General features: G+C 47.9%; 1 protein-coding gene across 1 annotated transcript; it reads left to right on the top strand.

Annotated features, from left to right (window-relative positions):
* The first annotated feature begins 29908 nt into the window (after nucleotides 1-29908).
* LOC147083110 (uncharacterized) lies at nucleotides 29909-50110 on the top strand. The gene is made up of 3 exons (XM_085980267.1): nucleotides 29909-29963; nucleotides 41110-42370; nucleotides 50061-50110. The coding sequence occupies exons 2-3, from the start codon at nucleotides 41395-41397 to the stop codon at nucleotides 50108-50110; spliced, it is 1026 nt and encodes a 341-aa protein (XP_085836393.1). The 5' UTR covers nucleotides 29909-29963; nucleotides 41110-41394.
* Nucleotides 50111-72089: the final 21979 nt, after the last annotated feature.

Raw genomic sequence — 72089 nt, 5'->3', positions numbered from 1 at the left:
TGTACAGGCCCCCTGACAGTAACCACACGGTAGGATGGAGTATAAAGGAAGAAATAATGGGAGCTTGTCAGAAAGGTATGGCAATAATCATGGGGGATTTTAATCTACATATAGACTGGAAAAATCAGATGGGCAAAGGTAGCCTAGATGAGGAGTTCAAAGAATCTTTTTGGGATAGTTTCTTAGAACAGCACGTTCTGGAACCAACCAGAGAGCCGGCTATACTAGACCTGGTATTGTGCAGTGAGATAGGATTAATTAATGACTTCATAGTGAAGGCACCCCTAGGTAGCAGCGATCATAATATGATTGAATTTTACCTTCAGTTTGAGGGAGAGACGAGTGGGTCCAAGACTAGTATTTTAAACTTAAATAAGGGCAATTATGAGGGCATGAAAGCAGAGCTAGCTAAAGTGAACTGGCAAATTAGGTTAAGGGATAGGTCAATAGAGTTGCAGTGGCAGACATTTAAGGGGATATTTCAGAATACACAGAATAGATACATTCCAACGAGAAAGAAAAATTCCAAGGGGAGGACCCACCATCCGTGGTTAACTAAAAAAGTTAAAGATAGTATCAGACTTAAAGAAAAAGCATATCATTGTGCAAAGATGGCTGGCAGTCAGAAGATTGGACAGAATATAAAAAACAGCAAAGAATGACTAAAAGATTAATAAGGAGAGAAAAATGAGAGTACCAGAGAAAGCTAGCTAGAAATATAAACACAGATAGTAAGAGTTTCTATAGATATTTAAAAAAGAAAAGAGTTAACAAAGTGAGCATTGGTCCCATAGAAAGTGAGTCTGGGGAATTAATAATGGAAAATAAGGAGATGGCAGTTGAATTGAACAGGTATTTTGCATCGGTCTTCACTATAGAGGATTCAAGTAACATCCCAGAAATAGCTGTAAATCAGGAAATGGAAGGGAGGGAGGAACTCAAGAAAATTACAATCACCAGGGAAGTGGTACTGAGCAAATTGTTGGAGCTGTGGGCTGACAAGTCCCCGGGTCCTGATGGACTTCATCCTAGGGTCTTAAAAGAAGTGGCTAGTGAGATAGTTGATGCATTGGTTTTAATTTTCCAAAATTCCCGAGATTCGGGGAAGGTTCCATTCGATTGGAAAATAGCGAATGTAACTCCTTTATTCAAAAAGGGAGGGAGACAGAAAGCAGGAAACTACAGGCCAGTTAGCTTAACATCTGTCATCGGGAAGATGTTAGAAGCTATTATTAAAAAAGTTATAGCAGGGCACTTGGAAAAGTTCAAGGTAATCAGGCAGAGTCAACATGGTTTTGTGAAAGGGAAATCATGTTTAACCAATTTATTGGAGTTCTTTGAGGAAGTAACATATGCTGTGGATAAAGGGGAACTGGTGGATGTACTGTACTTAGATTTCCAGAAGGCATTTGATAAGGTGCCACATCAAAGGTTATTGCGGAAAATAAAAGCTCATGGTGTAGGGAGTAACATGTTGGCATGGCTAGAAGATTGGCTAGCTAATAGGAAACAGAGAGTAGGCATAAATGGGTCATTTTCTGGTTGGCAAGATGTAACGAGTGGTGTGCCACAGGGATCAGTGCTGGGACCTCAGCTTTTTACAATTTATATAAATGACTTGGATGAAGGGACCGAAGGCATGGTTGCTAAATTAGCTGATGACACAAAGATAGGTAGGAAAGTAAATTGTGAAGAGGACATAATGAGGCTACAAAGGGATATAGATAAGTGAGTGGGCAAAGATCTGGCAAATGGAGCATAATGTGGGAAAATGTGAAGTTGTCCATTTTGGCAGGAAGAATAAAAAAGAAGCATATTATCTAAATGGTGAGAGATTGCAGATCTCTGAGATGCAGAGGGATCTGGGTGTCCTAATGCATGAATCGCAAAAGGTTAGTATTCAGGTACAACAAGTAATCAGGAAAGCTAAGAATGTTGTTGTTTATTGCGAGGGAAACTGAATACAGAAGTAGGGAGGTTATACTTCAGTTATACAGGGCATTGGTGAGACCACATCTGGAGCACTGTGTACAGTATTGGTCTCCTTATTTAAGATGGATGTAAATGCATTGGAAGCAGTTCAGAGAAGGTTTACTAGACTAATACCTGGAATGGGTGGGTTGTCTTATGAGGAAAGGTTGGACAGGCTAGGCTTGTATCTGCTGGAGTTTAGAAGAGTAAGAGGTGACTTGATTGAAACATATAAGATCCTGAGGGGTCTGGACAGGGTGGATGTGGAGAGGATGTTTCCTCTTGTGGGAGAATCTAGAACTAGGGGTCACTGTTTAAAAATAAGGGGTCGCCCATTTAAGACAGAGATGAGGAGAAATTTTTTCTTACAGACGGTCGTGAGTATTTCGAACTCTCTTCCTCAGAGGGCGGTGGAAGCAGAGTCTTTGAATATTTTTAAGGCAGAGGTAGATAGATTCTTGATAAGCAAGGAGGTGAAATGTTATCGGGGGTAGGTGGGAATGTGGAGTAATCAGATCAGCCATGATCTTATTGAATGGCGGAGCAGGCTCGAGGGGCCGAGTGGCCTACTCCTGCTCCTAATTCATATGTTCATATGTAACCTGTGCAGCAGCTGGGGCCTGAAAATTAGCTTCACTGCCCCTGGGCTGGGAAAGGGGGACATGAGGCAACATTCTCCCTCTTACCCCTTTCTACACTCCTTTTACAGGGTTTTAGAAGTGGAGCATTTACAGACAGGAAGCTCAGACCAAACATCACGTCAAGAACAGACAGAGTCGCTCGATTCATCAGGACCTGATTCAGTCGCTCCTCCAATCTGCTGGCACACCAGCGAGTTCACACTAATGAGAGACCTTTTAAATGTTCTGAGTGTGGGAAGAGCTTCAAAATCTACAAGTACCTGAAGCAACAGCAGTGGCTACACACTGGGGAGAGCCCGTTCACTGGCCCCGTGTTCCAGAAGAGATTCACTCAGTCATCCGCTCCGATGATACACCAGAAAGATCACACTAGGGAGAGGCCTTTAACCCGCTCCGTGTGTGGGAAGGGATTAATTGCACCCTCCGTGCTGCTGAGACACCAGCTTGTCCACACCAATGAGAGACCGTTGACCTGCTCTGTGTTTTTGAAGCGATTCTCTCATTCTGCCACCCTCCTGAGACACCAGCTTGTTCACATTAAATGTTCTGACTGTGGGAAGAGATTTAAAACGTCCCAGAATCTGAAGAGACACCAGCTGGAGAGAGCCGGAGAGATTCTGTTCACCTGCTCCATGTGTGGGAAGAGATTCACTCCGTCATCCCACCTCCTGACACACCAGCGAGTTCACACTGGTGAGAGACTATTTAAATGTTCTGCCTGTGGGAAGAGCTTTAAAACCTCTGGGGATCTGAAGCAACATCAGCGAGTTCACACTGGTGAGAGGGCGTTCAGTGAGAGGGCGTTCACCTGCTCCGTGTGTGGGAAGGGATTCACTCGGTCATCCAACCTGCTGACACACCAGCAATATCACACTGATGAGAGACCATTTAAATGTTCTGACTGTGGGAAGAGCTTTAAAACCTCTGGGGATCTGAAGGGACACCAGTTGGTTCACACCGATGAGAGACCATTTAAATGCTGTGACTGTGGGAAGAGCTTTAAAACCTCTGGCAATCTGAAGGAACACCAGCGAGTTCACACTGGTGAGAGGCCGTTCACCTGCTCCGTGTGTGGGAAGGGATTCACTCGGTCATCCAACCTGCTGACACACCAACGAGTTCACACTGATGAGAGACCATTTAGATGTTCTGACTGTGGGAAGAGCTTTAAAACCTCTGGGACTCTGAAGGAACACCAGCGAGTTCACACTGGTGAGCGGGCATTCACCTGCTCCGTGTGTGGGAAGAGATTCACTCAGTCATCCCACCTCCTGACACACCAACGAGTTCACACTGATGAGAGACCATTTAAATGTTCTGACTGTGGGAAGAGCTTTAAAACCTCTGGGAATCTGAAGGAACACCAGCGAGTTCACACTGGTGAGAGGGCGTTCAGTGAGAGGGCGTTCACCTGCTCCGTGTGTGGGAAGGGATTCACTCGGTCATCCAACCTGCTGACACACCAGCAATATCACACTGATGAGAGACCATTTAGATGTTCTGACTGTGGGAAGAGCTTTAAAACCTCTGGGGATCTGAAGGTACACCAGCGAGTTCACACCGGGGAGAGGCCATTCACCTGCTCCGTGTGTGGGAAGGGATTCACTCGGTCATCCCACCTGCTGACACACCAGCTTGTTCACACTGATGAGAGACCATTTAAATGTCCTGACTGTGCTAAGAGCTTTAAAAGCTCCGGGGAGCTGAAGAGACACCAGCGAGTTCACACTGTTCTGTAGCACAGGGCCCGGAAGACAGCTGGGGTGACATGAACATGGAATGGATGAATGTTTTATAAATTCTTGGACTGCTGTTTAATCTTTCAATCTGTTGTGCTGATGATTCCCTTCGATTGACTGTTGATGGTGTTACATAGAATGTACAACACAGAAACAGGCCATTCGGCCCAACTGGTCCATGCCGGTGTTTATGCCCCACACCCACCCTACTTCAATTAACCCGATCAACATCTCCTCCCATTCCTTTCTCCCTTGTGTGGCTTCCCCATAAATCCATCTGTGCTGTTCACCTCAACCACTCCCTGTGGTAGTGAGTTCCCCATTCTCACCATTCTCTGGGTAAAGACACTTCTCCTGAATTCATTACTGGATTTATTAGTGACTATTTTAAGTTTGTGGCCTCATAAATATGGTGAGATTCTGTTAAGCTGACCAGTATGTTGTTGTACTTTGTCTTTTTCTGATGAATTAAACATTACTGAGCCCTTGTACGCGTGTTATGGGATGAAGTTTTTTTTAATTCATTCATGGGATGTGGGCGTCGCTGGCAAGGCCAGCATTTATTGCCCATCCCTAATTGCCCTTTAGAAGGTGGTGGTGAGCCACCTTCTTGAACCGCTGCAGTCCGTGTGGTGAAGGTACTCCCACAGTGCTGTCAGGGAGGGAGTTCCAGGACTTTGACCAGCGACGATGAAGGAATGGCAATATACTTCCAAGTTAGAATGGTGTTTGACTTGGAGTTGGTGGTCATAGAGTCATAGAGTTATACAGCACAGAAAGAGGCCCTTCGGCCCATCGTGTCTGCACCGGCCATCAAGCCCTGTCTATTCTAATCCCATTTTCCAGCACTTTGTCTGTAGCCTTGTATGCTATGGCGGTTCAAGTGCTCATCTAAATACTTCTTGAATGTTGTGACGGTTCCTGCCTCTACCACCCTTTCAGGCAGTGAGTTCCAGATTCCAACTACCCTCTGGGTGAAAAGTTTTTCCTCAAATCCCCTCTAAACCTCCTGCCCCTACCTTGGTTATTGACCCCTCTACTAAGGGGAAAAGTTCCTTTCTATATACCCTATCTATGCCCCTCATAATTTTGTACACCTCAATCAGGTCCCCCCTCAGCCTTCTCTGCTCTCAGGAAAACAACCCCAGCCTGTCCAGTCTCTCTTCATAGCTGAAGTGCTCCAGCCCAGGTAACATCCTGGTGAATCTCCTCTGCACCCTCTCCAATGCAATCACATCCTTCCTATAGTGTGGCGAGCAGAACTGCACACAGTATTCCAGCTGTGGCCTAACTAGCGTTTTGTACAGCTCCATCATCACCTCCCTGCTCTTATATTCTATGCCTCGGCTAATGAAGGCAAGTATCCCATAAGCCTTTTTAACCACCTTTTCTGCCTGTCCTGCTGCCTTCAGGGATATATGTATTCTATCAGGTGTTCCCATGTGCTTGCTGTCCTTGTTCTTCCAGGTAGAAGAGGTTGTCGGTTTGGGAGGTGCTGCCGAAGAAGCCTTGGCGAGTTGCTGCTGTACATCTTGTAGATGGTACACACTGCAGCCACGGTGCACCGGTGGTGGAGGGAGTGAATGTTTAAGGTGGTGGATGGGATGCCAATCAAGCGGGCTGCTTTGTCTTGGGTGGTGTTGAGCTTCACTCATCCAGACAAGTGGAGAGTATTCCATCACACTCCTGACTTGTGCCTTGCAGAGGGTGGAAAGGCTTTGGGGAGTCAGGAGGTGAGACACTCGCCGCAGAATACCTAGCCTGTGACCTGCTCTTGTAACCACAGTATTTATGTGGCTGGTCCAGTTAAGTTTCTGGTCAATGGTGACCCCCAGGATGTTGATGGTGGGGGATTCGGTGATGGGAATGCCATTGAATGTCAAGGGGCGGTGATTAGATGCTCGCTTGTTGGAGATAGTCATTGCCTGGCACTTGTGTAGTGCAAATGTTACCTGCCACTTATCAGCCCAAGCCTGAATGTCGTCCAGGTCTTGTTGCATGCGGGCATGGACGGTTTCATTATCTGAGGAGTTGCAAATGGAACTGAATACTGTGCAGTCACCAGCGAACATTCCTACTTCTGACCTTATGTTGGAGGGAAGGTCATTGATGAAGCAGTTGAAGAGGGTTGGGCCGAGGACACTGCCCTGAGGAACTCCTGCAGCGATGTCCTCGGGCTGTGATGATTGACCTCCAACCACCAAGAGCATCTTCCTTTGTGCTCGGTCTGACTCCAGCCAGTGGAGAGTTTCCCCCCGATTCATTAGCATTGAGGTAATAGAGTAATAGAAATATAGAAAATAGGAGCAGGAGTAGGTCATTCGGCCCCTCGAGCCTGCTCTGCCATTTAATGAGATCATGGCTGATCATCCAAATTCAGTACCCCGTCCCTGCCTTTCCCCCATATCCCTTGATCACTTTAGCCTTAAAAAATATATCTAACTCCTTCTTTAATATATTTAATGAATTGGCCTCCACTGCCTTCTGTAGTAGAGAATTCCACAGTTTCACCACTCTCTGGGTGAAGAAATTCCTCCTCATCTCCGTCCTAAATGGCTTACCCCTAATCCTTAGACTGTGACCCCTGGTTCTGGACTCCCCGGCCATCGGGAACATCCTTCCTGCATCGAGTCTGTCTAGTCCTGTTAGAATTTTATAAGTTTCAATGAGATCCCCTCTCATTCTTCTAAACTCCAGCGAGTACAAGTCCAATCGACCCAATCTCTCCCCATACGTCATTCCTGCCATCCCAGGTATCAGTCTGGTGAATCTTCGCTGCACTCCCTCCATGGCAAGAACATCCTTCCTCAGATAAGGTGATCAAAACTGCACACAATACTCAGGATGTGGTCTCACCAAGGCCCTGTACAACTGCAGCAAGACATCCTTGTTCCTGTACTCGAACCCTCTCGCTACGAAGGCCAACATACCATTTGCCTCCTTAAAATCGCCTGCTGCACCTGCATGCTTACTTTCAGCGACTGGTGCACATGGACGCCCAGGTCTCGTTGCACTTCCCCTTCTCCCAATCTATTGCCATTCAGATAATAATCTGTCTTCCTGTTTTTGCCACCAAAGTGGATAACCTCGCAGTTATCCACGTTATATTGCATCTGCCGTGCTTTTGCCCAATGACCTAACCTATCCAAATCATACTGGAGTTTCTCGGCATCCTCCTCACAGCACACACACCCACCCAGCTTTGTGTCGTCTGCAAATTTGGAGATATTACATCTAGTTCCCTTGTCTGGATCATTAATATATATTGTGAATAGCTGGGGTCCAAGGACCGATCCCTGCGGTACCCCACTAGTCACTGCCTGCCACTCGGAAAAAGACCCGTTTATTCCAACTCTTTTTGCTTTCTGTCTGCCAACCAGTTCTCTATCCAAGTTAATACCTTGCCCCCAATCCCACGTGCCTTAACTTTACACGCTAATCTCTTATGCGGGACAATATCAAAAGCCTTCTGAAAGTCCAAATACACCACATCCACTGGTTCTCCCTTATCTATTTTACCAGTTACATCCTCAAAAAATTCCAGTAGATTAGTCAAGCCATGGAATGAATTCAGCAAAGATTCACCAGGCTGACACCTGGGATGGCAGGAATGACGTATGAGGAGAGATTGGGACGATTGGGCTTGTACTCGCTGGAGTTTGGAAGAATGAGAGGGGATCTTATTGAAACTTATAAAATTCTGACAGGACTAGATGCAGGAAGGATGTTCCTGATGGTCGGGGAGTCCAGAAACAGGGGTCACAGTCTAAGAATAAGGGGTAGGCCATTTAGGACTGAAATGAGGAGGAATTTCTTCACCCAGAGAGTGGTGAACCTGTGGAATTCTCTACCACAGAAGGCAGTAGAGGCCAATTCATTAAATATATTCAAGAAGGAGTTGGATATATTTCTTAAGGCTCAAGGGATCAAGGGGTATGGGGAGAAAGCAGGGACAGGGTACTGAAATTGGATGATCAGCCATGATCGCATTGAATGGCGGAGCAGGCTCAAGGGGCCGAATGGCCTACTCCTGCTCCTATCTTCTATGTTTCTATGTTCTTGCATCTTTCTGTAATTTGCCTGCAAATCTGCTCCTCTATCTCCTTCCCACTATTTGGTGGCCTACAGTAAACACCCAGTAGTGTAATAGCTCCTCTATTGTTCCTGAATTCAAACCAATCTTTGCTCCCTCGACTACATCAGCCCTCTCCAATGCTGTAATAGTTTATTTGATCAATACTGCCACCCCATCTCTTTTTCCTTTCCTATCTTTCCTGAATACCTAGTAGCGAGGAATATTAAGATCCCAATCCTCCCCTTCTTTGAGTCTGGTCTCTGTTATTGCCCCTATATCATAGTCCCCTGTGGCACCTTGTGCCTGCAGCTCACCAACCTTATTTACCAGGCTATGTGCATTTACACACATACGCTCCAAACCCATCTTAGTCTGCCTTGCTATTGCCCCGTCTGATTCCTCCTATTTCTGAACTTTTCTTTACTCTGGTGCTATTTCTCTCTCTTATATCTGATATCTATGACTGCGAGTTCTGGTCTCCCCCGACAAGTAGAAACATTTTCTCCACGTCTACCCTATCAAACCCTTTCATAATCTTGACGACCTCTATCTGGTCACCCCTCGGCCTTCTCTTTTCCAGAGAAATGAGCCCCCAGCCTGTTCAGCCTTTCCTGATCGGTATATCCTCCCAGTTCTGGTGTCATTCTTGTGAATCTTTTTTGCACGTACCACTGATGTCAGGCTAACTGGCCCAGGGGTCCTTGTTTTCTCTCGCCCTCCTTTCTTGAACGGCGGGTTACATTTGATACCTTCCGATCCCCGGGGACCATTCTAGAATCTAAGGAATTCTGGAAGATCATAACCAAGACTCGAGGAGTTATTGGTAAACTCCTGGAGTCTTTAATAGGGGATAAAGTTAATTACAAACTCGCAGAACAAGGAGAATCGCTGTCCCTTTAACCAGCACAAATCCCTGTGTGGAGGAGAGGGGGAGATACAGTCTGTCCCAGGAACTGTCGCACAGCAGAATGAGAGACCCTGTCCCTGTGATTGATGAATTTAAAAAGTCTGTATTGCAACCTGAGCCAGTGTGTTGTTAGCCAAAGAGCCTTGTGTCCAATGAGGGGAATAAAGGCCCACAGCCTCCCCTGGCCCCGGGCCCTGAACAAGGGACTGGAGAAACTCGCTGCCCTGCGGATCAGACAATCAGCCGGCGCAAGTCCCGCCCCTCAGGCTCCCCGATTGGTTGGAGGACCCGCCGCCAGCTCGCTCCTCCAGCCCCGCCCCGTTTGCTCCCTATTGGTCGGAAGCTCCCGTCAATCAGGCCCTGGGCCCGGGTCACGAGTCCCTCACAAAGAAAGCCCCGCATGGTCACCGGGCGGAGCTGCTGGTTGGCGGGAGTGGGGTCGGGAGATTAATAAACTGTGGGTAGTCCGCGCCGCAGGGTTTATAAAGCTGGAGAATGGCCTCAGGCCCAAATGAGATCCAGCGGCCTGGTCTCTGTTCCACCGGACTACAGTTGTGAGGCTTTTTCCCGGTGACAGGCCCGGGTTACATGCCGCCATCTTAGTGCAGGAAAGACAGACCGGTTCCACTGGCAGCACGGCGCATGCGTGGCCATCTTGGTACAGGAACAAAGAGTGGGCGGGGCTTCAGGGTCCCTGTGACCAGGAGAGACAATCATTGACTCATTGATTTTATTCTCGCTCTGCACACAGCGGGTGTAGAACTGAACCCAACCAAAGTAGAGTGAGGGAGAAAACTGGGAGTGGAGGAAAGAAATGTTGGAGATGGTGCGATGGGTTTGGATTTCAGCACAGGGAGGAGGGAGAGTGTGTGGGATGGGGATTTACAGCTTTGGGGAAACGAGAGGAAAGAATGTTCCACAGAAACTAGAATTGTCTGTTCTGAATTTCTATCCTGTATTTACAGTGATGGCTTTTGTAAACTCCTTTTACAGGGTGTGAGAAGGGCAGGATTTACAGACGGGAAACTCAAACCAAACATCACATCAAGATCTGACAGAGTCACTCCATTCATCAGGACCTGAATATCACTGACCTTTGAATATGGAAGGACAAATGTTTGTCTGTTCTGTCTGTGGGAAAAGATTTCAAATATCCGTGTGACTGGAAAACACACACCCGAGTGAGAGTGTTCCAGTGCACTGACTGTGGAAAGAGGTTTAACCAGTTACACAGCCTGAAAAAACATCGCACCATTCACAGCGGGGAGAAACCATACACGTGTTCTGGATAAACACAAGGACACCCGCACCACGGAAAAACAGTGGAAATGTGGGGATTGTGGGAAGAGATTCAATTATCCATCCAAGCTGGAAACTCATCGGCGCACTCACATCGGGGAGAGGCCGTTCACCTGCTCCGTGTGTGGGAAGGGATTCGCAGAGTTATCCAAGCTCCAGATACACCAGTGAGTTCATACTGGGGAGAGGCCGTTCACGTGTACTGAATGTGGGAAGGGATTCACTCAGTCATCCAGCCTCCATACACACCAGCAAGTTCACACTGGGGAGAAACCGTTCTCCTGCTCCGTGTGTGGGAAGGGATTTGCAGACTCATCCAAGCTCCAGATACACCAGAGAGTTCACACTGGGGAGAGGCGGTTCACCTGCTCCATGTGTGGGAAGGGATTCACTGGTTCATCCACCCTGCTGAGACACCAGCTTGCTCACACTGATAAGAGACCATTTAAATGTTCCCACTGTGGGATGAGCTTTAAAAACTCTGGGGAGCTGAAGGGACACCAGCGAGCTCACACTGGGGAGAGACCATTCACCTGCTCTGTCTGTGGGAAGGGATTCGCTCGGTCCTCCAACCTGCTGGCACATCAGTGAGTTCACACTGACGAGAGACCCTTTAAATGTTCTGACTGTGGGAAAAGCTTTAAAAGCTCCCGGGAGCTGAATGGACACCAACGATTTCACACTGGGGAGAGACTGTTCACCTGCACTGTGTGTGGGAAGGGATTCACTCGGTCCTCCAACCTGCTGGCACACCAGCTTGTTCACACTGACAAGAGATCTGTGAAATGTTCTGACTGGGAAGAGCTTTAAAAGCTTGAAGAGCCTTAAGAGACACCAACGTCTTCACACTGATCATAGAATCTAACAGCACAGAAGGAGGTGATTCAACCCATCGTGTCTGTGCCGGCTCTTTGAAAGAGCTGTCCAGTTTAGTCCCACACCCAGCTTTATCCCCAGAATTCTGCTAATTAGTCCTCTTCAAGTACATGTACAATTACCGTTTGAAAGTTGCTGTGGAACTTGATTCCAGCATCCTTTCAGATGGTGCGTTCCAGATCTTAACAACTATAGAAACATAGAAACACAGAAGATAGGAGCAGGAGTAGGCCATTCGGCCCCTCGAGCCTGTTCCGCCATTCAATGCGATCATGGCTGATCATCCAAATTCAGTACCCGGTCCCTGCCTTCTCCCCATATCCCTTGATCCCTTTAGCCTTAAGAAATATATCCAACTCCTTGAATATATTTAATGAATTGGCCTCTACTGCCTTCTGTGGTAGAGAATTCCACAGGTTCACCACTCTCTGGGTGAAGAAATTCCTCCTTAACTCTGTCTAAATGGCTTACCCCTTATCTTTAGACTGTGACCCCTGGTTTTGGACTCCCCGACCATCGGAAACATAGTTCCTGCATCTAGTTGTCCAGTCCTGTCAGAATTTTATAAGTTTCAATGAGATCCCCTCTCATTCTTCTAAGCTCCAGTGAGTACAAGCCCAATAATCCCAATCACTCCTCATGCATCATTTCTGCCATCCCAGGTATCAACCTGGTGAATCTTCGCTGAAATCCTTCCATGGCAAGAACATCCTTCTTCAGATAAGGCGACCAAAACTGCACACAATACTCAAGGAGTGGTCTCACCAAGGACTTGTACAACTGCAGCAAGACATCCTTGTTCCTGTACTCAAACCCTTTCGCTACAAAGGCCAACATGCCATTTTGCTTCTTAACCGCCTGCTGCACCTGCATGCTTACCTTCAGCGACTGGTGCACAAGGACACCCAGGTCTCGTTGCACTTCCCCTTCTCCCAACTATTGCCATTCAGATAATAATCTGCCTTCCTGTTTTTGCCACCAAAGTGGATAAGGTCACATTTATCCACGTTATATTGCATCTGCCATGCTTCTGCCCAATCACCCAACCTGTCCAAATCATCCTGGAGTTTCTCAGCATCCTCCTCACAGCACACACGCCCACCCAGCTTTGTGTCGTCTGCAAATTTGGAGATATTACATCTAGTTCCCTTGTCTAGATCATTAATATATATTGTGAATAGTTGGGGTCCAAGGACCGATCCCTGCGGTACCCCACTAGTCACTGCCTGCCATTCAGAAAAAGACCCGTTTATTCCAACTCTTTGCTTTCTGTCTGCCAACCAGTTTTCTATCAAAGTCAATACCTTGCCCCCAATCCCATGTGCCTTAACTTTACACGCTAATCTCTTATGCGGGACCTTATCGAAAGCCTTCTGCAAGTCCAAATAAACCACATCCACTGGTTCTCCCTTATCTATTTTATCAGTTGCATCCTCAAAAAATTCCAGTAGATTAGTCAAGCACGATTTACCTTTTGTAAATCCATGTTAACTTTGTCCGATCCTGTCACTGTTTTCCAAGTGCTCTGCTATTACATCTTTTATAATGGACTCTAGCATTTTCCCCACTACCGATGTCAGGCTTACCGGTCTGTAATTCCCCATTTTCTCTCTACCACCTTTTTTGAATAGTGGGGTAATATTAACTACCCTCCAATCCATGGGTTCTGTTCCAGATTCCATCAAATGTTGGAAGATGATAAGCAATGCATCTACTATTTCTAGGGCCACTTCCTTAAGTACCCTAGGATGTAGATTATCAGGCCCTGGGGATTTATCCGCCTTCAATCCCATCAATTTCCCTAACACCATTTCCCGACAAATACTGATTTCTTTCAGTTTCTCCCTTTCATCAAACTCTATGTTCCCCGACATCTCTGGGACGTTATTTGTGTCCTACTTTGTGAAGACAGAACCAAACTATGTATTTAATTGGTCTGCCATTTCTTTGTTTCCCATTATAAATTCCCCTGATTCTGACTGCAAGGGACCTATGCTTGACTTCACCAATCTTTTTCTCTTCACAAAGCTTTTACAGTCAGTTTTTATGTTCCCTGCAAGCTTACTCTCATATTCTATTTTCCCTTTCTTAATTAATCCATTTGTCCTCCTTTGTTGAATCCTAAACTGCTCCCAATCCTCAGGTTTACTGCTTTTTCTGGCCAATTTATATGTGCTCTCCTTGGATCTTATGCTATCTCTAAATTCCCTTCGTAGCCACAGTTGAGTCACCTTTTTTGTTTTATTTTTATGCCAAACTGGGATGAACAAATTCTGTAGTTCATCCATGCGGTCTTTGAAGGTTTGCCATTGCCTATCCACCGTCAACCCTTTGAGTGACATTCTCCAATCAATCCTACCCAACTCGCACCTCAGACCCTCATAGTTTCCTTTATTTAAATTCAGGACCCTAGTCTCTGAGTCAACTACTTCATTCTCCATCTTAATGAAGAATTCTATCGTATTATGATCGCTCCGACCCAAGGGGCCCCGTACAACAAGATTGCTAATTAATCCTTTCTCATTACATAATACCCAGTCTAAGATCACCTGATCTCTGGTTGGTTCCTCAACATATTCAGGAAACCATCCTGTAAGCACCCCAGGAATTCCTCCTCCACAGTATTGTTACTAATTTGGTTAGTCCAATCTATACGTAGATTAAAGTCACCCATGATGACTGCTGTGCCCTTATTGCACGCTTCTCTAATTTCCCTTTTAATATATACCACGCCCACTAACGTTATCTGCCGCTTGGTATTTCTCAGTTCTACCCATACAGACTCCACATCATCAGAGCCAATATCCTTCCATACAATTGTGTTAATCCCTTCTTTAACCAGCAATTCTTCCCCACCTCCCTTTCCTTTTTGCCTATCTTTCCTGAATATTGAATACCCCTGGATGTTGAGTTCCCAGCATTGGGAGCTTTACTCTGTATCTAACCCACGCGTTACCTGCCCTGGCAGTGTTTGATGGGACAGTGTAGAGGGAGCTTTACTCTGTATATGACCTGTGCTGTACCTGCCCTGGGATTGTTTGATGGGGACAGTGCAGAGGAAACTTTATTCTGTACCTAATCCGTGCTGTACCTGCCCTGGGAGTGTTTGATGGGACAGTGTAGAGGGAACTTTACTCTGTATCTAACCCATGCTGTACCTGCCCTGGGAGTGTTTCATGGGACAGTGTAGAGGGAGCATTACTCTGTACCTAACCCATGTTGTACCTGCCCTGGGGGTGTTTGATGGGACAGTGTAGAGGGAGCTTTACTCTGTATCTAACATGTGCTGTACCTGCCCTGGGAGTGTTTGATGGGACAGTTTAGAGGGAGCTTTACTCTGTATCTAACATGTACTGTACCTGCCCTGGGAGTGTTTGAAGGGACAGTGTAGAGGGAGGTTTACTCTGTATCTAACTCATGCTGTACCTGCACTGGGAGTGTTTGATGGGACAATGTAAAGGCAGCTTTACTCTGTATCTAAACCATGCTGTTCCTGCCCTGGGAGTGTTTGATGGGACAGTGTAGAGGGAGCTTTACTCTGTATCTAACCCGTGCTGTACCTGCCCTGGGAGTGTTTGATGGGACAGTGTAGAGGGAGCATTACTCTGCATCTAACCCGTGCTGTGCCTGCCCTGGGAGTGTTTGATGGGACAGTGTAGAGGGAGATTTACCCTGTATCTAACCCGTGCTGTACCTGCCCTGGGGGTGTTTGATGGGACAGTGTAGAGGGAGCTTTACTCTGTATCTAACCCGTGCTGTACCTGCCCTAGGAGTGTTTGAGAGGGAGCTTTACTCTGTATCTAACCCGTGCTGTACCTGCCCTAGGAGTGTTTGATGGGATAATACAGAGGGAGCCTATTGCCCATGATGCACCCTCCAATTAATGCTCCGATGGTCCCAGCACTTGATCCCCCTGAAGATTCCTCCACTTATTGCCTCTGATGCCCTTCCTGTTACACGGAATAGACTTGTTTCAGAGCACAAAGGAGGGAGAGCTGATATCCTTGCCATATCTCAAACACCATTCCCACAAACCGTCTCTCCCTGCCAAAGCAGGAGGGAGACACACCGATATAAAGAGAGGGGAGACTTTCTGGAGTATAAAGCAAGAGGTAGAAATGGGGGCCTTTAAATAGCGGGATCTCACATTCAGAGGATGGGAGGGAGAATTTATCAGTGGTAATTTTGGGAGTCAGTGCTCCCTGCCTGGAGTCTCAGTACTCGGGAGCAGGGCTGGAGACAGGACTGATTGTACTACCTGCGTTCATGCCCAGTGGGACTGCACACCAGGAGCAGAGCCTGGTCATGTGAGTCTGTAATACCTAGAGTGGGAGGGGTTTGGGCTGCTTTGTGACACGGTCCCTGGCTCCTTTCTGATGTCACCTGGAGATGGTTTACACCCCTGGTTACACAGCATCAGTGGGAGTCAGTGTGGGTGGAGCTGGACATGGCAGCTGACACTGCCGGTGAGTCCAGTCCATATAAATAGGGGAAAGGAAAGATCAATTTAATATTAAGGTAAGTAATTCAACCTAATGTCATTAATTACAAATATATTCAAATTAAATCTAATCATAGTCACAAAAATTGTATTCCAATTACAGATTCTAGAATTAATATTAATCAGTTTTATGTTAAAGGATTCTTGGACTGAACGGTATCTGTGAAAAGTGGAGAGAGGAGTCGAATCATCGTCACACTAACTGGGACTGGATGGAGGTGGCTGGATTCACAGAGCCGATCAGGTGGGTCTAAGACCCCTCCAGAGGTGAGAGTTTAACCAGCCACAGGGAGCTGTCTGACAGCTGCCAGAAGACTCGGCCTTTGATGCGACAAGTCGACCCGAGCTTAACTCGTGTGTGAAGCTACCTGGTAGTGCTTGACACTTACACGTAGAGCGATTTTTATTCTGCATTCTTACTATGCATTACCTGAGCTGGTGTGCATCATTGGATAGTATCAGTGGAGCTGGACACTGCATTTAACACATGCTGGATCTGAGTTGGCTGTGGTTGGTGAACCAATTTAGAGAGAGCTTTACTCTGTTTCTAACCCGTGCTGTACCAGCCCTGGGAGTGTTGATGGGACAGTGTAGAGGGAGCTTTACTCTGTATCTAACCCGTGCTGTACCTGCCCTGGGAGTGTTTGATGGGACAGTGTAGAGGGAGCTTTACTCTGTATCTAACCTGTGCTGTACCTGCCCTGGGAGTGTTTGATGGGACAGTGTAGAGGGAGCTTTACTCTGTATCTAACCCGTGTTGTACCTGCCCTGGGAGTGTTTGATGGGACAGTGTAGAGGGAGCTTTACTCTGTGTCTAACCCGTGCTGTACCTGCCCTGGGAGTGTTTGATGGGACAGTGTAGAGGGAGCTTTACTCTGTATCTAACCCGTGCTGTACCTGCCCTGAGAGTGTTTGATGGGACAGTGTAGAGGGAGCTTTACTCTGTATCTAACCCGTGCTGTACCTGCCCTGGGAGTGTTTGATGGGACAGTGTAGAGGGAGCTTTACGCTGTGTCTAACCCATGCTGTACCTGCCCTGGGAGTGTTTGATGGGACAGTGTAGAGGGAGCTTTACTCTGTATCTAACCCGTGCTGTACCTGCCCTGGGAGTGTTTGATGGGACAGTGTAGAGGGAGCTTTACTCTGTATCTAACCTGTGCTGTACCTGCCCTGGGAGTGTTTGATGGGACAGTGTAGAGGGAGCTTTACTCTGTATCTAACCTGTGCTGTACCTGCCCTGGGAGTGTTTGATGGGACAGTGTAGAGGGAGCTTTACTCTGTATCTAACCCATGCTGTACCTGCCCTGGGAGTGTTTGATGGGACAGTGTAGAGGGAGCTTTACTCTGTATCTAACCCGTGCTGTACCTGCCCTGGGAGTGTTTGATCGGACAGTGTAGAGGGAGCTTTACTCTGTATCTAACCTGTGCTGTACCTGCCCTGGGAGTGTTTGATGGGACAGTGTAGAGGGAGATTTACTCTGTATCTAACCCGTGCTGTACCTGCCCTGGGAGTGTTTGATGGGACAGTGTAGAGGGAGCTTTACTCTGTATCTAACTCGTGCTGTACCTGCCCTGGGAGTGTTTGATGGGACAGTGTAGAGGGAGCTTTACTCTGTGTCTAACCCGTGCTGTACCTGCCCTGGGAGTGTTTGATGGGACAGTGTAGAGGGAGCTTTACTCTGTATCTAACCCATGCTGTACCTGCCCTGGGAGTGTTTGATGGGACAGTGTAGAGGGAGCTTTACTCTGTGTCTAACCCGTGCTGTACCTGCCCTGGGTGTGTTTGATGGGACAGTGTAGAGGGACCTTTACTCTGTGTCTAACCCGTGCTGTACCTGCACTGGGAATGTTTGATGGGACAGTGTAGAGGGAGCTTTACTCTGTGTCTAACCCGTGCTGTACCTGCCCTGGGAGTGTTTGATCGGACAGTGTAGAGGGAGCTTTACTCTGTATCTAACCCGTGCTGTACCTGCACTGGGAATGTTTGATGGGACAGTGTAGAGGGAGCTTTACTCTGTGTCTAACCCGTGCTGTACCTGCCCTGGGAGTGTTTGATCGGACAGTGTAGAGGGAGATTTACTCTGTATCTAACCCGTGCTGTACCTGCCCTGGGAGTGTTTGATGGGACAGTGTAGAGGGAGCTTTACTCTGTGTCTAACCCGTGCTGTACCTGCACTGGGAGTGTTTGATGGGACAGTGTAGAGGGACCTTTACTCTGTATCTAAACCATGCTGTACCTGTCCTGGGAGTGTTTGATGGGACAGTGTAGAGGGAGCTTTACTCTGTGTCTAACCCGTGCTGTACCTGCACTGGGAGTGTTTGATGGGACAGTGTAGAGGGAGCTTTACTCTGTATCTAACCCGTGCTGTACCTGCCCTGTGGGTGTTTGATGGGACAGTGTAGAGGGACCTTTACTCTGTATCTAACCCGTGCTCAACCTGCCCTGGGAGTGTTTGATGGGACAGTGTAGAGGGAGCTTTACTCTGTGTCTAACCCGTGCTGTACCTGCCCTGGGGGTGTTTGATGGGACAGTGTAGAGGGAGCTTTACTCTGTATCTAACCTGTGCTGTACCTGCCCTGGGGGTGTTTGATGGGACAGTGTAGAGGGAGCTTTACTCTGTGTCTAACCCGTGCTGTACCTGCCCTGGGAGTGTTTGATGGGACAGTGTCGAGGGAGATTTACTCTGTATCTAACCCGTGCTGTACCTGCCCTGGGAGTGTTTGATGGGACAGTGTAGAGGGAGCTTTACTCTGTATCAAACCCGTGCTCCGCCATTCAATAAGATCATGGCTGATCTGATCTCGGCCTCACCTCCACTTTTCTGCCTGTTCCCCATGACCCTCGACCCCCCTGTAGTTCAAACATCTGTCTGTCTCAGCCTTGAATATATTCAGTGACTCCGCCTCCACAGCTCTCTGGGGTAGAGAATTCCAAAGATTCACGACCCTCAGAGAAGAAATTCCTCCTCATCTCCGTCTTAAATGGGCGACCCCTTATTCTGAGACTATGCCCCCGAGTTCTGGATTCCCCCACGAGGGGAAACATCCTCTCAGCATCCACCCTGTCGAGCCCCCTCAGAATCTTATGTTTCAATAAGATCACCTCTCATTCTTCTAAACTCCAGTGAGTATCGGCCCAACCTGCTCAACCTTCCTCATAAGACAACCCCTTCACCCCAGGAATCAACCTCGTGAACCTTCTCTGAACTGCCTCCAATGCAAGTATATCCCTCCTTAAATAAGGAGACCAAAACTGTACGCAGTACTCCAGGTGTGGTCTCACCAACACCCTGTACAGTTGTAGCAGGACTTCCCTACTTTTAATCCCCTTGTAATAAAGGCCAACAGTACCCGTGGATTGGAGGGTAGCTAATGTTACCCCAATATTTAAAAAGGGGGGTAGAGAGAAAGCAGGGAATTATAGACCAGTAAGCCTTACATCGGTTGTGGGCAAAATGCTAGAGTCCATTATTAAGGATAAAATAGCGGAGCACTTGACAAATGGGGAAAGGATCGGACAGAGTCAACATGGATTTACAAAGGGTAAATCGTGTTTGACTAATCTGCTGGAATTTTTTGAGGAAGTAACTGGTAAAATAGATGGGGGAGAGCCAGTGGATGTGGTGTACCTTGACTTCCAGAAAGCCTTCGATAAGGTTCCACACAAAAGATTATCATGCAAAATTAAGGCTCATGGGATTGGGGGCAAAGTATTAACGTGGATAGAGAACTGGCTGGCGGATAGAAAACAGAGAGTTGGAATAAACGGCTCGTTTTCGGAGTGGCAGGCAGTGACCAGCGGGGTGCCGCAAGGATCTGTCCTGGGACCCCAGCTGTTCACAATATATATAAATGATCTGGATCAGGGAATTGGATGCAATATTTCCAAATTCGCTGACGACACTAAACTAGGAGGAGGGGTGGGCTCTGATGAGGATGTCAGGAGGCTACAGTGCAATTTGGACAGGTTGGGGGAATGGGCAGATACGTGGCAGATGCACTATAATGTGGATAAATGCGAGGTTATCCACTTTGGGGGTAAAAACAGGAGGGTAGATTATTATCTAAATGGCAATAGATTGGGAGATGGGGAAGTGCAGAGGGACCTGGGTGTTCTTGTGCACCAGTCACTGAAGGAGAGCATGCAGGTGCAACAGGCGATCAAGAAGGCAAATGGTATGTTGGCCTTCATATCAAGGGGGTTCGAGTATAGGAATAGGGATACCTTACTACAGCTGTACAAGGTGCTGGTGAGACCGCATCTGGAGTATTGTGTACAGTTTTGGTCGCCCCATCTGCGGAAGGATGTTCTTGCCATGGAAAGAGTGCAACGGCGATTCACCAGGCTGATACCTGGAATGGCGGGAATGACCTACGAAGAGAGATTAAATAGTTTGGGCTTGTACTCACTGGAGTTTAGAAGATTGAGAGGGGATCTCATCGAAACATATAAAATTATGGCAGGCCTGGACAGGCTGAATTCAGAGAGAATGTTTCCAATGGCCGGGGAGCACAGAACCAGGGGCCACAGTCTAAAAATAGCGGGCAAATCATTTAAAACAGAGATGAGGAAGAATTTCTTCACTCAAAGAGTGGTGAGCCTGTGGAATTCCCTGCCACAGAGGGCTGTGAAGGCTAATTCAATAAATATTTTCAAGAGAGAATTGGATATATTTCTGAAGGCTAAGGGGATTAAGGGTTACGGAGAAAAGGCGGGGACGGGGTACTGAACTGGTAAGATCAGCTATGATCTCAGACGAAGATCAGCCATGATCTCATTGAATGGCGGAGCAGGCTCGAAGGGCCGAATGGCCTACTCCTGTTCCTATCTCTATGTTTCTATGTTTCTATTTCCCTTCCTAATTACTTGCTGTACCTGCATGTTAACTGTTTGTGTTTCATGTACGAGGACCCCCAGATCCCTCTGTACCGCAGCGTTCTGTAGTCTCTCTCCATTTAATAACAATTTGCTTTCCTATTTTTCCTACCAAAATGGAGAACCTCACATTTTCCCACATTATACTCCATCTGCCAATGTTTTGCCCACTCACTTAACCGATCGATATCCCTTTGCTGACTCTGTGTCCTCCTCACAACTTACTTTCCCACCTATCTTTGTATCGTCAGCAAATTTGGCTACAGTGCACTCGGTCCCTTCATCCAAGTCATTGATATAAATTGTAAATAGTTGAGGCCCCAGCACTGATCCCTGTGGCACCCCACTAGTTACAGTTTGCCAACCTGAAAATGACCCATTTATCCCGACTCTCTGTTTTCTGTAAGTTAGCCAATCCTCTATCCATGCTAATGTATTACCCCCAACCCCGTGAGCTCTTACCTTGTGCAGTAACCTTTTATGTGACACCTTTTTTTTGAGGATGTAACTGGTAAAATAGATAAGGGAGAACCAGTGGATGTGGTGTATTTGGACTTTCAGAAGGCTTTTGATAAGGTCCCGCATAAAAGATTAGCGTGTAAAGTTAAGGCACATGGGATTGGGGGCAAGGTATTGACTTGGATAGAGAACCGGTTAGCAGACAGAAAGCAAAGAGTTGGAATAAGCGGGTCTTTTTCCGAGTGGCAGGCAGTGACTAGTGGAGTATCGCAGGGATTGGTCCTTGGGCCCCAGCTATTCACAATATATATTAATGATCTAGACAAGGGAACTAGATGTAATATCTCCAAGTTTGCAGACGACACAAAGCTGGGTGGGCGTGTGTGCTGTGAGGAGGATGCTGAGAAACTCCAGGATGATTTGGACAGGTTGGGTGATTGGGCAGAAGCATGGCAGATGCAATATAACGTGGATAAATGCGAGGTTATCCACTTTGGTGGCAAAAACAGAAAGGCAGATTATTATCTGAATGGCAATAGATTGGGAGAAGGGGAAGTGCAACGAGACCTGGGTGTCCTTGTGCACCAGTCGCTGAAGGTAAGCATGCAGGTGCAGCAGGCGGTTAAGAAGGCAAATGGTATGTTGGCCTTCGTAGCGAGGGGGTTTGAGTACAGGAACAAGGATGTCTTGCTGCAGTTGTACAGGGCCTTGGTGAGACCACATCTTGAGTATTGTGTGCAGTTTTGGTCGCTTTATTTGAGGAAGGATGTTCCCGATGGTCGGGGAGTCCAGAACCAGGGGTCACAGTCGAAGGATAAGGGGTAAGCCATTTAGGACAGAAATGAGGAGGAATTTCTTCACCCAGAGAGTGGTGAACCTGTGGAATTCTCTACCACAGAAGGCAGTGGAGGCCAATTCATTAAATATATTCAAGAAGGACTTAGATATATTTCTTAAGGCTAAAGGGATCAAGGGATATGGGGAGAAGGCAGGGACAGGGTACTGAATTTGGATGATCAGCCATGATCGCATTGAATGGCGGAGCAGGCTCGAGGGGCTGAATGGCCTACTCCTGCTCCTATCTTCTATGTTTCTATGTTTACCTTCTCGAATGCCTTCTGGAAATCCAAATACACCACATCCACTGGTTCCCCTTTATCCACCCTGCTCGTTACATCCTCAAAGAACTCCAACAAATTTGTCAAACATGATTTCCCTTTCATAAAACCATGCTGACTCTGCTTGACTATATTATGATTTTCTAAATGCCCTGCTATCACTTCCTTAATGGGACAAGTTCAGAAACAGAAGATGACACGAGATGAAGTGTAAATGGAAACGGCAGCTGCCATGTGAGAGAGAGACAAAAAATGAAAGAAAGAGATCGGGGCCGAGGTTATGGTCTGAAATTGTTGAACTCGATGTTGAGTCCAGAAAGCTGTAAAGTGCCTAATCGAAAGATGAGGTGCTGATCCTCGAGCTTACGTTGAGCTTCATTGGAACAGTGTAAGAGGCCGAGGACGGAGAGGTCAGAGTGGGAGTGGGGCGGAGAATTAGTGACAGGCGACCGGAAGCTCGGGGTCACCCTTACCGACTGAACGGAGGTGATCTGCAAAGCGGTCGCCCAATCTGCGTTTGGTCTCCCCAATGTAGAGGAGAATTAAAGTGACAGACTAATCTAACTGAAATTTTTGATGAAGCAACAGGGAGGATTGATGAAGGGAATGCAATGGATGTTGTTCACATGGATTTTAGGAAGGCGTTTGACAAAGTACCACATAGAAGGCTGGTTAACAAAAGTGAGGCTCATGGAATAGGTGGGTCAGTGGCAGCTTGGATAAGGAATTGGCTTAAGGACAGAAAACAGCGAGTTGTGGTAAATGGCTGTTTTTCAAACTGGAGGATGGTAGACAGTGGTGTTCCCCAAGGGTCAGTGCTGGGGCCACTTTTTTTTTTGATATATATAAATGACCTGGATATTGGAATACAGAGTAGAATTGCGAAATATGCCGATGACACCAAACTTGGGGGTGTGGCAAACAGTGAGGATGGTACCAGTCGACTGCAACAGGACATAGAAAGGCTAATAGAATGGGCAGAGTGGCAGATGGCATTTAATACAGAGAAGTGTGAGGTGATGCATTTTGGCAGAAGGAACAGGGAGAGGCAATATACACTTAATGGCACAGTTTTAAAGAGTGTGCAGGGACAGAGGGACCTGGGAGTTAATGTGCATAGGTCCCTGAAGGTGGCGGGACATATTGAGAGAGTGGTTAACAAAGCATTTGGGATCTTGGGCTTCATAAATAGAGGTATTGAGTACAAAAGTAGAGAAGTTATGCTGAACCTTTATAAAGCGCTGGTTAGGCCACAACTGGAGTATTGTGTCCAGTTCTGGTCACCACACTTTAGGAAGGATGTGAAGGCCCTTGAGAGGGTGCAGAGGAGATTTACTAGAATGGTTCCAGTGATGGGGGATCTTAGCTACAAGGACAGGTTGGAGAAGCTGGATTTGTTTTCATTAGAGCAAAGGAGGTTGAGGTGTGATTTGACAGAGGTGTACAAGATTATGACGGGTTTGGATAGGCTAGACGGGGAAAGGCTGTTCCCACTAGTTGATGGTACAAGGACTAGGGGACACAGATTTAAGGTTTTGGGCAAGTGATACGGGGGGATGTGAGGAAAAACTTTTTTACGCAGCGAGTGGTGAGGACCTGGAACTTGCTGCCGACGGAAGTGGTGGAAGCGGAGACACTCAATGTTTTCAAGGGGAGACTGGATAGGCACTTGAGGGAAATAAACTTGCAGGGCTACGGGGATAGAGCGGGGGAGTGGGACTGACTGGATTGCTCTACAGAGAGCCGGCACGGACTTGATGGGCCGAATGGCCTCCTTCTGTGCCATTATGACTCTGAGAGGAGACCGCATCGTGAGCAGCGAACACAGTTTACTAAATTGCAAGAAGTACAAGTAAATCACTGTTTCACCTGGAAGGAGTGTTTGGGGCCCTGGACAGTGGGAAGGGGGGAGGTAAAAGGGCAGGTGTTGCATCTCCTGCGCTTGCACGGGAAGGTGCCGGGCGAAGGGGAAGGGGTGTTGGGGGTGATAGAGGAGTGGACCAGGGTGTCGCGGAGGGAGCGGTCCCTTCGGAATGCTGAAAGGGGAGGTGAGGGGAAGATGTGTTTGGTGGTGGGATCACGCTGGAGGTGGCGGAAATGGCGGAGGATGATCCGTTGAATGTGGAGGCTGGTGGAGTGAAAGGTGAGGACAAGGGGAACCCTATCATGGTTCTGGGAGGGAGGGGAAGGGGTGAGAGCAGAAGTGAGGGAAATAGAACGGACTACACTACATCTACTGGTTCCCCTTTATCCACCCTGCTCGTTACATAACATAAGAACATAAGAAGTAGGAGCAGCAGTAGGCCATACGGCCCCTCGGGCTTGCTCCGCCATTCAACAGGATCGTGGCTGATCCGAACCTAGACTCATGTCCACTTCCCTGCCCGCTCCCCGTAACCCCTAATTCCCTTATCAGTTAGGAAACTGTCTATCTCCGTTTTAAATTTATTTAATGTTGCAGCTTCCACAGCTCTCTGAGGTAGCAAATTCCATAGATTTACTACCCTCTGAGTGAAGAAGTTTCTCCTCGTCTCAGTTTTGAAAGGGCAGCCCCTTATTCTAAGATGACTCCCCCAGTTCTAGTCTCACCCATCAGTGGAAACATCCTCCCCGCATCCACCTGACCAAGCCCCCTCACAATCTTATATGGTTCGATAAGATCGCCTCTCATTCTTCTGAATTCCAATGAGTAGAGGCCCAACCTACTCAACCTTTCCTCATAAGTCAACCCCCTCATCTCCGGAATCAACCGAGTGAACCTTCTCTGAACTGCCTCGAGAGCAAGTATATCTTTTCTTAAATATGGAAACCAAAACTGTATGCAGTATTCCAGGTGTGGCCTCACCAATACCCTGTATAACTGCAGCAAGACTTCCCTGCTTTCATACTCCATCCCCCTTGCAATAAAAGCCAAGATTCCATTGGCCTTCCTGATCACCTGCTGTACCTGCATACTAACCTTCTGTGTTTCATGCACCAGGGCCCCCAGATCCCTTTGTACTGTAGCACTTTGCAGTTTCTTTCCATTTAGATAATAACTTGCTCTTTGATTTTTTCTGCCAAACTGCATAACTCACACTTTCCAACATTATATTCCATCTGCCAAATTTCTGCCCACTCACTAAGCCTGTCTATGTCCTTTTGCAGGTTTTTTATGTCCCCCTCACTCGCTGCTTTCCCTCCCATCTTTGTATCGTCGGCAAACTTGGATACGTTGCACTCGGTCCCCCCTCCAAATCATTAATATAGATTGTAAAGAGTTGGGGTCCCAGCACTGACCCCTGCGGAACACCGCTAGTTACTGATTGCCAACCCGAGAATGAACCATTTATCCCCACTCTCTGTTTTCTGTTAGATAGCCAATCTTCCACTCATGCCAGTATATTACCCGCAATCCTGTGATTTTTTATCTTGTGCAGTAATCTTTTGTGTGGCACCATGTCAAATGCCTTTTGGAAGTCCAAATACACCACATCGACTGGTTCCCCTTTATTCACCCTGTTTGTTACGTCCTCAAAGAATTCGAGCAAATTTGTCAAACGTGACTTACCCTTCATAAAACCATGCTGACTCTGTCCGATTAAATTATGCTTATCCAAATGTCATGTTACTGCTTCCTTAATAATGGACTCCAACATTTTACCAACCACAGATGTTAGGCTAACTGGTCTATAGTTTCCAGCTTTTTGTCTACCTCCCTTTTTAAATAAGGGCATTACATTAGCCCTTAGGTTGGGTGATTGGGCAGAAACATGGCAAATGCACTATAATGTGGATAAATGTGAGGTTATCCACTTTGGTGGTAAAAACAGGAAGGCAGATTATTATTTGAATGGCAATAGATTGGGAGAAGCGGAAGTGCAAAGAGACCTGGGTGTTCTTGTGCACCAGTCACTGAAGGTAAGCATGCAGGTGCAGCAGGTGGTTAAGAAGGCAAATGCTATGTTGGCCTTCATAGCAAGAGGGTTCGAGTACAGGAACAAGGATGTCTTGCTGCAGTTGTACAGGGCCTTGGTGAGACCGCACCTTGAGTATTGTGTGCAGTTTTGGTCACCTTACCTGAGGAAGGACGTTCTTGCCATGGAAGGAGTGCAGCGAAGATTCACCAGGCTGATACCTGGGATGGCAGGAATGACGTACGAGGAGAGATTGTGTCGATTGGGCTTATACTCACTGGAGTTTAGAAGATTGAGAGGGGATCTCATCGAAACCTATAAAATTCTGTCAGGTCTGGACGGACTAGCTGCAGAAAGGATGTTCCTGATGGTCGGGGAGTCCAGAACCAGGGGTCATAGTCTAAGGATAAGGGGTAAGCCATTTAGGACTGAAATGAGGAGGAATTTCTTCACCCAGAGAGTGGTGAACCTGTGGAATTCTCTGCCACAGAGGGCGGTGGAGGCCAGTTCATTAAATATATTCAAGAAAGAGTTGGATATATTTCTTGAGGCTAAAGGGATCAAGGGATATGGCGAGAAGGCAGGGACAAGGTACTGAATTTGGATGATCAGCCATGATCTCATTGAATGGCGGAGCAGGCTCGAAGGGCCGAATGGCCTACTCCTACTCCTGCTCCTATCTTCTATGTTTCTATGTATCTGCTGGGACCTTTCTTGAATTCAGGGAGTTTTGGAAAATTACCAACAATGCATCCGCAATCCCTACCGCTACTTCTCTCAAGACCCTAGGATGTAAGCCATCAGGTCCAGGGGATTTATCCGCCTTAAGTCCCATTATCTTACTGAGTACCATCTCCTTAGTGATTTTAATTGTGTTTAACTCCTCCCCCCCTATAGCCCCCTGTTTGTCCAGTGTTGGGATATTTTTAGTGTCCTCTACTGTAAAGACTGATACAAAATATTTGTTCAGCGTTTTTGCCATCTCCATGTTCCCCACTACTAATTTCCCAGTCTCGTCCTCTAAGGGACCAACATTCACTTTAGCCACCCTTTTTCTTTTTATATAACTGTAGAAACTCTCATAGTAAAGGATCCACTAGGGACCCTGCTCATAACATGATAGAATTTCACATTCAGTTTGAGGGTGAGAAACTTGGGTCTGAAACTAGTGTCTTAAACTTAAATAAAGGCAATTACAAGGGTATGAAGACAGAGTTGGGTAAAGTGGACTGGGAAAATAGATTAAAAGGTAAGACGGTAGATAAGCAGTGGCAGACTTTTAAGGAGATATTTCATAACACTCCACAAAGATATATTCCAGTGAGAAAGACTCTGAGAAGGATGAACTAAGGAAGTTAAGGAGGGTATCAAATTGAACGAAAAGGCATACAATGTTGTGAAGATTAGTGGTAGGCCAGAGGATTGGGAAATTTTTAAAAACTTGGAAAGGATGACTAAAAAAATAAAAAAGTGAGAGAAGATGAATTAGGAGAGTAAACTGGCAAGAAATATAAAAACAGACAGTAAGAGCTTCTACAAGTATATAAAAAGGAAGAGAGTAGCTAAAGTAAATGTTGATCCCTTAGAGGATGTGACTGGGCAATTAATAATGGGAAACAAGGAAATGGCAGAGACTTTGAACAAATATTTTGTATCTGTCTTCAAGGGAGAAGACACTAAAAGCATCCCAATAATAGTGGAAAATCAAGGGGCAAAAGGGAGGGAGGAACTTAAAACAATCACTATCACTAGAGAAAAAGTACTAGACAAACTAATGGGACTACAGGCTGACAAGTCCCCTGGACCTGATGGCCTGCATCCTGGGGTCTTAAAAGAAGTGGCTGCAGAGATAGTGGATACATTGGTTGTAATCTTCCAAAATTCCCTAGACCCTGGAAAGGTTCCAGCAGATTGGAAAACTGCAAATGTAACGCCCATATTCAAGAAAGGAGGGAGACAGATGGCAGGAAACTATAGGCCAGTTAGCCTAACATCTGTCATTGGGAAGATGCTGGAATCCATGATTCAGGAAGCAGTAGCAGGATATTTAGAAAATCATAATACAATCAAGCAGAGTCAACATGGTTTTATGAAAGGGAAATCGTGTTTGACAAATTTATTAGAATTCTTTGAGGAAAGGTTGAGTAGGTTGGCCCTCTACTCATTGGAATTCAGAAGAATGAGAGGCGATCTTATCGAAACATATAAGATTGTGAGGGGGCTTGATCGGGTGGATGCGGTGAGGATGTTTCCACTGATGGGTGAGACTAGAACTAGGGGGCATCATCTTAGAATAAGGGGCTGCCCTTTCAAAACTGAGATGAGGAGAAACTTCTTCACTCAGAGGGTGGTAAATCTATGGAATTTGCTACCTCAGATAGCTGTGGAAGCTGCAACATTAAATAAATTTAAAACGGAGATAGACAGTTTCCTAACTGATAAGGGAATTAGGGGTTATGGGGAGCAGGCAGGGAAGTGGGCGTGAGTCTAGGTTCGGATCAGCCACGATCCTGTTGAATGGCGGAGCAGGCCCGAGGGGCCGTATGGCCTACTTCTGCTCCTACTTCTTATGTTCTTTTTCTCTTCACATATCTATAAAAGCTTTTACAGTCAGTTTTTATGTTCCCTGCAACCTTACTCTCATATTCTATTTTCCCCTTCTTAATTAATCCCTTTGTCCTCCTTTGTTGAATCCTAAACTGCTCCCAATCCTCAGGTTTACTGCTTTTTCTGGCCAATTTATCTCCTTGGATCTTATGCTATCCCTAATTTCCATTGTTAGCTACGGTTGAGTCACCTTTTTTGTTTTATTTTTATGCCAAACTGGGACGAACAAATTCTGTAGTTCATCCATGCGGTCTTTGAATGTTTGCCAGTGCCTATCCACCATCAACCCTTCGAGTGACATTCCCGAATCAATCCTACCCAACTCGCGCCTCAGACCATCGTAGTTTCCTTTATTTAAATTTAGGACCCTAGTCTCTGAGTCAACAACTTCATTCTCCATCTTAATGAAGAATTCGATCATATTATGATCACTCCGACCCAAGGGGCCTCGTACAACAAGATTGCTAATTAATCCTTTCTCGTTACATAATACCCAGTCTAAGATGGCCTGATCTCTGGTTGGTTCTTCGACATATTGGTCCAGGAAACCATCCCGTAAACACTCTAGGAATTCCTCCTCCACAGTAGAGGACATGAGAGGGGGGGAGGGAGTCCCTTTAAATGTGGAGGAGGTGGGTGTCCCTTTAAATGTGGAGGGGGTGTGTGTCCTTTTAAATGTGGAGGGGTGGGTGTCCCTTTAAATGTGGAGGGGTGGGTGTCCCTTTAAATGTGGGGGGGTGGGAGTCCCTTTAAATGTGGGGGGTGGGTGTCCCTTTAAATGTGGAGGGGGTGGGTGTCCCTTTAAATGTAGAGGGGGTGGTGTCCCTTTAAATGTGGAGAGGCGGGGCCGCGCATGCTCATTCGGCCCCACCACAAAACGAGGCTGCCAGTGCGCCTGCGCGGGACCTTCGGGGAGCAGACGTCAGGCCGGGCCCGGGGAAGAGGCGGAATCAGCGGCCGGGGTAAAGTCAGGTGTTGGGGAATCGATTTAAATCGAGGTGAGGCGGGGGAGCGGAGAGCGAGATTATAAAGTAAGAGACGAGAAAAACCAAACCTGAGAGTCGGGCGGGCGGGACCTCCGCGGACGCCGAACGGAGCGGATTGGGCCGCGCGGGGTGGCGGAGTGAGCCGGAGCAATGTGATTCTGAGTGACGGGAGCACTGACCAATAGGAAAAGGGCTGAGCTTGGAGGACTGAATTGGGCGGCCTGGTCCTCCAACCAATGGCGGCGCGGCTATGGGGCGGGACCTTCCCTCCCCGGGGCTGGTAGGCTGGGGCCCGATTGTGACATCATCAGAGGAAGAGGCACAATCAGGTGGATGGAGGCCTGGCACCGGGCCTGTGACTGACGGGAGCTCTGACCAATAGGAAGAGTGCAGAGCTGGGAGGACTGAACTGGGCGGCCTGGTCCTCCAACCAATGGCGGCGCGGGAAGGGGGCGGGGCCTCCTCTCCAGCTCAGGTGCGCTGGGGCCGATTGTGACGCGCTGTCCCCAGGTGAGAGCAGCTCAGTCAGCACAGAGCTGGGGCTGGAATCTGGGAGAGGGGCCGCAGGCAGCGGGCCTGGCAAAGGGGCACAAGTTTCACAATACAAGCTTCTTTCAAATGCACAATTGTTTCCTACAGACAGCCTTGGTCACTCTGCAAAAAATAACTGTTTAACAATTCATCATAACTCCCCTGCTTTAGGAGAGGCATAGAGTGCAAAAGCAAGGAAGTTATGATGAAACTGTGTAAAAGACTGGAGTCAGCTGTGGCTCAGTGGATAGCAGAGTCAGAAGGTTGTGGGTTCAAATCCCGCTCCAGGAACTTGAGCATATAAAGCGAGGCTGACACTCCAATGCGGTGCTGAGGGAGCGCTGCACTGTCGGAGGGGCAGTACTGAGGGAGCGCCTCACTGTCGGGGGGGCAGTGCTGAGGGAGTGTCGGACGGGCAGTGCTGAGGGAGTGTCGGACGGGCAGTGCTGAGGGAGCGCTGCACTGTCGGAGGGGCAGTACTGAGGGAGCGCCTCACTGTCGGGGGGGCAGTGCTGAGGGAGTGTCGGACGGGCAGTGCTGAGGGAGTGTCGGACGGGCAGTGCTGAGGGAGCGCCGCACTGTCGGAGGGGCAGTACTGAGGGAGCGCCGCACTGTCGGAGAGGGCAGTACTGAGGGAGCTCCGCACTGTCAGAGGGGGCAGTACTGAGGGAGCGCCGCACTGTCGGAGGGGCAGTACTGAGGCAGCGCCGCACTGTCGGAGGGGCAGTGCTGAGGGAGCGCCGCACTGTCGGGGGGGCAGTACTGAGGGAGCGCCGCACTGTCGGAGGGGCAGTACTGAGGGAACGCCGCACTGTCGGAGGGGCAGTACTGAGGGAGAGCCGCACTGTCGGAGGAGGCAGTGCTGAGGGAGCGCCGCACTGTCGGAGGGGGCAGTGCTGAGGGAGCGCCGCACTGTCGGAGGGAGCGCTGCACTGTCGGAGGGGCAGTACTGAGGGAGCGCCGCACTGTCGGAGGGGCAGTACTGAGGGAGCGCCGCACTGTCGGAGGGGCAGTACTGAGGGAGCGCCGCACTGTCGGAGGGGCAGTACTGAGGGAGCGCCGCACTGTCGGAGGGGCAGTACTGAGGGAGCACCGCACTGTCGGAGGGGCAGTACTGAAGGAGTGCCGCACTGTCGGACGGGCAGTGTTGAGGGAGTGCTGCTTCATCGGCGGGACAGTACTGAGGGACTGCTGCACTGTCGGAGGGGCAGTGCTGCGGGAGAGCCGCATTGTCGGAGGGGCAGTACTGAGGGAGTGCTGCACTGTCGGAGGGGCAGTGCTCAGGGAGCGCTGCACTGTCGGAGGGGCAGTGCTGCGGGAGAGCCGCATTGTCGGAGGGGCAGTAATGAAGGAGCGCTGCAGTGTCGGAGGTGCCGTCCAACGGATGAGACGTTAAACCGAGGCCCCCGTCTGCCCCTCAGGTGGATGTAAAAGATCCCGTGGTGCTATTTCGAAGAAGTTATCCCCGGTGTTTTGAGCCCAATATTTATCCCTCAATCAACATGACAAAAAAACATTATCTGGTCATTATCACATTGCTGTTTGTGGGAGCTTGCTGTGTGCAAATTGACTGCTGCGTTTCCCACATTATAACAGTGAATACACTTCAAAAGTACTTCATTGGCTGCAAAGTGCTTTGGGACGTCCGGTGGTTGTGAAAGGCAGTTAAGAAGGCAAATGGTATGCTGGTCTTCATTACAAGAGGATTTGAGTACAGGAGTAAAGAAGTCTTATTCCAATTATATCTTCTTCTTTCTTCTTAGGAAGTCCCTCGGAACCGAGGATGACTTGCTTCCACATTAAAAATGAGTTCTCGGGTGTAAGGGTAAACCGGGAGAGCTTCTTCTCCCCGAGACGGACCCTCTGATATAAAGGGTCGACTGGATCCATGTTTATCTGTAATTTAAACAGAGGTCTGGTCGTCTTCTGAGCTCTTTCCCCTAGAGGAGAGGGTAGAATGGGGGTCTTCAGTGTTAAATGGTTTCACCTGGGTCCATTGCTTCCATCGCATACCCATCGGTTCCTGTAGACAATCACACGTATCACTTGTCATTAATACAGTACATGGCCCCATCCAACGGGCCCCATTCCCTTTCTTCCGATAACTTGCGTCATTACTTGTTGACCTATTCTGGGCAACTCGTCTGGTTTAAGTCCAGCATTCTGCCTTTCTAGATCTTTAATCTGTTGTTGGTTCCTTACTTCTTTATTTAATGCTTGTACCTCCTGATTTAGTTGTACTAAGTATCTCCTTAATCTATCTTGTACTGGTCCTAGTTCTCCCACCCCTCCAGCCAAATCCTCTGGCAGTCTCATAGCTCGTCCTGTCATTAGTTCATAGGGGGTCAGTCCAGTCGTTCGTCCTGGGGTGGCTCGCAGCCTCATTAGTATGCTGGGTAATAATTCCGACCATCCCGTCCCTGTTTCTTGGATGGCTTTTGTCAGCGCGTTTTTCAGTGTCCTATTCATTCTTTCTACCATCCCCGAGCTCTGGGGGTGATATGGTATGTGATATTTTTGTGTCACATGTAGCAGCTTACAGATTTCTTTCATTATTTTGCTGGTGAAATGAGTGCCGTTGTCTGAGTCAATTTGCAGAGGCACTCCCCAACGGGGTATAACCTCGGTAGCCAATATTAGTGCAACTGTTTTTGCAGAGCAATCTCGGGTGGCAAAGGCTTCCACCCACCTGGTAAATTGGTCAATTATTACCAGGCAATATTTCTTCCCCCGGTCCTGCGCTAAGGGGCCGGTAAAGTCAATTTGTAAGTTTTCCCAGGGTCCTTGGGGCCTGGGTTGGTTTGCTACTCTAACTCTACATCTCTGTCCTACATTATTCTTGCACATATTATACAGCGGTGGCAATATTTCGCTACTTCCCAACCTATCTTTGGCCACCACCAGTACTGTGTCAGTAGGTGCAACATGTTACTTCTGCCAGTATGTGTTACACCATGGTATAGCGCCATCAGTTGTTGTCTACAACATTCCGGTGCCACCACCTGGTTACGTGGGCCCCATTTCCAAATTCCATCTTGTAATTGCGCGCCAGCTTGTCTCCATTTCTCCTTTTGCTCTTTACTAGTATTTTCTTGTAGCTCCATTATATTCACTTCCTGTACCCCACTGACTATCATGACCATATTTATTTAGTTTTTGAACGCGTCCTCTGGTTGCATGTCTTCCGCAGCTAGTTTCGCGGCTAGATCTGCATACCTATTCCCCATAGGGGCCTGGTCCTGGGGGTCATAGAAACACAGAAGATAGGAGCAGGAGTAGGCCATTCGGCCCCTCGAGCCTGCTCCGCCATTCAATGAGACCATGGCTGTTCATCCAAATTCAGTACCCTGTTCCTGCCTTCTCCCCATATCCCTTGATCCCTTTAGCCTTAAGAAATATATCTAACTCCTTCTTGAATATATTTAATGAATTGGCCTCTACTGCCTTCTGTGGTAGAGAATTCCACAGGTTCACCACTCTCTGGGTGAGGAAATTCCTCCTCATCTCTGTCCTAAATGGCTTACCCCTTATCCTTAGACTGTGACCCCTGGTTCTGGACTCCCCGACCATCGGGAACATCCTTCCTGCATCTAGTCTGTCTAGTCCTGTTAGAATTTTATAAGCTTCAATGAGATCCCCTCTCATTCTTCTGAACTCCAGCGAATATAAGTCCAATCGACGCAATCTCTCCTCATACGTCATTTCTGCCATCTCAGGTATCAGCCTGGTGAATCTTCGCTGCACTCTTTCCATGGCAAGAACATCCTTCCTCAGATTTTCCCCACTACCGATGTCAGGCTTACCGGCCTGTAATTCCCCGTGTTCTCTCTACCACCTTTTTTGAACAGTGGGGTAACATTAGCTACCCTCCAATCCATGGTACTGTTCCAGAGTCTACTGAATTTTGGAAGATGACCAGCAATGCATCTATTATTTCTGGGGCCACTTCCTTAAGTACCCTAGGATGTAGATTATCAGGCCCTGGGGATTTATCGGCCTTCAATCCCATCAATTTCTCTAACACCATTTCCCTAGAAATACTGATTTCTATCAGGGTTTAATGAAAGGGAGGAACTATGTTTCCCAACATCTCTGGGAGGTTATTTGTGTCCTCCTTTGTGAAGACAGAACCAAAGTATGTATTTAATTGGTCAGCCATTTCTTTGTTCCCCATTATAAATTCCCCTGATTCTGACTGCAAGGGACCTACGCTTGACTTCACCAATCTTTTTCTCTTCACATATCTATAAAAGCTTTTACAGTCAGTTTTTATGTTCCCTGCCAGCTTACTCTCATTCTCTCTTTCCCCCCTCTTAATTAATCCCTTTGTCCTCCTTTGTTGAATCCTAAACTGCTCCCAATCCTCAGGTTTACTGCATTTTCTGGCCAATTTATATGTCCTCTCCTTGGATCTTATGCTATCTCTAATTTCCCTTGTTAGCCACGGTTGAGTCACCTTTTTTGTTTTAATTTTATGCCAAACTGGGATGAACAAATTCTGTAGTTCATCCATGCGATCTTTGAATGTTTGCCATTGCCTATCCACCGTCAACCCTTTGAGTGACATTCCCCAATCAATCCTACCCAACTCGTGAAGAAGGATCAAGAAGGAGTTACATATATTTCTTAAGGCTAACGGGATCAAGGAATATGGGGAGAAGGCAGGGACAGGGTACAGAGTTTGGATGATCAGCCATGATCTCATTGAATGGTGGAGCAGGCTCGAGGGGCCGAATGGCCTACTCCTGCTCCTATCTTCTATGTTTCTATGCTTCTAAAATTGTGCTAGTTGCCCATGCGCTGAGTGTATCCGAGCATTGCTCCAATGGACGCCGCGCGGCTCAATCCGGTGTCTGAAATCACAGGAATCAACTTTCATTGATTTTCTCATCCTCCTCCTATTGCTTGCTCTAAATATATCTCTGCGCTCCTCAGCCGGCTGAGACAATGGCGATGGCTGTTACCCAGAATGCTCCGCGGGGTAGAATACGCCCTATCAATGCTGCAGGGGCCTTGTGTGCAGGCGCGGCGTGGGGGCAGGGCGGGTCCCGCGCGTGCGCAGTCAGTGCCGCCAGTCGGGTGATGGCGGCGGAAGGCGGAGAGAAGATTCTGGAACGGGGAGGCGGAGGGGTGCAGGGGAGCAATGGAACCGGCGGGGAGGCTTTATAAACACCCGGTGTAGGCCTCAAACCCCCGAATAAGAACTTACGGGCCCTGCGTTTGCCCCGAGCGGGGCGGTGGCTGCGGGACTTTCTCCCGGTGACAGGCCCGGCTCAATGGCCGCCATCTTGAGAGGCCGAGTGTGCAGTGGGGCGCATGCGCGGCCCCCTTGGGCCAGGGAGCAGGAGGAGAGAATGTTGTCAATTTCTGTCCTGGACACTCAGTGATGGCTTTTGTAAACTCCTTTCACCGGCTGTGAGAAGGGCAGGATTGACAGATGGGGAAACTCAAACCAAACTTCACATCGAGATCTCAGAGAGTCACTCCATTCATCAGGACCTGAAATTCATCGGCCTTTTGAGTGTGGAAGGAGAAATGTTTGGGAGGTAAGTAGCACGGAGTCCAGTTCTACGGAGTACGGCTTCTACAGAGTACTTAACTCGGGAATTGGGTGAGTGAGCGAATTCGATGAGATGGGGGTAAGAGGTGCTGCTTGATACGTGAAAAAATATAAACAACTAGGGTTTAATTAGGACTGTGGGCTAAGTTACAGTAAAGATCTAAAGCGTATAACTAAATGTAATAAATTAAACAAGGTTATTACCTAGATTAAAAACTATTAATAGACAATTGGGTATTTCAAAACTTGAAAACCTAATTAGTTAAATAAAATACAATAGAGATGGCGGGGCAGGTGATGTGTTGCAGCTGTAGCATGTGGGAGCTGGTGGACCCCAGTGTGATCCACAGCAACCACATAGAGTCATAGAGGCACAGAAGGAGGCCATTCGGCCCATCGAGTCCGTGCCGGCTCTCTGTAGAGCAATCCAGTCAGTCCCATTCCCCGCTCTATCCCCGTAGCCCTGCAAGTTTATTTCCCCCAAGTGCCTATCCAGTCTCCCCTTGAAAACATTGAGTGTCTCCGCTTCCACCACTTCCATCGGCAGCGAGTTCCAGGTCCTCACCACTCACTGCGTAAAAAAGTTTTCCCTCACATCCCCCCTGTATCTCTTGTCCAAAACCTTAAATCTGTGTCCCCTAGTCCTTGTACCATCAACTAGTGGGCACAGCCTTTCACCGTCCAGCCTATCCAAACCCGTCATAATCTTGTACACCTCTGTCAAATCACCCCTCAACCTCCTTTGCCCTAATGAAAACAAATCCAGCTTCTCCAACCTGTCCTTGTAGCTAAGATCCCCCATCCCCGGAACCATTCTGGTAAATCTCCTCTGCACCCTCTCAAGGGCCTTCACATCCTTCCTAAAGTGTGGCGACCAGAAGTGTCTGCAACTCGAGGAACTTCGGCTCAGAGTTAGAGTCATAGAGTTATACAGCACAGAAAGAGGCCCTTCGGCCCATCGTGTCCACGCCGGCCATCAAGCCCTGTCTATTCTAATCCCATTTTCCAGCACTTGGTCCGTAGCCTTGTATGCTATGGCGCTTCAAGTGCTCATCTAAATGCTTCTTGAATGTTGTGAGGGTTCCTGCCTCTACCACCCTTTCAGGCAGTGAGTTCCAGATTCCAACCACCCTCTGGGTGAAAAAGTTTTTCCTCAAATCCCCTCTAAACCTCCTGCCCCTTACCTCGAAACTATGCCCCCTGGTTATTGACCCCTCTACTAAGGGGAAAAGTTCCTTTCTATCTACCCTATCTATGCCCCTCATAATTTTGTACACCTCAATCAGGTCCCCCCTCAGCCTTCTCTGCTCTAAGGAAAACAACCCCAGCCTGTCCAGTCTCTCCTCATAGCTGAAGCGCTCCAGCCCAGGAAACATCCTGGTGAATCTCCTCTGCACCCTCTCCAATGCAATCACATCCTTCCTATATTGTGGCGACCAGAACTGCACACAGTATTCCAGCTGTGGCCTAACTAGCATTCTGTACACCTTCATCATAACTTCCCTACTCTTATATTCTATGCCTCGGCTAAGGAAGGCAAGTATCCCATATGCCTTTTTAACCACCTTATCTACCTGTCCTGCTGCCTTCAGGGATCTATGTACATGCACACCAAGGTCCCTCTGATCCTCTGTCCTTCCTAGGGTCCTACCATTCATCGTGTATTCCCTTGTTAGTCCTCCCAAAATGCATCATCTCACACTTTTTAGGGTTAAATTCCATTTGCCACTGTTCTGCCCATCTGACCAATCTGTCTATATCGGCCTGTGGCCTGAGGCTTCCCTCCTCGCTATTTACCAATCCACCAATTTTTGTGTCATCTGCGAACTTACTGATCATACCTCCTACATTCATATCTAAACCATTAATGTACACTACAAACAGCAAAGGACCCAGCACCGATCCCTGCGGTACACCACTGGACACAGGCTTCCAGTCACAAAAACAACCTTCGACCATCACCCTCTGCTTCCTGCCACTAAGCCAATTTTGGATCCAATGTGCCAAATTGCCCTGGATCCCATGGGCTCTTACCTTCTTGACCAATCTCCCATGTGGGACTTTGCCAATAGCCTTACTGAAGTCCATGTCGACTACATCAACTGCACGACCCTCATCCACACACCTAATCACCCCCTCGAAAAATTCAATCAAATTGGTTAGACATGATCTCTCCCTGACAAAGCCATGCTGACTATCCTTGATTAACCCTTGCCTCTCCAAGTGGAGACTAATTCTGTCTCTCAGAATTTTTTCCAATAATTTCCCTACCACTGATGTTAGGCTCACTGGCCTGTAATTTCCTGGTTTATCCCTACTACCCTTGTTGAATAATGGTACTACGTTAGCTGTCCTCCAGTCCTCCGGCACCTCCACTGTGGCCAGAGAGGTTCTGAAAATTTGTGTCAGAGCCCCTGCAATCTCCTCCCTTGCCTCACACAGCAGCCTGGGATACATCTTGTCTGGGCCTGGGGATTTATCCACTTTAAGCCCACTAAAACCACTAGTACCTCCTCTCTCGCAATACTAATTTGTTCAAGTATATCACAATCCCCCTGCCTGATTTCTATGCCTACATCGTCCTTCTCCATAGTGAACACAGATGCACAATATTCATTTAAAACCTCACCCACATCTTCTGGCTCTACACACAGATTGCCACTTTGGTCCCTAATGAGCCCTACTCTTTCCCTGGTTATCCTCTTGCCCTTAATATACTTAAACTTTATTTTGCTCGCCAGTGTTATTTCATGCCCCCTCTTCGCTCTCCGAATTTCTTTTTTAAGTACCCCCCTGCACTTTCTATGCTCCTCTAGGGCTTCCACTGTTTTTAGTCCTTTGTATCTGCCAAAAGCCTCCCTTTTTTTTCCTAATCCATTCTTGTATGTCCCTTGACATCCAGGGTTCCCTGGGCTTGTTGGTCCCACCCTTGACCTTTACGGGAACATGTTGCCATTGTACTCTCTCTATTTTCTTTCTGAAAGACTCCCATTGCCCCGATGTGGATTTTCCTACAAGTAGCTGATCCCAGTCCACTTTGGCCAGATCCTGCCTTATCATATTAAAATCGGCCTTCCCCCAATTTAGAACCTTTATTTCTGGTCCATCTTTGTCCTTTTCCATGACTACCTTAAATCTCACCGAATTATGGTCACTGTCACCAAAATGCTCTCCTACTAATACTTCTACCACACGCCCAGCTACATTCCCTAGAATTAGGTCCAGTACCACCCCCTCTCTTGTAGGACTTTCTACATGCTGGCTCAAAAAGCTCTCCTGGATGCACTTTAAGAATTCCGCACCCTCTAAGCCTTTCACACAGATGAATGCTGGAGGAGGGGCGTGTCTGGAGTAAAAAGGCAGAGGTTGTGAATATTTATTTTATATTTAATCATATTTTCTAAAGTATTGTCTTATTTTAAATTAAATTGAAAAGGGTTTATTTTTTGCTTTGAGGTGCCTGCTGTACATGGTCCATGTCTCTGAGGCATACAGGAGGGCAGGTATCACTACTGCTCTGTAGACCATGAGCTTAGTGCCAGGTTTGAGGTCCTGGTCTTCAAACACTCTCTTCCTCAGGCGACCGAAGGCTGCACTGGCACACTGAAGGCGGTGTTGGACTTTGTTGTCGATGTCTGCCCTTGTTGACAGTAGGCTCCCGAGGTATGGAAAGTGGTCCACGTTGTCCAAGGCCTTGTCGTGGATTTTGATAATCGGGGGGCAGCACTGCGCAGCGGGGGCAGGTTGGTAGAGGACCTTTGTCTTACGGCTGCACTCCGCCAAATTGGAGAAGCTCCGCTCGGGGCCCGGATCCGCGGACTCTCAGGTTTGGATTCCCCTTTATTCTCTCCCCTCCTCTGATCTCAATCGGATCTGGGGGAAAACTCACTTTCCCTCACTGATTGTGGCTCTTCACCAACACCGACTTTACAAAGAAAGCCCCGCGCGGCAGCCTGGAGCTCAGGGGCCCAGCGCGCAGGCACGGGGGGAGGATGATTGACAGGGGCCCAGGGTGTGTGCTGAGCATGCGCGGTGCAGGCCGGGCGCCTGTGGAGCAGGAGAGGGCGGGGCCATGGGGCGCATGCGTGGGGCCAGCCACAACTCAGCGCGGCAGCCGGAGCGCTTTCTGGAGCGCGGGGGTTTGTGGGTATTGTAGCCGCCATTACTGCTGATCCTTTCAACCAACCTGTGCAGCAGCTGGGGCCTGAAAATCAGCTTCACTGCCCCTGGGCTGGGAAAAGGGGGACATGAGTACAGGTATCGTACCATAGTGGTTATGTTACTGGACTAGTTCTCCAGAGGCCTGGACTAGTGATCTGGAGAATTGAGTTCAAGTGAAAACTATATCTAACTCCTTCTTGAATATATTTAACAATTCATTAAATATATTCAAGAAGGACTTAGATATATTTCTTAAGGCTAAAGGGATCAAGGGATATGGGGAGAAGGCAGGGACAGGGTACTGAATTTGGATGATCAGCCATGATCTCATTGAATGGCGGAGCAGGCTCGAGGGGCCGAATGGCCTACTCCAGCTCCTATCTTCTATGTTTCCATGTAATCCCAGCACGGCAGCTGCAGAACTTAAATTCAGTTAATTAAATAAATCTGGAATTAAAAGGCTAGTAATGGTGACCATGAAACCGTCGTTAAAAACCCATCTGGTTCACTAATCTGACTGGCTTAGATGTGACTTCAGACTCACAGCAATGTGGTTGTCTCTTCACTGCCCTCTGAAGCGGCCTAGCAAGCCCCTCAGTTGTACCGAACCACTGCAAAGAAGTGTAACCGCACTGTGGGAGCACCTTCACCACACGGACTGCAGTGGTTCAAGGCGGTGGCTCGCCACCACCTTCTCAAGGGCAACTAGAGATGGGCAATAAATGCTGGTGTTGCCAGCGACGCCCACATCCCGTGAAGGCTAAAGGGATCAATAGAATGGCGGAGCAGGCTCGAGCGGCCGAATGGCCGACTCCTGCTCCTATCTTCTATGTTTCTATGAATGATTATATTAAAAAAATGGAGACCACATTCTCCCTCTTACCCCTTTCTACACTCCTTTCACAGGGTTTTAGAAGTGGAGCCTTTACAGACAGGAGGCTGAGACCTAACATCACATCAAGATCTGACAGAGTTACAGGATTCCTCAGGACCTGATGCAATCGGTCCTCCAATCTGCTGGCACACCAGTGAACCAGAGTTCACACTGATGAGAGACCTTTTAAATGTTCTGAGTGTGGGAAGAGCTTCAAGATCTACAAGCACCTGAAGCGACACCAGTGGCTACAGATTGGGGAGAGCCCGTTCACCGGCCCCGTGTTCCAGAAGGGATTCACTCAGCCATCCGCTCCGATGATACACCAGCAAGATCACACGAGGGAGAGACCTTTAACCCGCTCCGTGTGTGGGCAGGGATTAATTGCACCCTCCGTGCTGCTGAGACAGCAGCTTGTCCACACCAATGAGAGACCTTTAACCCGCTCCGTGTGTGGGATGGGATTAATTGCACCCTCCGTGCTGCTGAGACACCAGCTTGTCGACACCGATGTGAGACCGTTGACCTGCTCCGTGTTTTTGAAGCGATTCTCTCATTCTGCCACCCTCCTGAGACACCAGCTTGTTTACAGTGATGAGAGACCAATTAAATGTTCTGACTGTGGGAAGAGATTTAAAAGGTCCCAGGATCTGAAGAGACACCAGCTGGAGAGAGCAGGAGAGATTCTGTTCACCTGCTTCGTGTGTGCGAAGAGATTTACTCGGTCCTCGAATCTGCTGGCACACCAGCGAGTTCACACTGGGGAGAGACCGGTGAAGCACTCTGACTGTGGGAAAAGCTTTAAAAGGTCCCAGGAGCTGAAGGGACACCAGCTGGAGAGAGCAGGAAAGAGGCCGTTCACCTGCTCCGTGTGTGGGAAGGGATTCACTCAGTCATCCAACCTACTGACACACCAGCGAGTTCACACCGGGGAGAGACCATTTACATGTTCTGCCTGTGGGAAGAGCTTTAAAAGCTCCACGGAACTGACGTTACACCAGCGAGTTCACACTGATGAGAGACCATTTACATGTCCTGCCTGTGGGAAGAGTTTTAAAAGCTCTGGGGATCTGAACGGACACCAGCGAGTTCACACTGATGAGAGACCATTTACATGTTCTGCCTGTGGGAAGAGCTTTAAAACCTCTCGGGATCTGAAGCAACACCAGCTTGTTCACAGTGATGCGAGACCATTTAAATGTTCTGCCTGTGGGAAGAGCTTTAAAACCTCTGGGGATCTGAAGCAACACCAGCAAGTTCACTCCGATCAGAGACCATTTACATGTTCTGTCTGTGGGATGAGCTTTACAAGCTCCAGGAATCTGAACGGACACCAGCGAGTTCACACTGGGAAGAGGCCATTCACCTGCTCCGTGTGTGGGAAGGGATTCACTCTGTCATCGCACCTGTTGACACACCAGCGGGTTCACACTGATGAGAGCCCATTCACCTGCTCCGTGTGTGGGAAGGGATTCACTCTGTCAGCCAACCTGTTCAGACACCAGCAAGTTCACACTGATGAGAGACCATTTAACTGTTCTGACTGTGGGAAGAGCTTTAAAAGCTCCGGGAATCTGAAGCAACACCAGCTTGTTCACAGTGATGCGAGACCATTTAAATGTTCTGTCTGTGGTAAGAGCTTTAAAATCTCTGGGGATCTGAAGCAACACCAGCAAGTTCACTCCGATCAGAGACTATTTACATGTTCTGTCTGTGGGATGAGCTTTACAAGCTCCAGGAATCTGAACGGACACCAGCGAGTTCACACTGGGAAGAGGCCATTCACCTGCTCCGTGTGTGGGAAGGGATTCACTCTGTCAGCCAACCTGTTGAGACACCAGCAAGTTCACACTGATGAGAGACCATTTAACTGTTCTGACTGTGGGAAGAGCTTTAAAACCTCTGGGGATCTGAAGCAACACCAGCAAGTTCACTCCGATCAGAGACCATTTACATGTTCTGTCTGTGGGATGAGCTTTAAAAGCTCCGGGAATCTGAAGGGACACCAGCGAGTTCACACTGATCTGTAGTGCAGGGCCCTGTAGTAAGCTGGGGTGACATGAACATGGAATGGATGAATGTTTTATAAATCTTGTACTGCTGTTTAATATTTAAGACTGTTGTGCTGATGATTCCCTTCGATTGACTGTTCATGGTGTTCCATGGAATGTACAGCACAGAAACAGGCCATTCGACCCAACTGGTCCATGTCAGTGTTTATGCCCCACACCCACCCTACTTCAATTAACCCGATCAACACATCCTCCCATTCCTTTCTCCCTTGTGTGGCTTCCCGTTAAATGCATCTGTGCTGTTCACCGCAACTACTCCTTGTGGTAACAAGTTCCCCATTCTACCACTCTCTGTGTAAAGATTTTTCTCCTGAATTCACTACTGGATTTCTTAGTGCCTTTTATATTTATAGCCACATAAATATGATGAGATTCTGTTAAGCTGACCAGTATGTTGTACTTTGTCTTTTTCTGATGAATGAAACATTACTGAGCCCCTGTACCCGTGTTATGGGATGAAGTGCCAGACAAGTGAAGGCACAACGTCTGGGTGTGAATCGAATAATAACCTCATGGACCGTATAGGTGTGATAACTGGACGGGCTTGTGGTTATAGTCTGGTCACAGATGGACTAAATTCCCTGAATTAGCAGGAGTTCAGGAGGCGGTCAACAGACGGGTCCAAACAATCCCATTTCCTGAGCGGTAACCAAGCTTGTGTATAAGAACAGGCCACTTAAGCCGTTGTCAGTTGGAACAGACTCGAGAAGATCGCGCGTGAATCCACTGTACTTCTATTCTCCAGATTGAGGGAATTATCACCCGATCTGTGTTATGCAGCGCTCTTAATAAAGTCTGGAGACACAATTTGTGTTCTTGTGAGCTTGATTATCTGGTATCCGAAACCCTGGGACTCCCGATCATTAGAGACAACCTCAGTGTGTGGAAAGGGATTCCCTGGTGTATCCCACCCGCTGACACACCAGAGTGTCCACAGTGTGACTGCGGTGGGTCGATTCCACTGTTTCCGATGCCTTTAATCACAGGCATGTACGGCCCAGTTAAAGGGACATCGACCGTCACATCCTCTTCCCTCGGAGTATTGGTGTCAGTTAAAGAGTCTGCGATCTTTTTGTCTTCTCCTTTGTAACTAAAGGGACAATGTGTCTCCTTCCCTCAGCGTAACACCTCGATATTTAAAGGGACATTGTCTCTCTGTATTCATAGAATCACAGAATAGCACAGAAGGAGGCCATTCGGCCCATCGAGTCTGTGCCGGCTCTTTCGAAGAGCAATCCAGTTAGTCCCACTCCTCCGCTCTTTCCCTATATCCCTGCAATTTATTTCAGTTCAAGTATTTATCCCGTCCCCTTTTGAAGGCTCCTGTTGAATCTGCTTCCACCGCCCTATCAGGCAGCGCGTTCCCCATCACAACAACTCGCTGTGGGGAAAAAAAGTTTCCTCAGGTCACCTCTGGTTCTTTTGCCAATCACCTTAAATCTGTGTCCTCTGGTTACCGACCCTTCCTCCACTGGAAACAGTTTCTCCTTATTTACTCTATCCAAATTATTCATGATTTTTAACACCTCTATCAAATCTCCCCTTAACCTTCTCTGCTCCAAGGAGAACAACCCCAGCTTCTCCAGTCTCTCCACATAACTGAAGTCCCTCATCCCCGGTACCATTCTAGTAAATCTCCCCTTAACCTTCTCTGCTCCAAGGAGAACAACCCCAGCTTCTCCAGTCTCTCCACATAACTGAAGTCCCTCATCCCCGGTACCATTCTAGTAAATCTCCCCTTAACCTTCTCTGCTCCAAGGAGAACAACCCCAGCTTCTCCAGTCTCTCCACATAACTGAAGTCCCTCATCACTGGTACCATTCTAGTAAATCTCCCCTTAACCTTCTCTGCTCCAAGGAGAACAACCCCAGCTTCTCCAGTCTCTCCACATAACTGAAGTCCCTCATCCCTGGTACCATTCCAGTAAATCTCCCCTTAACCTTCTCTGCTCCAAGGAGAACAACCCCAGCTTCTCCAGTCTCTCCACATAACTGAAGTCCCTCATCCCCGGTACCATTCTGGTCAATCTCCCCTTAACCTTCTCTGCTCCAAGGAGAACAATCCCAGCTTCTCCTGTCTCTCCACATAACTGAAGTCCCTCATCCCTGGTACCATTCCAGTAAATCTCCTCTGCACCCTCTCCAAGGCCTTGACATCCTTCCTAAAGTGTGGTGCCCTGAATTGAACACAATACTCCAGCTGAGGCCTAACCAGTGTTTTATAAAGGCTTAGCATAACCTGCTTGCTTTTGTACTCTATTCCTCTATTAATAAAGTCAAGGATCCTGTATGCTTTTTAACAGCCTTCTCAACTTGTCCTGCCACCTTCTAAGATTTGTGTACATACACCCCGAGGCCTCTCTGTTCCTGCACACCCTTTAAAACTGGACCATTTAGTTTTATTGCCTCGTCTCATTCTTCCTACCAAAATGTATCACTTCACACTCCTGTGTTAAATTTCATCTCACGTTTCTGCCCATTTCACCAGTCTGTCTGTGTCCTCCTGAAGTCTGTTACTATCCTCACTGTTTACGACATTTCCAAGTTTCATGTCCTCTGCAAACTTTGAAATTGAGCCCTGTACACCCAAGTCCCGGTCATTAATATGGATCAAAAAGAGCAGTGGTCCTAATTGCGAGCCCTGGGGATCCCCACTGAATCCCTCCCTCCAGTCTGAAACACAGCCGTTCCCCACTACTCTCTGCCTTCTGTCCCTGAGCCCATTCTAGATCCATGCTGTCACTGTCCCTTTAATCCCATGGACTAAGGCCAACAAGTCTATTATGTGGGACTTTGTCAAATGCCTTTTGAGAGTCCATATACACAACATCAACCGCTCTACCCCCAACCCTCTCCATTACTTCATCAAAGAACTCCATCAAGTTAGTCAGACACGATTTGCCTTTAACAAACTGACTTTCAGTTACTAGCCCAGACTTTTCTAAGGGCCAATGAATTTTGTCCCGGATTATTGTCTCTAAAAGTTTCCCCACCACCGACGTTAGGCTGACTGGCCTGTAGTTGCCGGGTTTATCCCTCTCCCCTATTTTAAACAGGGCTGTAACATTTGCAATCCTCCTGTCCTCTGGCACCACCCCCATGTCCAAGGAGGATTGGAAGATTGTGGCCGGAGCCTCCGCAATTTTCACCCCTACTTCCCTCAGTAACCGAGGACAAATCCCATCTGGACCGGGCGACTTTTCTACTTTGAGGACTGCCAACCGTTGAAGTCCCTCCTCTTTTTCTATTTGTATCCTATCCAGTATCGCTCCGGCCTCCTCCTTTACTGCTACATTGGCAGCATCCTCTTCTCCAGTGAAGACAGATGCAAAGTTCTCATTTAGTCCCTCAGCCCAGCCCTCTGCCTCCACAAGACAATCTCCCTTTCGGTCCCCAATCAGCCCCGCCCTTCCTTTGACTGCCCTTTTACTAGTTAAGTGTTTATAAAATACTTTTGGGTTCCCTTTTATGTTAGTTGCTAATCTGTTCTCATACTCTCTCTTTGCCCCTCTTATTCCATTGTTTAGATCTCCTCTGTACTTTCTATATTCAGCATGATTCCCCACTGTATTATCAACCTTACATTTGTCATAAACCTCCTCTTTCTCACTTTAACCTCTATCTTTAGTCATCCAGGGAGCTCTAGCTTTGGATGCCCTTCCTTTCCCCCCCATAGGAATGTGTCTGCTCTGTACCCGAACCAGCTCCTCTTTGAAGGCCTCCCATTGGTCATTTACTGTTTTGCTTCCCAATTTTTGACTCCAATCCACCTGGGTCAGATCCCTTTTCCTCTCACTGCAGTTAGCCCTCCTCCAGTTAAATATTTTTTATGCTTGATTGTTCTTTGTCCTTATCTATAACTATTCTAAACCTGATGATATTATGATCACTGTTCCCCCAAATACTCTCCCACTGAAACACACTCCACGCGCCCCACTTCATTCCCCAGAACTAGATCCAGCTCTGCTTCCTTCCTCCTTGGGCTGGAAACACACTGATCCAGAAAGTTCTCTTGTACACATTTCAGGGATTCCTCCCCAATTTGCCCTTTACACTGTTATTATCCCAGTCTATATTCGGATAATTGAAGTCCCCCATTATCACTACGCTGTAGTTCTTGCATCTTTCTGTAATTTGCCTGCAAATCTGCTCCTCTATCTCCTCCCCACTATTTGGTGGCCTGTAGTAAACACCCAGCAGTGTAATCGCTCCTCTGTTGTTCCTGAATTCAAACCAATCTTTGCTCCCTCGACTACATCACCCTCTCCAGCGCTGTAATAGTTTAGTTCATCAATACTGCCACCCCCTTCTCTTTTTCGTTCTCTATCTTTCCTGATTACCTTGTAGCCAGGAATATTAACATCCCAATCCTCCCCTTCTTTGAGTCTGGTCTCTGTTATTGCCCCTATATCAGAGTCCCCTGTGGCACCTTGTGCCTGCAGCTCACCAACCTTATTTACCAGGCTATGTGCATTTACACACATGCACTCCAAACCCATCTTAGTCTGCCTCGCTTTTGCCCCGTCTGATTCCTCCTATTTCTGAACTTTTCTTTACTCTGGTGCTATTTCTCTCTCATATATTATTATATCTATGACAGCTAGTTCTGGTCCCCCCCGACAAGTGGAAACATTTTCTCCACGTCTACCCTGTCAAACCCTTTCATAATCTTGATGACCTCTATCTGGTCACCCCTCAGCCTTCTCTTTTCCAGAGAAATGAGCCCCCAACCTGTTCAGCCTTTCCTGATCGGTATATCTTCCCAGTTCTGGTGTCATCCTTGTGAATATTTTTTGCACGTACTACTGATGTCAGGCGAACTGGCCCAGTGGTCCTTGTTTTCTCTTGCCCTCCTTTCTTGAACGGCGGGGTTACATTTGACACCTTCCAATCCCCAGGGACCATTCTACAATCTAGGGAATTCTGGAAGATCATAACCAAGACTCGAGGAGTTATTGGTAAACTCCTGGAGTCTGTAATATGGGATAAAGTTAATTACAAACTCGCAGAACAAGGAGAATCGCGGTCCCTTTAACCAGCACAAATCCCTGTGTGGAGGAGAGGGGGAGATACAGTCTGTCCCAGGAACTGTCGCACAACAGAATGAGAGACCCTGTCCCTTTGATTCATGAATTTAAAAAGTCTGTATTGCAATCTGAGCCCGTGTGTTGTGAGCCAAAGAGCCTTGTGTCCAATGAGGGGAATAAAGGCCCACAGCCTCCCCTGGCCCCGGGCCCTGAAGAAGGGACTGGAGAAACTCGCTGCCCTGCGGATCAGACAATCAGCCGGCGCAGGTCCCGCCCCTCAGGCTCCCCGATTGGTTGGAGGACCCGCCACAGGCTCGCTCCTCCAGCCCCGCCCCACTCGCTCCCTATTGGTCGGAAGCTCCCATCAATCAGGCCCTGGGCCACGTGTCACTGGAGTGCGCTCCGCCAAACTGAAGAAGCTCTGCTCGGGGCCCGGATCCGTGGACTCTCAGGTTTGGATTCCCGTTTATTCTCTCCCCTCCTCTGATCTCAATCGGATCTGGGGGAAAACTCACTTTCCCTCACTGATTGCGGCTCTTCACCAACACCGACTTTACAAAGAAAGCCCCGCGCGGCAGCCTGGAGCTCGGGCCCAGCGCGCAGGCGCGGGGGAGGATGATTGACAGGGGCCCAGGGTGTGTGCTGAGCATGCGCGGTGCGGGCCGGGCACCTGTGGAGCAGGAGAGGGCGGGCCATGGGGCGCATGCACAGGGTCAGACACAACCGGAGCTGATGAGAGACACAAGAACATAAGGCGTAGGAGCAGGAGTAGGTCATTTGGCCCCTCGAGCCTGCTCCGCCATTCAATAAGATCATGGCTGACCTGATCTTGGCCTCAACTCCACTTCCCTGCCCGCTCCCCATAACCCTTGACTCCATTATTGTTCAAAAATCTGTCTATCTCCACCTTAAACACACTCAACGACCCAACCTCCACAGCTCTCTGGGGAAGAGAATTCCAAAGGTCAGAGGCTGGGTATTCTGTGGCAAGTGTCTCACCTCCTGACTCCCCAAAGCCTTTCCACCATTTACAAGGCACAAGTCAGGAGTGTGATAGAATACTCTCCACTTGCCTGGATGAGTGCAGCTCCAACAACACTCAAGAAGCTCGACACCATCCAGGACAAAGCAGCCCGCTTGATTGGCACCCCAGCCACCACCTTAAATATTCACTCCCTCCACCACCAGCGCACTGTGGCTGCAGTGTGTACCATCTACAAGATGCACTGCAGCAACTCGCCAATACTTCTTCGGCAGCACCTCCCAAACCCACGACCTCTACCACTTAGAAGGATGAAGGCAGCAGGTGCATGGGAACACCACCACCTGTAAGTTCCTCTCCAAGTCACACACCATCCTGACTTGGAAATATATCGCCGATCCTTCATCGTCACTGGATCAAAATCCTGGAACTTCCTCCCTAACAGCATTGTGGGAGACCTACACCACAAGACTGCAGCAGTTCAAGAAGGCGGCTCACCACCATCTGCTCAAGGGCAATTAGGGATGGGCAATATATGCTGGCCTTGCCAGTGATGCCCACACCCCATAAATGTAGAGGGAGCTGTATTCTGTATCTCATCCCTGCTGTACCTGTCCTGGGAGTGTTTAATGGGACAGTGAGGGGGGAGTCTTAATCTGTATCTTACCCATGCTAATCATCCACTTAATTTTCTAAATAGAATAATAAACAATAACATATTAATCTCATCTTCTAACCCTTTCTAAAATTGTGCTAGTTGCCCATGCGCTGTGTGTATCCGAGCATTACTCCAATGGATGCCGCGCGGCTCATCCCGGTGTCTGAAATTACAAGAATCAACTTTCATTGATTTTCTCCTCCTCCTCCTATTGCTTGCTCTAAATGTATCTTTGCACACCTCAGGCAGCAGAGACAATGGCGATAGTTGTTACCCAGAACGCACCGCGAGGTAGAATAGGCCCTATCAATGCTGCAGGGGCCTGGTGTGCAGGCGCAGGGTGGGGGTGGGGCGGGTCCCGCACGTGCGCAGTTAGTGCCGCCAATCGGGTGATGGCAGCGGAAGGCGGAGAGAAGATTCCGGAGCGGGGAGGCGGAGGGGTGCAGGGGTGCAATGGAACCGGCGGGGAGGCTTTATAAACACCCGGTGTAGGCCTCAAGCCCCCGAATAAGAACCTACGGGTCCCCCATTTGCCCCGAGCGGGGCGGCGGCTGCGGGGCTTTCTCCCAGTGACAGGCCCGGCTCAACGGCCGCCATCTGCTTGATACATTAAAAAATATATAAACAACTAGGGTTTAATTAGGAGTGTGGGCTAAGTTACAGTAAAGATCTAAAGCATATAACTAAATTTAATAAATTAAACAAGGTTATTACCTAGATTAAAAACTATTAATAGACAATTGGATATTTCAAAACTTGAAAACCTAATTAGTTAAATAAAATACAATAGAGATGGCCGGGCTGGTGATGTGTTGCAGCTGTAGCATGTGGGAGCTGGTGGACCCCAGTGTGATCCACAGCAACCACATAGAGTCATAGAGGCACAGGAGGCCATTCGGCCCATCGAGTCCATGCCAGCTCTCTGTAGAGCAATCCAGTCAGACACATTCCCCCGCTCTATCCCCGTAGCCCTGCAAGTTTATTTCCCTCAAGTGCCGATCTAGTCTCATCCCAGTTTGGAATGAAAATAAAACAAAAAAGGTGACTCAACTGTGGCTAACAAGGGAAATTAGGGATAGCATAAGATCCAAGGAGAGGACATATAAATTGGCCAGAAAAAGCAGTAAACCTGAGGATTGGGAGCAGTTTAGGATTCAACAAAGGAGGACAAAAGGATTAATTAAGAAGGGGAAAATAGAATATGAGAGTAAGCTTGCAGGGAACATAAAATCTGACTGTAAAAGCTTTTATAGATATGTGAAGAGAGAAAGATTGGTGAAGTCAAGCGTAGGTCCCTTGCAGTCAGAATCAGGGGAATTTATAATGGGGAACAAAGAAATGGCAGACCAATTAAATACATACTTTGGTTCTGTCTTCACAAAGGAAGACACAAATAACCTCCCAGAGATGTCGGGGAGCAAGGGGTCTGATGAAAGGGAGGAACTGAAAGAAATTAGTATTTCTAGGGAAATGGTGTTAGGGAAATTGATGGGATTGAAGGCCGATCAATCCCCAGGGCCTGATAATCTACATCCTAGGGAACTTAAGGAAGTGGCCCTAGAAATAGTAGATGCATTGCTGGTCATCTTCCAACATTCGATGGAATCTGGAACAGTTCCCATGGATTGGAGAGTAGCTAATGTTACCCCACTATTCAGAAAAGGTGGTGGGGAGAAAATGGGGAATTACAGACCGGTAAGCCTGACATCGATAGTGGGGAACATGCTAGAGTCCATTATAAAAGATGTAATAGCAGAGCACTTGGAAAACAGTGACAGGATCAGACAAAGTCAACATGGATTTACAAAAGGTAAATCATGCTTGACTAATCTACTGGAATTTTTTGAGGATGTAACTGGTAAAATAGATAACGACGAACCAGTGGATGTGGTGTATTTGGAGTTTCAGAGGGCTTTCGATAAGGTCCCGCATAAGAGATTAGCGTGTAAAGTTAAGGCACATGGGATTGGGGGCAAGGTATTGACTTGGATAGAGAACTAGTTGGCAGACAGAAAGCAAAGAGTTGGAATAAACGGGTCTTTTTCCGAGTGGCAGGCAGTGACTAGTGGGGTACCGCAGGGATCGGTCCTAGGACCCTAGCTATTCACAATATATGTTAATGATCTAGACGAGGGAACTAGATGTAATATCTCCAAGTTTGCAGATGACACAAAGCTGGGTGGGCGTGTGTGCTGTGAGGAGGATGCCGAGAAACTCCAGTATGATTTGGACAGGTTGGGTGATTGGGCAGAAGCATGGCAGATGCAATATAATGTGAATAAATGCGAGGTTAGCCACTTTGCTGTCAAAAACAGGAAGGCAGATTATTATCTGAATGGCAATAGATTGGGAGAAGGGGAAGTGCAACGAGACCTGGGTGTCCTTGTGCACCAGTCGCTGAAGGTAACCAGGCAGGTGCAGCAGGCGGTTAAGAAGGCAAATGGTATGTTGGCCTTCGTAGCAAGAGGGTTTGAGTACAGGAACAAGGATGTCTTGCTGCAGTTGTACAGGGCCTTGGTGAGACCACACTGAGTATTGTGTGCAGTTTTGGTCGCCTTATCTGAGGAAGGATGTTCTTGCCATGGAGGGAGTGCAGCGAAGATTCACCAGGCTGATACCTGGCATGGCAGGAATGATGTATGAGGAGAGATTGGGGCAATTGGGCTTATATTCCCTGGATTTAAGAAGAATGAGGGGGGATCTCATTGAAACTTATAAAATTCTAACAGGACTAGACAGGCTAGATACAGGAAGGATGTTCCCGATGGCGGTGGAGTCTAGAACCAGGGGCCACAGTCTAAAGATAAGGGGTAAGCCATTTAGGACTGAGATGAGGAGGAATTTCTTCACCCAGAGAGTGGTGAACCTGTGGAATTCTTTACCACAGAAGGCAGCAGAGGCCAATTCATTAAATATATTCAAGACGGAGTTAGATATATTTCTCAAGGCTGAAGGGATCAAGGGATATGGGGTGAAAGCAGGGACCGGGTACTGAGTTTGGATGATCAGCCATGATCTCATTGAATGGCGGAGTAGGCTTGAGGGTCTGAATGGCCTACTCCTGCTCCTATCTTCTATGTTTCTATGTCTCCCCTTGAAAACATTGAGTGTCTCCGCTTCCACCGCTTCTGTCGGCAGCGAGTTCCAGGTCCTCACCAGTGGCTGCGTAAAAAAGTTTTTCCTCACATCCCCCCCTGTATCTCTTGCCCAAAACCTTAAATCTGTGTCCCCTAGTCCTTGTACCATCAACTAGTGGGAACAGCCTTTCTCCGTCTAGCCTATCCAAACCGGTCATAATCCTGTACACCTCTATCAAATCACACCTCAACCTCCTTTGCTCTAATGAAAACAAATCCAGCTTCTCCAACCTGTCCTTGTAGCTAAAATCCCCCACCACCGGAACCATTCTGGTAAATCTCCTCTGCACCCTCTCAAGGGCCTTCACATCCTTCCTAAAGTGTGGTGACCAGAAGTGTCTGCAATTCGAGGAACTTCGGCTCAGAGTTAGAGTCATAGAGTTATACAGCACAGAAAGAGGCCCTTCGGCCCATCGTGTCTGCGCCGGCCATCAAGCCCTGTCTATTCTAATCCCATTTTCCAGCACTTGGTCCGTAGCCTTGTATGTTATGGCGTTTCAAGTGCTCACCTAAATGCTTCTTGAATGTTGTGAGGGTTCCTGCCTCTACCACCCTTTCAGGCAGTGAGTTCCAGATTCCAACCACCCTCTGGGTGAAAAAGTTTTTCCTCAAATCCCCTCTAAACCTCCTGCCCCTTACTTTGAACCTATGCCCCCTGGTTATTGACCCCTCTACTAAGGGGAAAAGTTCCTTTCTATCTCCCCTATCTATGCCCCTCATAATTTTGTACACCTCAATCAGGTCCCCCCTCAGCCTTCTCTGCTCTAAGGAAAACAACCCCAGCCTGCCCAGTCTCTCTTCATAGCTGAAGCACTCCAGCCCAGGTAACATCCTGGTGAATCTCCTCTGCACCCTCTCCAATGCAATCACATCCCTCCTATAGTGTGGCTACCAGAACTGCACACAGTATTCCAGCTGTGGCCTAACCAGCATTTTGTACAGCTCCATCATAACCTCCCTGCTCTTATATTCTATGCCTCGGCTATTGAAACCAAGTATCCCATATGCCTTTTTAACCACCTTATCTACCTGTCCTGCAGCCTTCAGGGATCTATGTACATGCACACAAAGGCCCCTCTGATCCTCTGTCCTTCCTAGGGTCCAACCATTCATTGTGTATTCCCTTGCCCTGTTAGTCTTCCCAAAATGCATTACCTCACACTTTTCAGGGTTAAATTCTATTTGCCACTGTTCTGCCCATCTAACCAACCCGTCTATATTGTCCTGTAGCCTGAAGCTTCCCTCCTCGCTATTTACCACTCCACCAATTTTCGTGTCATCTGCAAACTTACTGATCATACCTCCTACATTCATATCTAAATCATTAATGTACACTACAAACAGCAAAGGACCCAACAGCGATCCCTGCGGTACACCACTGGACACAGGCTTCCAGTCACAAAAACAACCTTCGACCATCATCCTCTACCTCCTGCCACGAAGCTAATGTTGGATCCAATGTTCCATAGAAACATAGACGATAGGAGCAGGAGTCGGCCATTCGGCCCCTCGAGCCTGCTCCGCCATTCAATGAGATCATGGCTGATCATCCAAATTCAGTACCCTTTCCCTGCCTTCTCCCCATATCCCTTGATCCCTTTAGCCTCAAGAAATATATCCAACTCCTTCTTGAATATATTTAATGAACTGGCCTCCAGCGCCCTCTGTGGCAGAGAATTCCACAGGTTCACCACTCTCTGGGTGAAGAAATTCCTCCTCATTTCAGTCCTAAATGGCTTACCCCTTATCCTTCTGGACTCCCCGGCCATCAGAAACATCCTTCCTGCATCTAGTCTGTCCAGACCTGACAGAATTTTATAGGTTTCGATGAGATCCCCTCTCAATCTTCTAAACTCCAGTGAGTATAAGCCCAATCGACACAATCTCTCCTCATACGTCATTCCTGCCATCCCAGGTATCAGCCTGGTGAATCTTCGCTGCACTCTACAACACTGGCATCTACCCAGCAATGTGGAAAATTGCCCAAGTATGTCCTGTCTACAAAAAGCAGGACAAATCCGACCCGGCCAATTACCGTCCCATCAGTCTACTCTCAATCATCAGCAAAGTGATGGAAGGTGTCGTCAACAGTGCTATCAAGCGGCACTTATTCAGCAAAAGCCTGCTAACTGACGCCCAGTTTGGGTTCCGCCAGGGCCACTTAGCTCCTGACCTCATTACAGCCTTGGTCCAACCATGGACAAAAGAGCTGAACTCAAGAGGTGAGGTGAGAGTGACTGCCTTTGACATCAAGGCAGCATTTGATCGAGTGTGGCATCAAGGAGCCCTAGCAAAACTGAAGTCAATGGGAATCAAGGGGAAAACTCTCCATTGGTTGGAATCATACCTAGCACAAAGGAAGTTGGCTGTGGTTGTTGGAGGTCATTCATCTCAATCACATGACATCACTGCAGGAGTTCCTCAGGGCAGTGTCCTAGGCTCAACCATCTTCAGCTGTTTCATCAATGACCTTCCCTCCATCATAAGGTCAGAAGTGGGGATGTTCGCTGATGATTGCACACTGTTCAGCACCATTCGAGACTCATCAGATACTGACGCAGTCCGTGTCCATATGCAGCAAGACCTGGACAACATTCAGACTTGGGCTGACAAGTAACATTCGCACCACACAAGTGCCAGGCAATGACCATCTCCAACAAGCAAGACTCTAACCATCTCCCCTTGACATTCAATGGCATTACCATCACTGAATCCCCCACTATCAACATCCTGGGGGTTACCATTGATCAGAAACTGAACTGGACCAGCCATATAAATACCGTGGCTACAAGAGCAGGCCAGAGGCTGGGAATTCTGCGGCGAGTGTCTCACCTCCTGACTCCCCAAAGCCTTTCCACCATCTACAAGGCACAAGTCAGGAGTGTGATGGAATACTCTCCACTTGCCTGGATGAGTGCAGCTCCAACAACACTCAAGAAGCTCGACACCATTCAGGATAAAGCAGCCCGCTTGATTGGCACTCCATCCACCTTCAACATTCACTCCCTCCACCACCGGCACACTGTGGCTGCAGTGTGTACCATCTACAAGATGCACTGCAGCAACTCGCCAAAGCTCCTTCAACAGCACCTTCCAAACCCGCGACATCTACCACTTAGAAGGACAAGGGCAGCAGATGCATGGGAACATCACCACCTACAAGTTCCCCTCCAAGCCACACACCATCCTGACTTGGACCTGTATTGTCGTTCCTTCACTGTCGCTGGGCCAAAATCCTGGAACTCCCTTCCTAACAGCATTGTGGGTGTACCTACACCATATGGACTGCAGCGGTTCAAGAAGGCGGCTCACCACCATCTTCTCAAGGGCAATTAGGGATGGGCACTAAATGCAGGCCTAGCCAGCGACGCCCACATCCCATCAATGAATTTAAAAAAAAAATTGCCCTGGATCCCATGGGTTCTTACCTTCTTGACCAATCTCCCATGTGGGACTTTGTCAATAGCCTTACTGAAGTCCATGTAGACTACATCAACTGCACTACCCTCATCCACACACCTAGTCACCCCCTCAAAAAATTCAATCAAATTGGATAGACAGCATCTCTCCCTGACAAAGCTATGCTGACTATCCTTGATTAATCCTTGCCTCTCTAAGTGGAGACTAATTCTGTCCCTCAGAATTTTTTCCAATAATTTCCCGACCACTGATGTTAGGCTCACTGGCCTGTAATTCCCTGGTTTATCCCTACTGCCCTTGTTGAATAATGGTACTACATTAGCTGTCCTCCAGTCCTCCGGCACCTCCCCTGTGGCCAGGGAGGTTCTGAAAATTTGTGTCAGAGCCCCTGCAATCTCCTCCCTTGCCTCACACAGCAGCCTGGGATACATCTCATCTGGGCCTGGGGCTTTATCCACTTTTAAGCCCGCTAAAACTGCTCGTACCTCCTCCCTCTCGACAATAATTTGTTCAAGTGTATCACAATCCCCCTGCCTGATTTTTATGCCTACATTGTCCTTCTCCATAGTGAACACAGATGCAAAATATTCATTTGAAGCCCCACCTATATCTTTTGGCTCTACACACAGATTGCCACTTTGGTCCCTAATGGGCCCTGTTCTTTCCCTGGTTATCCTCTTGCCCTTAATATACTTATAAAACACCTTGGGATTTTTCTTTATTTTGCCCACCGGTGTTATTTCATGCCCCCTCTTTGCTCTCCTAATTTATTTTTTAAGTACCCCCCAGCACTTTCTATACTCCTCTAGGGCTTCCACTGTTTTTAGTCCTTTGTATCTGCCAAAAGCCTCCCTTTTTTTCCTAATCCATTCTCGTATATCCCTTGACATCCAGGGTTCCCTGGGCTTGTTGGTCCCACCCTTGACCTTTACGGGAACATGTTGCCATTGTACTCTCTCTCTTTCCTTTCTGAAAGACTCCCATTGCTCCGATGTGGATTTTCCTACAAGTAGCTGATCCCAGTCCACTTTGGCCAGATCCTGCTGCATCATATTAAAATCAGCCTTCCCCCAATTTAGAACCTTTATTTCTGGTCCATCTTTGTCCTTTTCCATGACTACCTTAAATCTCACTGAATGATGGTCACTGTCACCAAAATGCTCTCCTACTGACACTTCTACCACACACCCAGCTACATTCCCTAGAATTAGGTTCAGTACCGCCCCCTCTCTTGTATGACTTTCTACATGCTGGCTCAAAAAGCTCTCCTGGATGCACTTTAAGAATTCCGCACCCTCTGAGCCTTTCACACAGATGAATGCTGGAGGAGGGGCGTGTCTGAAGTGAAAAGGCGGAGGTTGTGAATATTTATTTTATATTTAATACTATTTTCTAAAATATTGTCTTATTTTAAATTAAATTGAATAGGGTTTATTTTTTGCTTTGAGGTGCCTGCTGTACATGGTCCATGTCTCTGAGGCATACAGCAGGGCGGGTATCACTGCTGCTCTGTAGACCATGAGCTTAGTGCCGGGTTTGAGGTCCTGGTCTTCAAACACTCTCTTCCTCAGGCGACCGAAGGCTGCACTGGCACACTGAAGGCGGTGTTGGACTTTGTCGGCGATGTCTGCCCTTGTTTACAGTAGGCTCCCGAGGTATGGAAAGTGGTCCACATTGTCCAAGGCCTTGTCGTGGATTTTGATAATCGGGGGGCAGCACTGCATGGTGGGGGCAGGTTGGTAGAGGACCTTTGTCTTACCGGTGCGCTCCACCAAACTGAAGAAGCTCTGCTTGGGGCCCGCATCCACGGACTCTCAGGTTTGGATTCCCCTTTATTCTCTCCCCTCCTCTGATCTCAATCGGATCTGGGGGAAAACTCACTTTCCCTCACTGATTGCAGCTCTTCACCAACACCGACTTTACAAAGAAAGCCCCGCGCAGCAGCCTGGAGCTCAGGGGACCAGCGCGCAGGCACGGGGGAGGATGATTGACAGGGGCCCAGGGGGTGTGCTGAGCAACAGAAAATGCTGGAAAAACTCAGCAGGCCAGGCAACATCTGTGGAGAGAGAAATCGAGTCAACGTTTCAGGTTGAAACCCTTCGTCAGGACTGAGAGGAAACACAGGAAATGAAACCGATTAAAAGGCCAGTTTGGGGGCTGGGAAATGGGGATGAAAGAACAAAAGAGAAGTGAAGATCGGACCAGTAAAGAGACAAAAGACGGCTCGAGATGTTTATTCAATGGATGCAGTGTGAAGTGTGAAATATTCTGGGAGAATGAGAGACAGCTGCCATGTGGGAGAGAGAAAAAGGGGGAAGGGCCAAAACAAAGGGGTGGATAAAAAATATGTAAAAATGTATTGGGGGCCGTGGTTATGATCTGAAATTGTTGAACTCGATATTGAGTCCGGAAGGCTGTAAAGTGCCTGATCGGAAGATGAGGTGCTGTTCCTCGAGCTTACGCTGGGTTTCCATGGAACAATGCAAGAGCCCGAGGACGGTGAGGTCTGAATGGGAATGGAGCGGTGAATTAAAACAACAAAGGCAGGCAGGTAGTGCAGGGAACCCCTGCGGACATCCCCCTTTCAAACAAGTATACTGCTTTGGATACTGTTGAGGGGGATGACTCACCAGGGGAAGGTGGCAGCAGCCAACTTCCTGGCACTGGGGGTGCTCCTGCTGCCCAGGAAGGGGGGAAAAAGAGTGGGAGAGCAATAGTGGTAGGGGATTCTATAGTAAGGGGAACAGATAGGCGTTTCTGTGGCCGTAGACGTGAATCCAGGATGGTTTGTTGCCTCCCTGGTGCCAGGGTCAAGGATGTCACTGAGCGGCTGCAGGGCATTCTGGAGGGGGAGGGTGAACAGCCAGTGGTCGTGGTCCACATTGGTACCAACGACATAGGTAAAAAGAGGGATGAGGTCCTGCATCAAGAATTTAGGGAGCTAGGTAACAGATTAAAGAGCAGGACCTCAAAGGTTGTAATCTCTGGATTACTCCCAGTGCCACATGCTAGTAAGTATAGGAATGGGAGGATAGAGCAGATGAATGCGTGGCTAAAGAGTTGGTGTAGGGGGGAGGGTTTTACTTTCCTGGATCACTGGGCCTGCTTCTGGGAAAGGTGGGACTTGTACAAGTCAGACGGGTTGCACCTGAACCAGAGCGGGACAAATATCTTTGCGGGGAGGTTTGCTAGCACTGTTGGGGGGGGTTTAAACTAACTTGGCAGGGGGATGGGATACAGAGGGGAGCTGAAATAGGGGGGGATGTGCTGCCAATTATAGAGGAAAAAACAAGTCAGCTTGGTAGACAGGGCAAATATATAAGGGCAAGGCTGGATGGCATCTATTTTAATGCAAGGAGTCTTGCAAATAAGGTGGATGAACTGAAGGTGTTGATAAACACATGGGAGTATGATATTGTTGCTATCACGGAGACATGGTTGAGGGAGGGGCAAGACTGGCAGCTCAATATTCCAGGGTACAGAATCTTCAGGCGAGACAGAGGGGGAGGTATAAGAGGAGGGGGTGTCGCAATATTAATTAAGGAGACAATTACTGCAGTAAGGAGGGATGATATATTAGCAGGGTCCTCTAATGAGGCCATATGGGTGGAGCTTAAAAACAAAAAGGGGGCAAGCACTTTGCTGGGAGTGTACTATAGGCCTCCAAACAGTCAGGGGGAGATAGAGGAACAGATATGTAGGCAAATCTCAGATAAATGTGCAAATAATAGGGTAATAATAATGGGGGATTTCAACTTTCCCAATATTAACTGGGATAGTCAGAGTGTGAAAGGCTCAGAGGGTGTAGAATTCTTAAAGTGCATCCAGGAGAGCTTTTAGAACCAGCATGTAGAAAGTCCTACAAGAGAGGGGGCGGTACTGGACCTAATTCTAGGGAATGTGGCCGGCCAAGTGGAAAAAGTGCTAGTAGGTGAGCACTTTGGTGATAGTGACCATAATATGGTAAGATTTAAGGTGGTCATGGAAAAGGACAGGGATGGGCCGGAAATAAAGGTTCTAAATTGGGGGAAGGCCGATTTTAATAGGATAAGGCAGGATCTGGCCAAAATGGACTGGGATCAGCTACTTGTAGGAAAATCCACATCGGAGCAATGGGAGGCTTTCAGAAGGGAGATTGAGATCATACAATGGCAACATGTTCCCGTAAAGGTCAAGAGTGGTTCCAAAAACCACAGGGAACCGTGGATGTCAGGGGATATACGAGAATGGATTAGGAAAAAAAGGAGGGCTTTTGGTAGATACAAAAGGCTAAAGACGGAGGAAGCCCTAGAGGAGTACAAAAAGTGCAGGGGGATACTTAAAAAAGAAATTAGGAGATCAAGGAGGGGCCATGAAATAACACTGGCGAGCAAAATAAAGGAAAATCCGAAGATGTTTTATAAGTATATTAAGGGTAAGAGGATAACTAGGGAAAAAATAGGGCCCATTAGGGACAAAAGTGGCAATCTGTGTGTGGAGCCGGAAGATGTAGGAGGGGTTCTAAATGAATTTTTTGCATCTGTTTTCACTATGGAGAAGGACGATGTAGACATAGAAATAGGGCGGGGGGACTGTGATATGCTCGAACATATTAACATCGAGAGGGAGGAGGTATTGGCGGTTTTAGCTGGCCTAAAAATGGATAAATCCCCAGGCCCGGATGAAATGTATCCCAGGCTGCTGTGTGAGGCAAAGGAGGAGATTGCGGGGGCTCTAACACATATATTCAGGACCTCTCTGGCCACAGGGGATGTGCCAGAGGACTGGAGAACCGCTAATGTAGTACCATTATTCAAGAAGGGTAGTAGGGAAAAACCGGGGAACTACAGGCCAGTGAGCCTAACATCAGTGGTAGATAAATTATTGGAGAAAATCCTGAGGGACAAAATTTGTCTCCACTTGGAGAGGCAAGGATTAATCAGGGATAGTCAACATGGTTTTGTCAAGGGAAGATCATGTCTGACTAATTTGATTGAATTTTTTGAGGGGGTGACTAGGTGTGTGGATGAGGGTAACGCAGTGGATGTGGTATACATGGATTTCAGTAAGGCCTTCGATAAAGTCCCGCACAGGAGACTGGTCAAGAAGGTAAGAGCCCATGGGATCCAGGGTGCCTTGGCACATTGGATACAAAACTGGCTTAGTGGCAGAAGGCAGAGGGTGATGGTCGAAGGTTGTTTTTGTGACTGGAAGCCTGTGGCCAGTGGGGTACCACAGGGATCGGTGCTGGGTCCCTTGCTGTTTGTGGTCTACATTAATGACTTGGATATGAATGTAAAGGGTATGATCAGTAAGTTCGCGGATGATACAAAAATTGGTAGGGTAGTAAATAGCGAGGAGGGTAGCTTCAGTCTGCAGGACGATATAGATGGGTTGGTCAGATGGGCGGAACAGTGGCAAATGGAATTTAACCCGGAAAAGTGCGAGGTGATGCACTTTGGGGGGACTAACAAGGCAAGGGAATACACAATGAATGGAAAGACCCTAGGCAAGACGGAGGGTCAGAGGGATCTGGGTGTGCAAGTACACAGATCCCTGAAGGCGGCGGAACAGGTGGATAAGGTGGTAAAAAAGGCATATGGGATACTTGCCTTCATTAGCCGAGGCATTGAATATAAGAGCAAGGAGGTTATGATGGAGCTGTATAAAACACTGGTTAGGCCACAGCTGGAATACTGTGTGCAGTTCTGGTCGCCACACTACAGGAAGGATGTGATCACGTTAGAGAGGGTGCAGAGGAGGTTCACCAGGATGTTACCAGGGCTGGAGCGCTTCAGCTATGGAGAGAGACTGGGCAGATTGGATTTGTTTTCCTTGGAGCAGAGGAGGCTGAGGGGGGACATGATTGAGGTGTACAAAATTATGAGGGGCATAGATAGGATGGATGCTGAGGAGCTTTTTCCCTTAGTAGAGGGGTCAATAACTAGGGGGCATAGATTCAAGGTAAAGGGCGGGAGGTTTAGAGGGGATTTGAGAAAGAACTTTTTCACCCAGAGGGTGGTTGGAGTCTGGAACTCACTGCCTGAAAGGGTTGTGGAGGCAGAAACCCTCACAACATTTAAGAAGCATTTGGATGAGCACTTGAAATGCCACAGCATACAAGGCTACAGGCCAAATGCTGGAATATGGGATTAGATTAGACAGGGCTTGATGGCCGGCGCGGACACGATGGGCCGAAGGGCCTCTATCCGTGCTGTATTACTCTATGACTCTATGACAGGCGACCGGAAGCTCGGGGTCACCCTTACGGACTGAGCGGAGGTGTTCCGCAAAGCGGTCACCCAATCTGCGTTTGGACTCCCCAATATAGAGGAGACCACATCGTGAGCAGCGAATTCACTCTGTATCCACTCTATCAACATTTTTCATAATTCTAAAGCCCTCTATTAGGTCACCCCTCAGCCTTCTTTTTTCAAGAGAAAAGAGACCCAGCCTGTTCATCCGTTCCTGATATGTATACCCTCGCATTTCTGGTATCATCATCCTTGTAAATCTTCTCTGCACCCTCTCCAGTGCCTCTATATCCTTTTTATAATATGGCGACCAGAACTGTACACAGTACTCCAAGTGTGGTCTAACCAAGGTTCGATACAGGTTTAGCATAACTTCACTACTTTTCAATTCTATCCCTCTAGAAATAAACCCTAGAGCTTGGTTTGCTTTTTTTATGGCCTTGCTAACCTGTGTCGCAACTTTTAGTGATTTGTGTATTTGTACTCCGAGATCCCTTTCCTCCTCAACCCCACCTAGACTCGCACCCTCCAAGTGATAAGTGACCTCCCCATTCTTCCGACCAAAATGTAATACCTCACATTTATCTGTTCAGCCTTGGTCACTCTGCAAAAACTCTGAAATGTTTAATAATGAAATCAGGGAGTCAAAAAGCTGAGGTGAGGCAGTTTAAAAAGACAGTCCCTGACCAGAGATTGCTGGATGCTGACACTCGGTGCTCATGAGGATCGACTGTCCTATTCCCCAGGCACGGACATCCAGCCCCTCAATCACAGCAACAATTCACAAAACAATGGCAATATAACTTGGAGCAGAGACGGTTAAGTGGAGCTGTGATCGAGGTGCTCAAAATTATGAGGGGTTTTGATCGAGCAAACAAGGAGAAGCTGTTGTCACTGGCAGGAGGGTCGGTAACGAGAGGACACAGATTTCAGATCATTGGCAAGGAATCTAGAGAGGAAATGAGGAGACTTTTTTTACACAGCGAATTGTGATGATCTGGAATGCACTGCCTGAATGGGAGGTGGAAGCAGATTCAATAGTAACTTTCAAAAGGGAATTGGATATATACTAAAAGCAGAAATTTGCAGGGCTGTGGGGAAAGAGCAGGGCAGTGGGACTAATTGCATCGCTCTTTCAGAGAGCCGGCACCAGCACGATGGGCCGAAAGGCATCCTACTGTGCTCTATGATTCTATAACATCAGCTTCTCTCTGCTCACTAGTACTGAGAGAACAGGGAATAATCTTTAAATCCAGCCCAGTTATTGGGGGCTTTTAACATTAACAAGCCCCAGTTGCCTGAATTAACATGGTTCAGTCCTGGATGTGATTAAAGGCATTGGAAACAGTGGAATCGACCCACCGCAGTCACACTGTGGACACTCTGGTGTGTCAGCGGGTGGGATACACCAGGGAACCGCTTTCCACACACTGAGGTTGATTCTAATGATCGGGGGTCCCAGGGGTTCGGATACCAGATAATCAAGCTCACAAGAACACAAATTGTCTCTCCAGGCTTTATTAAGAGCGCTGAATAACACAGATCGGGTGATAATTCCCTCAATCTGGAGAATAGAAGTACAGTGGATTCGTGCGCGATCTTCTCGAGTCTGTTCCAACTGACAACGGCTTAAGTGGCCTGTTCTTATACACAAGCTTGGTTACCGCTCAGGAAATGGGATTGTTTGGACCTGTCTGTTGACCGCCTCCTGAACTCCTGCTAATTCAGGGAATTTAGTCCATCTGTGACCAGACTATAACCACAAGCCCATCTGGTTATCACACCTATACGGTCCGTGAGGTTATTATCAGATTCACACCCAGACGTTGTGCCTTCACTTGTCTGGCACTTCATCCCATAACACGGGTACAGGGGCTCAGTAATGCTTCATTCATCAGAAAAAGACAAAGTACAACAACGTACTGGGCAGCTTAACAGAATCTCATCATATTTATGGGGCCATAAATATAATAGTCATTAATAAATCCAGGAGGGGATTCAGGAGAAACTTCTTTACCCAGAGAGTGGTGAGAATGGGGAACTCGTTACCACAGGGAGTAGTTGAGGCCAATGGTATAGATGTATTTAAGGAGAAGCCAGATAAACATAGTGTTGTGTATGTAATATGTGTGCTACTTTGAACCTATGGACAGGACTGCACTACTTGTTGGGCGTAGTGATACGCAGTACCACTCCTGGCCATAGGGGTATAAATAGTACTGTGGGTACTGATCTCCCCTCAGTTCCCGCCTGTGGGCATGAAGTAAAGACCTATGTATAGTCCCTACCTCCAACCAGTAAAGACCTGTTTTATTGTTACTGATTAAGTCTTGAGTATTAATTACTTGAACAACTCACAGATTTAACACTGGCGACGAGTTTGATTCGGACCCTGCGGCAGTCACTCCACGGCAGCTTCGTCCAAAGCCAGGATGTTGCAGAGAGGTTTCCACCCTCTCCACCCCACTGGAAGACATCCTGACCTCGGAGCCTCCATCGGCGACCGTCAGCTTCTTCTCCAGCTTGGTGGTGGGTAAGCCGTTGTCTGAGCCGGGCAGCGACGCGACAGGCAGTCGACCGCGTTGGCCGCACGAACGGGGCTGGGGGAGCTGGAGGAATAGGGCGCGAGAGCCGCTTCGAGCGGGAGGCGTTTCAACAGAGCGATCGCATCTGCTGATAAGAGCCGAGAGCCGCTTCGCGATCCAGCGATCGCATCCGCTGATAAGGGCCGCACTCGGGCGATCGCGGCGAAGATAAGGGCCGCACTCGGGGGCTGAAGGGAGACGGCGTTGGGGGACGGGTGAAGACCACCAAGCGTGGGAAAACCGCCATTTTGTGGGTGGAGGACGACGGCAAGAGCGGGAAGCCGCCATCTTGGATAGCAGTAAAAAAAAAATTAAAAATCTGAGAAATTGCAAATCTACAATGCCTAAACACGGGAATATTAGCACCTTTGATAGTGACCTCGAAGATTGGGCCATATATGTTGAAAGAGTAAAAAATTATTGTAAGGCCAATAAAATTCGTGACCAAGATAAAGCTCTAACATTATTAAATTTAATGGGTGCGAAGACATACGGGCAATTGAAACACCTGTTATCACCAGATGAACCGGCGGATAAGACGTTCGATGAGATTGTTACTGTCCTGAAAGATCATCTAAACCCCACGCCGCTGATGCTAGCGGAACGATTTAAATTTTATGACAGAAGGCAGCTACAGCATGAAAGCAATGCTGATTATTTGCTGGAATTGCGTAAATTAGCGAAATATTGCCAGTTTGGAACGGGACTGACAGAGGCACTTCGAGACAAATTTGTGTGTGGTTTATTTAAACAGGATACACAAAAGCGACTGCTCGAGGAGAATGAGCTGACGCTTGAGAAGGCGGTCACTATGGCAGCAGCACACGAAGCCGCAGTGAGAGGCACGGCAGTAATGCAGCTACGGTCACCGGAGCTCAGTGCACACAAATTGGGTGTGAGTTCTGGCAAATGTTATCGTTGTGGAAAGACAACGCATGATCAGAACCAGTGTTGGTTTAAAAACCAAGAATGTAGAACTTGTGGTAGGCTTGGACATATAGCTAGAGTATGCAGGTCAGCGAAGAAGACCAACAACAAGAAGTCACCGCAAGGAAAATACGCAAAGGTACACAAGGTGACCGAACAGGAGTCCGATTCAGACGCTAGCAGTAATGAACTGGCTAGCTTAAGAGTACTCAACGCTGGTAAGGGTGCAGACCTCCAGACAATTTGGGTCACTCTTCAGATAGAAGGAGTCCAAGTAAAACTGGAATTGGACACTGGATCGGCATTGACGGTCATAAATAAGAAAGATTACGGAAAGTTATTCCAACATATTCCCCTACAGGATACGGGGATTATATTGGAAACATACACGGGGCAAAGAGTGTACCCCATCGGGAAAATAGAGGTTGCAGTGGTCCACAAGGGCGAAGACAGTCAAATAATGGACTTATATGTGATATCTGAAGGAGGTCCTCCACTACTAGGACGGGAGTGGATTAGGAAAATGAATATGGACTGGCATTTCCTACAAACAATAACGAGTGAGAACTCGGTGAAGATAGTCGGCCCAGACTCTGGAACGGATGATGGTAAGCCCAACTCCGGTGCAAAAGACAAAGTTTCAGCACAGAATTCCACTGAGCAACAACAACATAGTTTAACTGTGGATTCTGAGTCTGGCAAGTCTACTGATGTGCCCATTTCTGAGGGACACCGGGCTCGAACTCAACTCCATTTCAAACTACAACAGCAATTAGAACAAATGCTTCGCCGTTGTGAGCAAGAGTTGAATGCAACGAAAGAGTTCTTTGATATAGAGTTGGAGAATCTGGAAAGACAACAGAAGCAGCTGATGGAGAAAATGGAGCAGGAGCACACAAAACGTCTGATGTCAGAGGAGTTAATGGTCAGCCAACTCCTGCATATGCTGAAGGACAGGACTCTGAAATGGGAAAAACTTGAACACGAACTTCAATATTCAAACGAAAGGGGTTCGGAGCTCTCAAAGGTTATTGGAAGAGCTGAGGTGGCAACACAGACTGAGATGACTGCAACAGAGCAGCCCTTGGATGCCAAAAGTACGCTGACTCACGTCAACGTAGAACAACAGACCGCTGAAACAGCTGCTCCGGTAGAGGGATTGAATAGTCCGATCAATCAATCTCCAAAAGAAGTTGAAGTAGTAAAATCTCAAATGAGGTCATTAGTAAACGACTTGCTGAAAGCCCAGAAAAAGCTGGATGAAGAGGTACGCATGAAGAAGTCTCTTCAGGAAAGATGTCTGGACTTGGAACAAAAGCTGGCTAACGCCCAGCTGGGTATGGAGGAAATAGAAGACCCTCTCGCTGGCCTAGATCAGGACGACACCGAATATTACTATGTCCTGTCCTGCCCAACTTATAACTTCGACTCCCACCATACAGAAATCATGGAGGAGCACCAAAAGTCTACGGAACATCGGGAGAAGGTGGCTCTACTACGGAAAAAGGAGGGAGAAAAGGAGGAACTGCGCATGCAGCTGGCAGCTGACAGTGGAGCCCAGAGAGTCTCCAAGAAGCAGAAAAGGAAAAGTCGAAACAGAAGATGACCCATCTGAACTATTATTACCTCTACCAGATCACACACGTGGTCCCTCCGAACGGAGCCAATTCAGTTCGGAAGTTCAAACTGTTAAATCCATGGAAGGACTATTGAATGAGTCACTCCAGCAACGTGAACCGACTCCACCACAGAGATTGAATCTGTGAACTGTTTTCCGCAGAGACTGAATCTGTGATCTGTTTTGACATGAAGTTATCTATGTATCTATGTTATTCTGTTATGTAAACCTGAAGTTATATATGTATATATGTTATTACGTTATGTTAAATGGGGAGATGACTGTAAAGCTAGGAAGGGAGGAATGTTGTGTATGTAATATGTGTGCTACTTTGAACCTATGGACAGGACTGCACTACTTGTTGGGCGTAGTGATACGCAGTACCACTCCTGGCCATAGGGGTATAAATAGTACTGTGGGTACTGATCTCCCCTCAGTTCCCGCCTGTGGGCATGAAGTAAAGACCTACGTATAGTCCCTACCTCCAACCAGTAAAGACCTGTTTTATTGTTACTGATTAAGTCTTGAGTATTAATTACTTGAACAACTCACAGATTTAACACATAGGAGGATATGTCGGAGGAGGCTCGCGTCGAGCATAAACCCCGGCATGGACCAGTTGGGCCGAATGGCCTCTTTCTGTGCTGTACATTCGATGTAATAACATGAACAGTCCACCGGCGTGCTCGAGGCCTTCCGTGACCGGTGGGTACCGGAGGGACTGGCATGCATCATCACCACCAAAAATAGAATCTTCATTTAATTTAAGTTTCCTTTAAACTTTTTTGGTTATGTTACAGGTTTTATTGGTTGTGATGGTTGACTTTTAATAGGCAATTGCCTGTGATAAGGAGAAAAACAAAAATAACATTAACAGTCATATCAAGGGAATCATCAGCACAACAGATTGAAAGTTTAAACAATAGCACAAGAATTTATAAAACATTCATCCATTCCACATTCATGTCACCCCAGCTGTCTACAGGGCCCTGCGCTACAGAACAGTGTGAACTCGCTGGTGTCTCAGCAGGTCATTGGAGCTTTTAAAGCTCTTCCCAAAGTCAGAACATTTAAAGGGTCTCTCATCAGTGTGAACAAGATGGTGTTGCTTCAGGTCTGTGGAGCTTTTAAAGCTCTTCTGACAGACAGAACATTTAAAAGCTCTCTCATCAGTGTGAACTCGCTGGTGTGTGCTCAGAGCCCTGGAGCTTTTAAAGCTCTTCCCACAGTCTGAACATTTAAAGGGTCTCTCATCAGTGTGAACAAGATGGTGTTGCTTCAGGTCTGTGGAGCTTTTAAAGCTCTTCTGACAGACAGAACATTTAAACGGTCTCTCATCAGTGTGAACAAGCTGGTGTATCAGCAGGTTGGATGACTGTGTGAATCCCTTCCCACACACAGAGCAGGGAAATGGCCTCTCCCCAGTGTGAACAAGCTGGTGTACCAGCAAGTTGGTGGACTGCAAGAATCCCTTTCCACACATGGAACAGGTGAATGGCCTCTCCCCAGTGTGAACTCGCTGGTGTCTGGTCAGAGCACTGGAGCTTTTAAAGCTCTTCCCACAGTCAGAACACGTAAACGGTCTCTCATCAGTGTGAAGTTGCTGGTGTTGCTTCAGGCCCCTGGAGCATTTAAAGCTCTTCCCACAGTCAGAACATTTAAATGGTCTCTCATCAGTGTGAACAAGCTGGTGTATCAGCAGGTTGGATGACTGAGTGAATCCCTTCCCACACACAGAGCAGGGAAATGGCCTCTCCCCAGTGTGAACAAGCTGGTGTGCCAGCAGTTTGGTGGACTGCAAGAATCCCTTTCCACACACGAAGCAGGTGAACGGTCTCTCCCCAGTGTGAACTTGTTGGTGTCTGGTCAGAGCACTGGAGCTTTTAAAGCTCTTCCCACAGTCAGAACATGTAAACGGTCTCTCATCAGTGTGAACTTGCTGGTGTTGCTTCAGGTCCCTGGAGCATTTAAAGCTCTTCCCACAGTCAGAACATTTAAATGGTCTCTCATCAGTGTGAACTTGCTGGTGTTGCTTCAGATCCCCAGAACATTTAAAGCTCTTCCCGCAGTCAGAACATTTAAATGGTTTCTCATCAGTGTGAACAAGCTGGTGTCTCAGCAGGTGGGATGAATAAACAAATCCCTTCCCACACACGGAGCAGGTGAATGGACTGTCCCCAGTGTGACTGCGCTGATGAACTTCTGATGTAGACGGGGAACTGAATCCATTCCCACCATCCCCACCTTTACCCGGTTTCTCCCCGGTGTGACAGTGCACGTGTCTCGCCAGGTCAGGCGATCGGCTGAATCCGAGTCCACACACGGAACACGTGAGCGGTTTGTCTGCGCTGTGATCGCTGCTCTCTCCTTCCATGTGCAAAGGCCGATGATATTCAGGTCCTGATGAATCGAGCGACTCTGTCTGATCCTGACATGATGTTTGGTCTGAGCTTCCTGTCTGTAAATGCTCCACTTCTAAAACTCTGTAAAAGGAGTTTAGAAATGAGTAAGAGGGAGAATGTTGTCTCATGTCCCCCTTTTCCCAGCCCAGGGGCAGTGAAGCTGATTTTCAGGCCCCAGTTGCTGCACAGGTTTGTTGAAAGGATCAACAGTAATGGAGGCTGCAATACCCACAAGCCACCGCGCTCCAGAAAGCGCTCCAGCCGCCGCGTTGAGCTGTGGCTGACACCTCGCATGCACCCCATGGCCCCACTCTCTCCTGCTCCACAGGCGCCCGGCCCGCACCGCGCATGCTCAGCACACACCCTGGGCCCCTGTCAATCATCCTCCCCTGCACCTGCGCGCTGGACCCGAGCTCCAGGCTGCCGCACGGGGCTTTTTTTGTAAAGTTGGTGTTGTTTAAGAGCTGCAATCAGTGAGGAAAACATAGAAACATAGAAGATAGGAGCAGGAGTAGGACATTCGGCCCCTCGAGCATGCTCCGCCATTCAATGAGATCATGGCTGATCATCCAAATTCAGTACCCTGTCCCTGCCTTCTCCCCATATCCCTTGATCCCTTTAACCTTAAGAAATATATCCAACTCCTTCTTGAATATATTTAATGAATTGGCCTCTACTGCCTTCTTTGGTAGAGAATTCCACAGGTTCACCACTCTCTGGGTGAAGAAATTCCTCCTCATCTCTGTCCTAAATGGCTTACCCCTTATCCTTAGACTGTGACCCCTGGTTCTGGACTCCCTGACCATCGGGAACTTCCTCCCAACATTTAGTCTCTCTAGTCCTGTTAGAATTTGGAGATATTACATCTAGTTCCCTCGTCCAGATCATTAATATATATTGTGAATAGCTGGGGTCCAGCACGGGTTAGATACAGAGTAAAGCTCCCTCTACACTGTCCCATCAAACACTCCCAGGGCAGGTACAGCACGGGTTGGATACAGAGTAAATCTCCCTCGACACTGTCCCATCAAACACTCCCAGGGCAGGTACAGCACGGGTTAGATACAGAGTAAAGCTCCCTCTACACTGTCCCATCAAACACTCCCAGGGCAGGTACAGCACGGGTTAGATACAGAGTAATGCTCCCTCTACACTGTCCCATCAAACACTCCCAGGGCAGGTACAGCATGGGTTTAGATACAGAGTAATGCTCCCTCTACACTGTCCCATCAAACAAGCCCAGGGCAGGTACAGCACGGGTTATCCTTAGACTGTGACCGCTGGTTCTGGACTCCCCGACCATCGGGAACTTCCTCCCAGCATCTAGTCTGTCCAGTCCTGTGAGAATTTTATAAGTTTCAATGAGATCCCCTCTCATTCTTCTAAACTCCAGTGAGTACAAGCCTAATCGACCCAATCTCTCCTCATACATCATTCCTGCCATCCCAGGTATCAGCCTGGTGAATCTTTGCTGCACTCCTTCCATGGCAAGCACATCCTTCCTCAGATAAGGCGACTAAAACGGCACACAATACTCAAGATACGGTCTCACCAAGGCCCTGTACAACTGCAGCAAGACATCCTTGTTCCTGTACTCAAACCCTCTCACTACGAAGGCCAACATACATTTGCCTTAGCCGCCTGCTGCACCTGCATGCTTACTTTCAGCGACTGGCACAGAAGGACGCCCAGGTCTTGTTGCACTTCCCCTTCTCCCAATCTATTGCCGTTCAGATAATAATCTGCCTTCCTGTTTTTGACACCAAAATGGATAACCTTGCATTTATCAATGTTATATTGCATCTGCCATGCTTCTGCCCAATCACCCAACCTATACAAATCATACTGGAGTTTCTCGGCATCCTCCTCACAGCACACACGCCCACCCAGCTTTGTGTCATCTGCAAACTTGGAGATATTACATCTAGTTCCCTTGTCCAGATCATTAATAT

This window comes from Somniosus microcephalus, unplaced genomic scaffold (genome assembly GCF_052327205.1).
Source record: "Somniosus microcephalus isolate GS21.2 unplaced genomic scaffold, FLI_Smic_1.0 scaffold84, whole genome shotgun sequence".
NCBI lineage: Eukaryota > Metazoa > Chordata > Chondrichthyes > Squaliformes > Somniosidae > Somniosus > Somniosus microcephalus.
Note: the sequence above shows the minus strand (reverse complement) of the source record. Positions and strands in the feature narration are given on the sequence as shown.

Bases quoted from the DNA above. Each gene is read 5' to 3' on its own strand.
- LOC147083110 (XM_085980267.1), top strand. From the start codon at position 41,395: ATGATACACCAGCAAGATCACACGAGGGAGAGACCTTTAACCCGCTCC. The intron at 42,371-50,060 runs GTGGGATGAGCT...TGCACACCTCAG, and splicing joins ACCATTTACATGTTCTGTCT to GCAGCAGAGACAATGGCGAT.